Source organism: Mytilus californianus, unplaced genomic scaffold (assembly GCF_021869535.1).
Source record: "Mytilus californianus isolate M0D057914Y unplaced genomic scaffold, xbMytCali1.0.p SCAF_25, whole genome shotgun sequence".
Taxonomy (NCBI): Eukaryota; Metazoa; Mollusca; class Bivalvia; order Mytilida; family Mytilidae; genus Mytilus; species Mytilus californianus.
The window spans coordinates 1,384,448-1,453,063 of record NW_026262674.1 but is presented as its reverse complement, the minus strand read 5'-3'; the positions used below and the strand labels follow the sequence as shown (position 1 = coordinate 1,453,063).

Below are 68,616 nucleotides of genomic sequence, written 5' to 3'. Positions count from 1 at the left end.
TTGTTAGAGGGGTCGAAATACAGCACAAACAACATTTTCCAAAAGACCAAAAAAGTGAAAAAGTATATTTTAACAAAACACATTTGACTAACAGGTCGAACAACAAATGTTCTTAAACCCTGCTGACTGTCATTGGCGATTGCCAAATAAACGGATCACCGAATGTAATAAATGGATCTTAATTATAAATTGAATACTAAACAGAAAACAATAAACATGCGGAAAAGATGGTATACCGCAAACAAAAGGTGCACAGGTTTTTGTACACCATATCCGGATTTCGACAATTAATGTCTCTTCAGTGATGTTAGGAATCGAAACGGTATTTGGAAAGCCATACAATTTACCTCAATTTAGGATAGACTCTTGAGTTTTGAGGAGTCAAAATAGGATGAACGGATCATATATACCCGAAGGCAAATATAATACAAGCCCAAACGAAAAAATATAAACAAGTCTAAATTGAAAACAACGTTCAAACCTATGATTACGTTGGATAAAAACCGCAATTTTTATACGTGTGCATGCAAAACAAATTTCTTGTTAGAGGGGTCGAAATACAGCACAAACAACATTTTCCAAAAAGACAAAAAAAAGTGAAAAAGTATATTTTAACAAAACGCATTTCACTAACAGGTCGAACAACAAATGTTCTTAAACCCTGCTGACTGCCATTGGCGATTGCCAAATAAACGGATCACCGATGTAATAAATGGATCTTAATTATAAATTGAATACTAAACAGAAAACAATAAACATGCGGAAAAGATGGTATACCGCAAACAAAAGGTGCAAAGGTTTTTGTACACCATATCCGGATTTCCACAATTAATGTCTCTTCAGTGATGTTAGGAATCGAAACGGTATTTGGAAAGCCATACAATTTACCTCATATATATATATATACAACTCGTCTAAACATCAGCCCAATAATGTTAGATCTGTAAATTTGCTTTCGCAAGTTTTTAGTTCTTCCCTCGCCGGGATTCGAACTCATGCAACTGAGATATCGTGACACCAATTCACCTGCACTGTATCCGACGCGCTAGACCACTCGACCACCTAGGCTTCAAAAATAAAGCTTTCGGTGGCCGGGTGTTACCTTTCCTCGTCAGTTTTAATCTAGCGTCGTAATACAGTACATGATATATAAGGCATGAAGATGGAATTGTTACAGATCAGCTGAAATATCTATTGTAAAGGATCCTACAAATAATGCAAGATACAGTCACAGAAATAATTATATTTATAAGTACGTCTGAACCAGTGACAACTCTACAACAGATTTATCCATCGGATCACCAGCAGTGATAGTGATACATGGCTGTGTACATTCTGTATATACAACTCGTCTAAACATCAGCCCAATATATATATATATATATATATATATATATAGGCGTAAAATATAGGTATATTGATCCCATATCCACCCGTTTATAGTATGGATCACATTTGCGACCTTACATTGATTACGTGATACGTGTACAATGTTTCGAGTTCTTTCGGAATTATATTCCAGGTAACTCTCTTCAGAGGTCGTCCGTTTTGTTTTTTATTATTTAAATGTTTATTTGTTTATTATTGTACATTTTATTTATTATTGTACGTTTTAGCAAAGTATGGATTACTGGTTTGTGTAATTAGATTTAGTTTAAGATACGTTTCAATATACATTTTTCATTGTCAGCGCACCTTCCTTTGGTTTTAGTGTAACTGTTTAATTAATTTCTATTGGGCGACATTGATTTTTTTCAAGTGTTTCTTAACGATTTCTCCAATGTTCCTGTTTGTTTTGAATGCTATCTTAGGTTTTTTTTATCAAAGAGATGTTTGAACTGTGGGTTGTCTTGAATTATATGCCAATGTTTTCTTAAAATGGTTTGTAAATTTTCCGCATTAGCGTGGTAATTATTATATTGTATTCTAGGTTTTCATATATCCCCGTAACACTGTTTAAAGCGTCCATAATTTCACTAAATCTTAGATTTGTGTAAAAGGAAGTGATATCATAATTCACCAGTAGAGTATCGGTTTCTATCTTTGATTTTTCGAGTAGACGAATAAAGCTACCTGTATCAGATATGTACGTCGTTCGTGTTTCAACTATTGGTAATAGGAAGAAATCCAAATACCGTCCGATTCTTTCTGAAGGACCGTTGCATTTTGAAATGATAGGCCTTGCTGGTACTTGGATTTTAATTTCAGTTTGTTTTTCATAAATGTCTTTCAGTATTTCGATATCCAGTTTATGGATTTTAGGCAGAACGTATGCAAAGGGTGTTTTTATTTATTGGTTTTCGTATTTGATGTATTTAAATGTTATTTCGTCTACGTAATTGTCTTTTTTCATGTTGTATACAATTTCATTAATTTTATTCATGGTATTTTTTATGTTGATTTCTGGTTTTTCAACATAGTGTATTCCGTCGTTTAATTGACGTTCACCCTCATCGGCGTAGTCGTTTTTATTTTGAACTACTGTTATGTTGTTTTTATCTGCTTTATGGATAGTAATTGTTTCAATGTGTCGTAAGGTACGTAGACATTGCATTTCTTCTTTCGTCATGTTTTTGGTTTTATTTGGTTTATAATTTGAAAGTTCCATTTTTGTGTGGAATATGTACTGTTCTATAGGATTGTCGCCTATAATAGGAACACTAAATTTAGACTTTTTTTTAAATGGATGATTTGGTTGCAGAATAGTTTTGTATTCATAACAGAAATGCTTTAATCTTAGTTTTCTTTCGAATTTTTTGGAATCTTTGAGGATATTTGTCCAAGAGATTTTTTTCCGTAGGTATGAAGTTCAAGCCTTTGCCCAATGTCATATTTTCTGTGTTTGTTAATTTTATATTTGAGAGGTTTAAAAAAATTGTTTTTAAGGTTCTTATTTTGTTTAGCAATATTTAATTGCTGTTTTTGGTTAATGAATTTTTTGTTTTTTCGGCTGAACCGTCTGTGTTTAGAGATGTTTCACAGTTAGACTTTGTGGTATCATAGATGCATGGTGGTATTAATTTACATCTGTAGAGATACAAATTCTAATTATATAATTGTATAGTGATTATCTGATTGGTCAGTCTATTCCTCGCAAATGAGAAGGCGTGATAACGTTTTGAAAGACATACAGTGTATCATGTAACGATTTCTCTAGGTGTCCTGATTAGTCAGGAATCATTAGTTTTAGATTATCTAGTTTTCCTCTATCAATTATGAATTTATTTCTATCAATAATTTTATTGGCTAAGTCTTTCGTACATCTGTTAGAATGATTGTGTAAAGATAATTGTGTAGTTTGATTCGTTGATGTCCAATAGAAAATAAATAAAATTACTAATCCAAGATTTGCAATTTTATTGATTTGCCGTGTAAAATCATCAATAATCCAAAAATCATAATTTCTGTATTTAACTCTGTATATTGAGCAGTTGAGTTTTATATTCTGACTTAAATTGTATGCTCAATTTAAGTAACAGTTTTTAAATATAGACAGAAGTTTTTTTAAACATAACTAAAATATAAATTACATAATTATATATTTTTATTTTTATTTTTATTCAAGTCTACCAAGACAATATATGAAAGAATAAAAAAGTATGAAACTTACAAGGTGAATTAGGTATTAATATCCAAGAATTGAATTGTTTAAAAATCCAAAATTCACTGGCGTTTTTCACAGAAAGTAAGTTCCATTTGTTTAGTTGTCTACATTGGCGTTAATATTTAATTGTTCAGTATAGCCACAAGATCGTGTAGTTCTCTTAGAACATGTTTGTCAGCTCTTGGTTTCGTCGTCCACGTTTTCTTTTGATAACTTTGATTGTCTGTTCTCTTTTGGTAGTTTTGGTTGTCTGTTCTTGGTTTCAGAGAGGCTGTGAACACTTTCAGTTTATGCGTAAAATGTTCATTTATCTCTTTGCGTTTTGAGCTCAGTCTTGTTCTAGCTTAACCATTCTGTTCTGTTTAGGTACCAATTATGTCCATATTTTCAGAATATGTCTGGTTTAGCTGGCTATCAATATCACTTATTTTGTTGGTAAGTGTTTCTAATATGGGAGTGTAAAGTGTATCCTTGGATGTTTGAATGACTTTGTCTATGCTGTTAGTAATGTCACTGTTTTCTGTCGGACAAACACTTCCTTTGAATGACACATTTAGGACTCCATTTCAAATGTTACATTTCTTCTGATATTTCATCAGAGACACACGTGTTAGCAAAGGATATCGCTGTTTGTTTATAGATATAAGAAGATGTGGTATGAGTGCCAATGAGACAACTCTCCATCCAAGTCAAGATTTATAAAAGTAAACCATTATAGGTCAAAGTACGGTCTTCAACACGGAGCCTTGGCTCACACCGAACAGCAAGCTATAAAGGGCCCCAAAAATACTAGTGTAAAACCATTCAAACGGAAAAACCAACGGTCTAATCTATATAAAAAAACGAGAAACGAGAAACACTTATGAACCACATCAACAAACGGCAACTTTTGAACATAAGATTCCTGACTTAGGACAGGTGCAAACAATTGCAGTGGGTTTAAACGTTTTAATTGTACCAAAGATTGTTAATGTCCTTTATTGCATCTTAAGCTATTTGTATTTACAAATTAACAAACCATTTTACGAAAAAATTGGCATATAATTCAAGACAACCCACAGTTAAAAAATCTCTCTGATAAAAAACCTACAATAGCATTCAAAAGAAACAGGAACATTGGAGAAATCGTTAAGAAACACTTGAAATAAATCAATGTCGCCCAATAGAAATTAATTAGACAGTTACACTAAAACCAAAGGAAGGTGCGCTGACAATGAAAAATGTATATTGAAACGTATCTTAAACTAAATCTAATTACACAAACCAGTAATCCATACGTTGCTAAAACGTACAATAATCAATAAAATGTACAATAATAAACAAATAAACATTTAAAGAATAAAAACAATACGGACGACCTCTGAAGAGAGTTACCTGGAATATAATTCCGAAAGAACTCGAAACATTGTACACGTAGCACGTAATCAATGTAAGGTCGGAAATGTGATCCATACTATAAACGGGTGGATATTGGATCAATATACCTATATTTTATAAACGGGTGGATATTGGATCAATATACTTATATTTTATCTCGAATTTATAACTATTTCAACTTCATCTATATTGTAATTGCTTATTTGTCAAGTATTTCCTACTGGGAAAAGCTTAATTGGCGAAGAGAAATTATGAGTTTTATTTCAGTGACAAGCAATTAAAAAAAGCTTACAATAAATTGGTTTCATTTTTTATCAGATATATGCATATACTGGAAGCTATTAATAATTCTGAACTTTTACAAATAGTAACAATAAAACCATTTGTAGATTTCTATACACATTCAACGTATAAACGCTTTGCTCGGGGGACAATCGTTTATTAATGAAGTATCGTTTGTGCCCTGAAAATGTTTTGTTTTATACCATATTTCAATCTATGTTTGTGCCAAGCAACACTAGTAGTCTACATAGTTGAACAGATCACAATGATGACGGATAGGCTTTTGATATAGAGAATATTATATGGCATTTTTTATATCACACCCGTATCAACCCGAGACACCAATATAATCACTTTAAACAACTCATAGACAGAAGAGATTCTTCGGTATAAATTTCAAAATTTGCTAAATCACCACCGTCAACATCGTCCATCTTTGAAAAAGTAGCGTGACGTAATAAAATGACGTCATACAAATAAAATTCCAGTTGACAATAAACATGTTCAAATATATACTCCAACGCCGAATTACACATATAAACAAATGTTTATGGAAAAGGAAAAGAAAACCAAAGTTTTATAGATAGTTTGCGTTGTCAACAATGTGTGAACAAAACAAACAGGACTACATTGTTATAGGTTAACATTTCAAAAATATGAGAAAGGCAGTCAACATTGTATTATAATCTTAATCACTATAAAACCAAGCAAAAGATACCAAACAATGTATCACCATGTTTTTCCCTCGGGTTCGTCCAAATGATGCACGATGAATAAGTGTTCATTCAATTAAAAAATTCGATTAGAGTTCTTATCATTATCAGTTTTTTTAATATCAAATATGGAAATTGTATTGTAACAAAATCAAGTGTGACTAGCAGTAAATTATATAAACGATGACATGATAATAATCAAAAATTAAGACTAAATGCTTTCAAATTAAACGCCGATGTAGAAGGTCTTACTAAATGCAATAATGGTAAATTATTTTCCCATAATCAGAAATGTTTGTTTTGGTACATTGGTAATGTTATATGAAACTTACTGGTTCTCATTTCAACAAAGACTACTAGCAATGGAACGCATGCGTAAGTCGGATTTTGTGGAGTACACACTTCATTGATCTTGCAGTCATGACCTTTACACGGACCAGCAAGCTCCTGAAAACGGATACTACAAAATTAATTTAATGTTTATATATTCAAACTTGTATTTCTAGATTACTATTGATTTCGTGCTTGTGAATTTACTTTGATCTGTAGTATTATAAATGCAATCATATCTTTCAGACGAATGCTCCATATCCAGAAATCAACGCCACTTTGCTTATTTGAATATTATACTAAAGAAATCGGATACGGGTCACGGAAATTAAATTGAAATGATAGGGAATTTTGAAAAAAATGTCTGTTTTAACTTTGATTTAAGTGATAGACAGGTTGCCGGGGCAGAAAATAAATATACACAGCAATATACACCATTTAAACGAAATATAATGACTGTCGTTGCAAAAATCAAGGTTCCTGAGCTATTTTAAAAATCGAAGCGAGAGGCTTTTAACATTGCAGTATAAAATACAGGCTAAAATGGCTAAAACGTCAAATTTGCAAACTTCGTGTTGAAAATTGGCTAACATGGTCATTAGAAATTCAGGTTGCCGGGGTGAAACTTGAAACTTGAATGTCCAAAGAATAAGCAAGTCCAAACCTTGTATGTGTAGTCGTTGAACTCTAGGTTCCCACGTAAAGTTAAAATACCTCTATTTCAAGAAGAATAAACTCACGAAAACACGAAAAATTCACTAAATTCACGTTCATTGTTTTGATTTTGACCGCCTGACAACTTTACGGAAATATCAGAGTGATTATAAACAAGGACTCTGTGACGGGCAACTTATAATATCCGTGTTTTAAAGATTTTAATGATATCAAGCCAGTCCACTTCAAACTTTTATCACGTGGTACAATTCTCATTTACATATTATGAATATTAATTAGCAAAAGTACTACTAATTTCTGGCTATGCATGATTTGTTTTCGCAGGAACAATTTTTATGAAGAGTAGTATCTATATCTTTGACAATAAACAGTACATTTTATTTGGTCGAAAAAAACGGGTATTTCTTTTACGGGTATATATCAATATTACATGGATGTTAATGAAAGAACGCTGATAATCCAATTGTCCATTTAAACTTTTAGTTCGACCTTTAACATGTTTAACAGATATTATCACTAATGACATTGTATTTATTCTATTTGAATTTGTTGCGAAGAACTGAGCATAATATTATTTCACATTTTCTTCTTTTCAATATAACCATTAAAATTTATAAATTATGTGCGTCCTTACATTTTTTTTTTTTTTTTTTGGTTTATCTTCACTAGGGACACTGAAATCCAATATTTGAAAGCCAAGAAATATTATCAATTGAACGCTTGAGAATCTATACGCTGTTGGTGATCTGTTTATAAAGATGTTACAGACATTTACAACCTAGTATAATTCAGTACAACGTATTTGAGGAAACTTTAACTGAATTGAATATCTCTTGATGTTTAGACAGTTGTTATATTAGGCTATGCTATTTTTTATGCTTGCCCGTTAACATATTAGAATTGCTAGTATGACGAGCAAACATCAAACATTTTTTCGGTATACGTAAAAAAAGCAATGTTTCACCATTTCTACCAAAGAAACGACTAACTGTGCATTGATTACGCGTACATCCACATAACTGGCATAAAACAGCTAAAAATAGCAAACATGTATATGATATAAGGGCAAAAATAATTTAGGGATTTAAGGATATACATGTGACTTCTTATATATAATGATTTTCGTGTAGGCAAAACACTCGTCTGGAGTACCAAATCATAACGTGAACCCTGGTATCAATATAGAGAAAGTGGCTTGTAAACAGAAACGAACAGAATACCTTTATACTTAGTACAGTACAAGGTGTTTCAGGACACGAATAATCATGGCTAGTAAAAAATTAAGTCACACCAAACACTCAACTAATAAAAACAGCAATCAATTTTAAGTACAGCCGCTTTTTGAAATGTGACATTTAATTACTTTACATAAGGTAAATATAATGAGGTATAAGTTTTAACCTTAATTTTCTTGAGTAAAATATGTTTTTCTGTTTTATTCAACATCCGCGTGTAGAAAAATGAAAAGTTGGTTTCCAGAAGCACCTATATATGATCAGAAACATAACAATACTTGAACAACTTAGGTGAAATTGCTTCCGAGTAATAGAAAGATGTATCTATCATTACAAATAATAGGCTCATTCACAATATATCTCGAGTTATAATGTTTATAGTATACCTACACATACTAATATTGAGTGAATATTTTAACATGATGATAGTGTTGAACACATATTGTATTGTAGCTACCTTTGGAAGAGACGAGGCTGATACAAAGCTGTTACCAACACTTTTAATGAGTCCAAACTTATTTCCGACAGGTTCACAATCATTTATCTTACAAGTTTTATTCCATGCTATAAAGTTTATAGATTTGCATACTTGCACTCTCGAGCAAAACTGGGCACACAATGACCACATCGGTATTTCTACCTCAAACAGCATGTGGCCACTATATATTGTATCTTTTTGTTTTTCGATAACGACTATTTCACTTAATGTCCACACACAAAGAAAAACTATCGAAACGGTAAAACGGAACATTTTGTTTCAATTCAAAGATATTAACATTATTAAAGTTTTCCCTCTCTCGGAAAGCTGTGCGTGTGTTCAAGCGGAATGTTGAGTCACATAGCACTTATACAGTCTGCTTGTTTACATTGAGCTTAATAAATGTCTGTAATTGCCAGCGATTCTTTAACAATGATGAACGTTTTTTAATGTGTTTACCTTCAATTATCAAAAATAATATTGACGATTTGAGAAGAGATGATATTTCGAATTCATATTTATAACAAAAACTTCCCACAGTTCAAAGGAACTACTACTCTAAAATTCATGAACAAATTCAAAGGAATCGACGTGTTTAATTTCGCATTGCGGTAACTAATTACATACACGTGTATTATTAATGTGATGGGGCAATCAAAATTAAATGATTTTCATTTTCTAAAATTTTGTTGCGGAAATTATTGTCATCTTGATTAGATAACAGTTTCTCGTAAACATTGGAAGTCGTATTTTGTTTCCAACGAAACAACGAAAGTTACAGAATGAAAAATTAGGACAGTCCAAACTTTCGTTTTTCAATAACAATATCGACATATGATAGCCTAAATTTCAACCATTTTAATAATGTTGTCTTTTTCTATTTTTTATCATTCGCAAAAAACTAGCGTTACAGTGTGTATGTATATTTCAATCTTTTTGGTATACAAGCTTAAGCTAGTTACTAACTTCTATAAATGCATTATAACATGTTATTAAATTTCAAATATCATTGCAAACTATGAACGTGTGTCTTTTCACCAAAACAATACAAGTGACAATTCCTTATGTTATAAAACAATATAATTGCTAACGAATGAGTTTTTTATCTTTACAAACTAAAGGTGGGCTTGATAAAGACAACAAATTGATTATATTCTTCAAAGTAAGAACATATTTGTCCAAAGATAAAAATATCCAATTCACAAAGTAATAGCTAATAGTAATATTTAAAACTGCAATCTGTTTCCTTATATATGTACGGACTAAATAAAACAAAAAAATCTAGATGCGTTAACTACCAAGTCTAAGACAAAATGACAACGCATTGGCAAAAGAAAATAATGGATTAAAACAAATCAATCTGTAACTCTTTTTGATGATTAAATTGTTATATTCATTTCTGTTCTTGTTTAATTTGTCATTTGTTGTGCGTCAAAGTTATGTGTTTCCGTATATTAACGTGTTTTCTTTGTCTGTTTTCTTGTTTGGTACCAAGTCAGGAATGTGGCAGTTGTTAATAAATATTTCGTTGCTATGTATGTTGGCGTTTGTTTTTGTTGCACTTCAGTGTTCCTGTTGTTCCTTTGTTTTCCTCTTATAGTTGATGTGTTTCCCTTCGGTTTAAGTGTGTAACCCGGATTTGTTTTCTCTCAATCGATTTATGACTTTTGAACACCGGTATACTACTGTTGCCTTTATTTTGTATTCGTTATCTAATAATCAATAGAGGGACAGATGTAAAAGGAACAAAAATTATTCATTGTTTATATCATTTAAATCTATGAATCTTTGAGGTAAAAATAAATACTTTTACATATACTGACAATTAAAAATTAAAAAAATAAGGAGATGTGGTATGATTGCAACCTTACGGCCTATTGTTGTTATTAGTATTTATTAAAAAAAAAAAGGATTTTTTATTGAATAAAAACATTTATTGTTAAAATGTTGAAATTGTTGGATTTATTCCGTAAATAATTTAGTCTTGTTGAAAGTTGTAAATAAATTAACAAATTAATTTATTTTGAAATCTCCGTAAAAGTTGTAATATTTGTCACTGGTGCAAAAAGTGCGTTCACATCGGAAAAGGTTGACAATTTAAATATAAAAATTACAAAAATGTTATTCGTGGTTGTACAATTGTGTATTGGGAATATCGTGCAAATAAGGTACCTCGCTTATTCACCAAATAACTCCATTCCCCTGGACCTAATATAACAGTATATTTGGGACCAATACATTTTAGCTTCAACAATAGAAAATGTGCCAAGCTCTAAATTGCTACCTCGAGAACAGTTAAAAATGCATTAAACAATCTGGCTTTAAAGAGCAGACAACTATTACCTATCCCATAAATAGCAAATTTCCCGATTTAGGACTGGGGCTTAGAAATGGTGATACATTAATTTTTTTAATTTTTTTTTTGTGAGGGGGGGGGGGAACTTTTATACCCGCTTGTAAGTGTGATTTATGGAATATTTAAAATTGCATAAAAGAATGAGTAATAGCAATAAGTAAACCTGTAGCAAAGAGTCATCATAAGAATATCACGCACAAACAATCTAGAGGAGAACATTGCAGTACGTCTAAATATCGCCAAGGACTTAAAAATGCACTCCGGACACTGTACAACCTTGGGTTGTGCACATCGGTCAAATATGTTAAATCACTAGATGCTGTTTGCCTCAGTGATAAATTTGGTGCAACTAAGTTGTATTAGAGATATTTGTCATCTTTTTTGTTTTATCTCAAACTAATACATGAGTAAAAGGAGGTATTGCATATTTATATATTTTGTATCGTCATTCTTTCCTTTTTCAGCAAAAAGTGTTTTTTTTTTATAATTCAAATGGTTTGTTTGATACAATTTCGATATCTGTGCAACCGAAAACTGTACATAGAAAATGAAAGTGTATTTAAAATTGACATAATAACAATATAACTTATAAATGTTATATGTGTATGTAGTGTCGAGGTTTGCTGTCGTAAATTCATGAAATGTGTCCGTTGTTATTATGCAATTTACTTGTTGTACTGTACTATATTATCAACAAAAGAAACGACACAAGGCAATGCATTTTCCATATATAATAGAATTTGATACAATGTACCAAGATAAATAATTGACCAATTGGTCTAATATGTACAGAGTGTTATTTTCTTATCAAAACCATTGATTCAAGGCTAAAACGCAAAATTATTTTTGGCAATTTTTTGTTATTTCAAAAATCGTATTTTCACCAAAAAATTCAAAAATCGATATTAGAACTTAAAACTTTAAACTTCAGCATGGTCCTGTTTGATCCCTGTGTTTAATAACACGGTATTTTCTCACTTTCCAACTTGGTCAGATTATTTTAAGCATATGCATGTTCATTGCAAATAAATGTTTTTCATTTGATAATTTAACAGTTTTTCCTATTTATTATATTTTATGATAAATTGGAGTTCAAACTTGTGTATCCTTACTTTTGTTGACTAGACTAGTATATTATATTATTTTTTTTTGATTTCTCTGTGCTAAGTGAACTTGCGTTTGTTTGTACTGTAGTCCTATTGTACAGTCGTTTTTTCTGTATATTTAATATTGTCATATAACATTGCCATATAGGCGAGAGGATTAGCTAGCATTAATACCAGGTTCAACCAACCATTATTTTCTTAAAGTGTCCTGTACCAAGTCAGGAATATGGCAGTTGATTACAAACAGTTATATGTGTTTCAGGTTGATAAGGTGTGTGGTATGGACAATTGAAAAAGCCATATCATACATTATGTTATAATTATAAATTAACTGTTTTCAAAACTTTGAATTTTTGAAAAACTAAGGCTTTTCTACTTTAGGAATAGATTACTTAAGCTGTATTTGCAAAACTTTTAGGAATTATTGGTCCTCAATGCTCTCTAACTTCGTACTTTATTTGGCCTTTTTAAATAATTTTTTTCGAGCGTCACTAATGAGTCTTTTGGAGACGAAACGCGCGTCTGGCTCAAATACAAAATTTCAATTCTGGTATCTATGATGAGTTTATTTACATACACTTTATCATATAATTTTTTTCTGTTGGGGTTTTACACGTATCAACGTGACTGATTTCGATATTACAGGACTATTGCCATAGATTTTATTAAACATAGAGAATATCATATGGCTGTTTTCAAAATTGCACCCGTATCAACTTGAGACAGCAATTTAATCCCAAGAGCTCTGCTCGTTCGATTATATTGGTAGAGGGTTGATATGGTGTGAGATGATGAAAAACCAAACCATATACACTTTATGATATACTACTGGTTGATGTTTTTTCACTTGACATAACGTAATACAGATTATGAGTTTGATCAAGCCATTGCAACTGTGACTTATACCGATGACGTGACGTCATACAGAGTGGGGGTGTCATAAAGCCTTTGCAACCCTGAAAGATATCGATATCATCACGGATGGCTGATACAACACGAAAGCCATTGATCGTATTGCACATACAATTTATCTGTATTTACGACTAAGTATATAATGAAAAAAATTACATAATTTGTATTAATAACCAAGTATATAATAAATCCTTTTAATCCAGTAGCAATACGAAAATGTAGACGTTTCAATAATCGAATAGGACATGTTAAAACATTTTCCAATATTCTTTACACATCTTTGCCGCTACATAGTGTACATTAATAAACATCAATTATACAAAAGCATTCAAGAGATTGTAAATTGACAATTGATTTCCAGTTGTTTTATCCATGTACATTTTTTTACACGCTGAACTAATAATTTGCCTACAGCCTACTTCGAACGTCGTTGATTACTGACATTTCTGCTAGATCGACAAAACACGTGTCAGATATCACTTTGTCATATCCGATCTGGATTGTCAGTTGTTTCTCGATAATCACACGAAAAAAATGTGATCTGTAAAACAATAATTTTATATTATTGTCACATTCCTGACTTGGTACAGTCATTTCCTTATGTAGAAAATGGTGGATTAAACCTGGTTTTATAGCTAGCTAAACATCTCACCTGTATGACAGTCGCATAGAATTCCATTATATTTACAAGAATAAGTGAGCAAAACACACAGACATAATTTTAGGTAAAAATGTCAAAAATTGGGGTACAATAGTCAACATTGTGTTATAATCTTAATTACCAATAAAACAACTGTTTCAATAAAGAAAAACAAAATGGAATATCGACACTCTATAGACAAAGTACATTAGCAAAAATAAAAGACAGGAATACAAAAATGACCATATATTATAGTATTTAGAAGATTGCAAACGAAATCGCAATGTTCGTGCACCAACATAAAAATATGTAGAGGTAATTGACCGAATATTCAATTTGAAAGACATGTTGTTATGAACTCTTATCAAAATATATCGAGGAGAATGTTAAAAAAAGGTTTTGTAGTTATATAGTACTTGTTCGTGTAAATGAACAATTCGGTTTTAAAATTTGAGAACTCATTCTGTACAAAAAGGTGACATTTTACTAATTAATTAATACATAACCAGATGAGACATTTGCAGTATTCAGGGTATAGCTACTCATTTGTTCATTAGAAAAATGAAAAAGATACACAAATCCTGAAGAATACTCAAGGTTCGAGAACGTTTTATGCACTGCAAATTGATTGTAATCAGTAAAGGTAATCTGCTTGGATACTCCGTGCACATTACTTAATTGGTTTGTGCTATATGAACAGCAAACATGTATTATCTGCCATGATGTATATTCAAACAAATCGTATATCATCACCTTTCTGTAATATTTAGCGTATCCATGACATTACAAAATATGAAAGATTATATTTCTATTATAAATAAAGAGATGTGGTATGATAGGTAATGAGACAACTATCAACGGTAGAACAAACTAGAAAAAAATATTCGAAAAAGACTTGATACTTCAAATCAAAACAACGCACAAAAACGACTAACAACAACACTGAACATTATTAGTTTTGAAAGTTTTTCAACTTCGTTATCAATTTTTTTAGTTCTAAATTATAAGTTAGTTATCATAGACAATTTTTTGTACAAGTTTTACTTTGTTGGTGGTGGGGTTGGATTAGAAATGCAGGGGGTATGTTATATTGTATGCAGAAGCTTCCCCTTTTGGAACCTGTCCAAAACTAATGTACGTTGATAAATTTCACATCTTCATCTCTACAATTTGCAACGCTAGCGATATACTTTACATCTCCAGCGCTAGATGTCACAACTACAGCACTGAAATTCAAATTTTCAGCGGTAGACCTTAATATCTTTAGCGGTAGATTTAAAATCTCAGTGCTGGAACTCAAGCGTTTGACTTTTAAATCACACATTTGAAATTACTTTTCATCTCCATGAAACACACAGGGGCTCATATACTTGTATATATTTAGTAGTGCCGACTTAAACTTAATTGTTCTTACTGACTCATTTTTACGATATCTTTATGATGAATGGCGATCTTGACACTTGTTCGAATATACTTTTTACATGACAGACATCATACAGCCAACCATGTTATATTGCAGGTTGGCATGGTGTCATATCAGAAGGTAAAATACTTGAACTACATTTATCTAACATTCTTTCCATTATTTTAAGTGTTGTACCTGTTTGCTATGAATTATGTATCGATACTAAAAAAGAATATAGTTAAATGCATTTTCTAACCTGTTTTTGCTTCCTATTGATAGAGACAGTAAGATAAGGATTTCGATCTAGAAGAAATAGTTCAACCTCGCCACATATTTGTGTGGCTGTTTTAAGTCAGGAACATCCGTGATTGTCCAAATTAGTAGTTTTTTAACGTTTTGTTCTTAACAGTGCCATGCGAGCTATTTTCAACACTGTTTTTCCGTTGTCGTTAACTATGAAAACAATTTCTTTTACTGAAACAACTAGACCAATTCCAACCAAACTGTAACTGAATATCATTAATGTAACGTTAATACATTTTGTGTATTTTGTTTATTTCAATCAATCAATATTGACACCATAGCTTATATAAAACATAAGTGTTAAGTGCATAAATTGTTTAATATCTTGAAAACCAGACTAGATAGAGAAATTCCTACACAGTAAAAATGCATAAAACTCAAAGATTTACTAACTTCCTGTTTCCATCAAAATTATCAGATGACTCCTCATATGAATTATTGCCCTTATACTACGATTCCTGACAAATCATCAAGTGTTTGCCTTTTACCTCAAAAACTATAATAGATAGGTGAAAACTGTCAAGAACAGAAATGACCAGCAGTACAAAATCTACAACAATGTCGATATGACAGAAACCATTTGATGACTGCTTGTATACGAGTAACTTTAGATGACGTTTAACTTATTTTCGTTTCTTTTGCATACTATTCCGAAAACTATAATAGGTCGATACAAAGTGTTAACAGCAAAAACGATTGGTAGTACACGATACATTTTTGACAGGTGAGCGCTTTAAGGAGCTTCTTGTTCACCAAACTCCTTTCAAACGTAAGAAAGCTTTCAACTGTGGTCATTTCCTAGGTAGAACAAGCATTGTGTATTTTGCAAGACAGGACAATAATTGAGACTGCCTATTTGCATCAGTTATTATTGTGAAAGGAGATCCCAAAAATGATGGTTTGCATAGGCTAAAAATACACTTTTTCCTATATTAAGAGTTGTCTCTCTGTGCAAAGATGTCTTTTATGTCTCTTATTATGTGTATTGAAGATACATACTATCTATTTATAGCTGACTACCCGGTATGGGTTTTACTCATTGTTAAAGGCCGTACGGTGACCTATAGTTGTTAACCTATGTGTCATTTGGTCTTTTGTGGAGAGTTGTCTCATTTGCAATCATACCACATCTTCTTTTTTTATATCTAAATTGATTTACTATATATAATAGGTAGGCGTCATTGAAACAGCAACACAAAAGTAAGTTTACTTTAATGGTCTCTACATGTACCAATATGGTCTATAATAAACACGCGGATTGTCTGTAAGTAAAAAATACGAAATGAATAGATAGAACAATGTTAGATAACACAAAATTGAACAAAAAGACAAACAATAGTTCATTAAATATTACACTTTACATTAGCATGTTGCAACACGAACCCAGCTTAAAACTGGCTGACAACTATGCTGCTCCGTAATGACAAGACATTACTCTCCCACTGAGGACACCTATGTTGTAACTCGTATTGAAGCGATGACATAATTTCTCCCCAACTGGAGACAAAGAGGGTGTAAATCATGTCGAAACCGAACAGTTATACTTGCATATATAAAATAAAAATAACACTTAATTTATGTAGTGCATATGACATGCTTTTCTGGATTTACCTTCGTAGGGGACGCTCAAAACCAAACATTTAAAATCCAAAGATGTTTAAATACGTAAATACGTTAGGAAATAAATTGATAAATTAACATACATTATAGATTGCTATTATAGGGCGTGTATTGAGTGACAGCAAGACAACATACTATTATAGATTTTTTTTATTTTTTTTTATTAATAATAATCTGCAAAGATTTAACTTACTAGAAATACCTTTACGTATTGTAATGAGAACTGATTTTTTCATGTGTAATGATAGTTTTTACATTAATCTTTTATGTGTTGATAAACACTGTATGCACGAGGATGTCACTATTTTTTTCTAATCATATCAGCTTTATAAAAATTGCGCCAGTATCAAACATGCATTTAGACTTCGATGTATTTCTATTCTGTCCAGAGGCTAGTATTGGATCTGTGTCAACTTTGAGTCCGTCAAAGATCTTCTCCTCCAAATAACTAATACTCTTGACCTGATTTATCATCATGGTTTCTAAATTTCATGTTGGGCCATCGTCCAATTTGGCAACATGAATAAAAAGATACATAAATACAAGGCAAGTACATTTTGCCTTATAAAGTTTGTAAGTGGTAAACATCAATCTGCTTTCCATTTATACCAAATTAGAAAATTTTTGAACGAGTAATTGCCCTTAAATGACAGTTTTGGATATATGTTTAGCGTATTGAAAAACCATAATACATAGAAAAAAAACTATAAAAAGCATATACAACAATATACGAGTTATGATTGCAATCATCTCCTTTTGGAGATATTGCACGACACTGATCAATTTTAGCAATGAAAGCACTTTGATCTATCATTTAAAAAACTATAGAAGATTTATGAAAATTGTCAATTAAAAAAAATTCAGCAATACAAGATCTTAAAAAATGCCAAGCTCTATATCGATCATTTCGAGTCTAAAAAAAAGTGGCGGAAGGTACCAAAGATGATAAAATCTCATTTATCAAAGAGAGTCCTACAAGACCATAGTAAACATTATAAACGATAAATAGACAAACAAAAGTACAAAACACTACATAAATAACGAAAAGCTTAGCAACTAAAAACCCAACCACTAAAGTATCCAATCATGGCGATACAACCACGGACGAGATTCTCACTTGGAAAGGTTATATGATTATGTGATGGGGTTTACTACATTTTTTTAAAGATCTTAATCCTTCGTTTTTTTTTTTTTTTATCTATATCAATTAGTTGGCAACAGGTTCAGAAGTAAGTACAATAAAGTAGCATTACTTAAAGCCGAGTACAAACACAAACACAGTTGACCCTATAGGTATTAAGCAAAAGTTTTGACCAATGTTTGATGTCTATATCGTTGTTCACTTTTCTTTAGTAATAAACTATAACGTTGATTTTAATTTGGGACGTCCCTGCAAAGACTCTCATATCGAAAAAATAAATGCGAAAGTACAATGAACAAGGTACCAAGGAAACATCGACATTAAGGAAAGGGGAAACAAATAGCAAAGGAAAAGTAGTCCCGTTTTTTCATACATTTTGTTATAAAGACTACAATAGGAAATGCTTATTCACATAATAGTATAAAAAAACATCAGTCACTGTAAATGTATAATTAAGTAAGAATTGATTGAGAGAGAAAGAACTCATGTCTATTTTAAATGTAATTGCTAAAAGAGAATATCTCATCTAAATATATATATATGCGGTTATTGATAAAAATATTAGATAGGTGTTTTGTAGGGTCTTTCCGAAGACGTATTATCATAAACTGTGATTCATTACTGTGAATGATTAACCCAACAATACAGGGAGAATAGACAGCCACAATCGGAATACCAATTATTTGGTGCCATATTAATCTCAAATATAAACATAAATACGACTCTTCAGTATGTATTTGCATGTCTCGTTGGTGTGTAATTAGTTCCATAGTGTGCTAGTGACCTAATACGATAAATATGGGGCCAGTAAATTCCATGTGGGGTGAGAGCTTCGTATGGAATTTACTGACCCCTTATATATATATCGTATTAGGCCATTAGCACACTGTGTAACGAATTCATCTTACCGACTATAATAGCATGTGGCATTTAGCCTAGTGGCCTTTCAAAGTGATCAAGTCTTCAATATTAAGAATCTATCTACATTGGTCTATACAAAAACAAATGCCAACAATAACAACTTGTTAGCTTTTAATGTGGTTTATGCATTTATTTCAATCGATCATCATCAATTTCTTCGTCTGTTGAAAATTTTCAGATTTTTCTCAACACCGTGTTGTTTTTACAAAAGGATGTAACACCACTACTAACTGTGTAATACAATAAACCACACCTACTAACCCCATATGAAATATACACGATCTCCACGCGGTTGCTTTTAACCGATAATATTCCTGGAAATGTACAGGAGGTAAGATAATTGTACATACAAATATACTGCAGCAGATCAAATTATAGTAACATCCCGTTTCATCAAAAAACTATTGTGGTTAAATAGGAATAGTTCTCTATGATAAAATTGTGTGTATATTCTACAGACTCGAGGAGTCATAACTGTTAACAAACTTCTAAAAAGGTTTTCACACTAAAAAAAAAGTTAATACCGCTTTAATCTTAAACTCCGTCACAATATTTCAACACACAAAAGGAGTCCACAACTATCCACAAAATACAAAATGAAAGGGATGCGAGCAATAACAGGTAAGCACACGGCCTTCAAAAACGAGCAAATCTAAGACACTGAAGTAAACTACTGTAAATTCAAAAATTATTGTCAGGTTTTTTATCAATGCGAATAATGCGACTAAATGAGTATTGCAATAATAAAAACTCGCATTCTAATATCTGATAAATATAAATATATGCAGGTTTTCCTGAAATCACAATAACTAATCTCGCATTTAAGTACATTCTACAAAATTCGCAATAATAATTGCAACCAAGTAGAAAATGGTGGATTGAGCAAACCGCATAGTCAAGTATATAATCATGCCAGCAAAGGGATAACATTCACTAGTAGCACGATTTCAGTCTGAAACGGTCATTTTGGTCTGATCATATCTTAATCGACTGGATTTACCGCTAGAGAAAAACGTCAAGACTTTTAAGAACTTTAAGACGCCGTTCCGATCGATAGTCTCATTAGGTAAATCAGTCCGTTAAGGCATGTTAAGATAAACAAGACTGAATCTTCTAGCAAGCTGTTAAGATCCGTTACGACGGTGTCAGACCAAAACAGACCAAATCTCAAAATTAACGTTCAAAATTGTCAGACCATGTTTAGATCCGTTCAGTATGCCGGTATGATACTACGAGTTACGCCCCTTCTGCTTGATAATGCATTTTAGATTAATATATTATATTTATTAGAATTTAAAGTATATCTCTCGAATAAATAAAAAGTAATTAAAGATTAAATCCTCTGTAGATTCTTTATTTCTGTTGTTGTTTTGTTGAGGAACTTCTATATATGTTGCTTATTTTTTAATAAATGTTAGTTTATTTATTTATATACTTATATTGCTTGAAGTAATAAAGTTTGTATAGAATTAAATTTAACTAAAAGTTCAGCGTAAACAAAAGTGAATATGCAGAAGCATGACAATATATTAATGATAAAATGTGTATATATTTCTGTAAAAGAAGTTGCCAGTATACTTCACTAAGAATTACATTTGAGCGCAAGGAGATCTCTATTTGTGAATTGGTTTATTAACCCCGGTTGAATCCAGGGTCGAAGTTCAGCATGTTTACATATTAACGGAAATTTACCTAATTGCATTCGGAATTCTCATGACTTTTTATACCTTCAACGTATTTTGCATTCAGAATTCTCAGGACTTTTTATACCTTCAATGTATTTTCCAAATCATTTATTTATTTAGTATATTTATATATAATTAAATGCAAGGACGTATGTTAATTGTATACTTACAAAAATGATTGCCATACATTTAACCTAAAAATGTTGTGAACCCTGTGTGAAAATGTTTTTCGTATTTGAAAATTAGTAACGGAAAATCTTAAACGTAACCTAAAAAAATAAGGAGATGTGATATAACTGCCAATGAGACAATCCACAGAAATGAAGCGGAGGCAAATTAACACATGCGTATTTTTGTTTTATGTCAGTTGGTTTAATTCGTTTTCTGTTGATATGTCCTAGTTTACTATTACCGTTTGAGCTTGGTTTTTTTTATTTTCGTGCGAGTTACTCTATTAAACTTGGAAAAGCTTCTATTACCATAGCTTTGCACTGTACAATATAATTTTATATTATTAAACAATAATTTATTTTACATAGTGGTGCGTCTAAACACCACCAAGGTCGCCATAGTACATGAAGCTGATCATGATACTGCATTCAGTCTGTGTCGAGACAGTGTTAAACTATAAATAAAGTACCACCGTATAAACATTTTCATTCAAACAATGTATCCTTATATTTATTTTCTAACCCATATAATATATATATATATATATATAGTACTTAGTGTATGGCGTAAATTTAAAATTTTCCGTTTTAGTTAAAATGATTGAGTTCAATGGCACGTGCTAGTAATCAACCGGGTCAACAGGTAACAAAATCAATGATCGATAACGTAAGAAAGTACATGACTATTTTACAATTACACTCGTGATTCTTAATAAAAAGGTGCCGTAGGGCTAAAAGTTAATATAGAATTAATGAATTTATGTATACGTATTAGTATTTAAGTTGTTGATGTTTGACCGTCAGTTTTAATATATGCTATGTTTTATATTCAATAAAATAATGAATCTGAATCTATTATAGCTTAGTATGTGAAGTTTAAGGTTCTTACAATATTATATATTTCTAAACATTATACCAAAAGATAATGCAAAATATTTGAGCGCTGCATGGCAAACCATTAAACAAGAGTTCACACGCTGAAATGTCTCGCCTTCTTTACTAATCATTGATATTATGTTGATAGTCCTAAATATAAAGCTTTCTTACAACTGTCACATAAACTTAACATTAACCAAGAAAACTAAACATTGAACAATGAACCATGGAAATGAGGTCAAGGTCAGATGAACCATGCCAGGCAGGCATGTACAGCTAACAATTCTTCCATACAACAAATATAGTTGACCTATTGCTTATAGTTTAAGAAAAACAGACCAAAACACAAAAACTTAACACTAAGCAATGAACTGTGAAAATGAGGTCAAGGTCAAATAAAAACTGCGCGACTGACATAAAGATCATAAAATATTTCCATACACCAAATATAGTTGACCTATTGCATATAGTATTAGAAAAAAAGACCAAAACTCAAAATCTTAACTTTGACCACTGAACCATGAAAATGAGGTCAAGGTCAAATGACACCTGCCAGCTAGACATGTACACCTTACAATCATTTCATACACCAAATATAGTTGACCTATTGCTTAAAGTGTAAGAAAAACAGACCAAAACACAAAAACGTAACATAAGCAATGAACCATGAAAATGAGGTCAAGGTCAAATAAAACCTGCCAGACTGACATGTACATCATTAAATATTTTCATACACCAAATATAGTTGACCTACTGCATACAGTATTAGGAAAACAGACCAAAACACAAAAACTTAACATTTAGCAATGAATCTTGAAAATGAGGTCAAGGTCAAATAAAACATGCCAGACTGACATGTACATCGTAAAATATTTCCATACACCAAATATAGTTGACCTACTGCATACAGTATTAGAAAAACAAACCAAAACACAAAAACTTAACACTGAGCAATGAACCGTGAAAATGAGGTCAAGGTCAAATAAAACTTGCCAGACTGACATGAACATCGTACAATATTTCCATACACCAAATACAGTTGACCTATTGCATACAGTATTAGAAAAACAGACCAAAACACAAAAACTAAACTATGACCACTGAACCATGAAAACGAGGTCAAGGTCAGATGACACCTGCCAGTTGGACATGTACCCCTTACTATCATTACATACACCAAATATAGTAGACATATTGCTTATAGTATCTCAGATATGGACTTGACCACGAAAACTTAACCTTGTTCACTGATCCATGAAATGAGGTCGAGGTCAAGTGAAAACTATCTGACGGGCATGAGGACCTTGCAAGGTACGCACATACCAAATATAGTTATCCTATTACTTATAATAAGAGAGAATTTAACATTCCAAAAAATCTGAACTTTTTTTTCAAGTAGTCGCTGAACCATGAAAATGAGGTCAAGGACATTGGACATGTGACTGACGGAAACTTCGTAACATGAGGCATCTATATACAAAGTATGAAGCATCAAGGTCTTCCACCTTCTAAAATATAAAGCTTTTAAGAAGTTAGCTAACGCCGCCGCCGCCGCCGGATCACTATCCCTATGTCGAGCTTTCTGCGACAAAAGTCGCAAGCTCGACAAAAAACATGTACAGTTCGGAAGTTTGTTTAGTATTCATAAGAAACTTTTCGCTTCTCTACTTATATAGTTTAGAGAGTATTCCTTTAAATTGTGTCAGTTATATAAAGTGGTGTGTATTTGTATTCTATTTATTTGACAAAATTGTATCACTATACATACATTTTGTATTTCACAACTATATATACTATAAGTTGTGAATTGTGATTGATTGTTGGTTGCTTAAAGTCCAGTGACAAATATTTCATGCATGTTCAGGACGAACTGTGGGTTTATGACATGGAACCCACCAGTGTAGGTTTCATGTGGTATAATATTTAAAAGTAACTTAAATTTAATTAACATGAATTTTGAATAAATCGAAACATAACGGGAGCTAGCTATATATAGACGCATAGATCACCCGGACCTATCAGTTCTTTTCTCTGTTTTGTCTTAAAAAAAATTAATGTTTTTTTTATATTTCGATTTTGTACTTTTATATAATTTACGATAACTGTGGTTTATATATGCTGCCAGACGAAAGATCTCTATGTGTCCTCTAGATGTCTTTTTTTTTGTGTGGATTGGTTGCTTTGTCATTGACGTTTAACACAAAACTTTATTAATTAAGTGTGATCTATGTAGAAATTCAATCGTACTTAAGAATGAAGGATGAAAATCCAGGCTTTAAATAAAAATGGTCATTAAATAGCCACACAATTAAAATAATAAGAAAAATGTAAGTGTTGGAATAACATATACAATATATATGTGCATTGTCGGAAAACATAATTTTATTTTACTTACTTTGGTAACTGGACAAAAAGAGAGGCGCACCAATCTTTTCTCCTTTTGCATGTGTAGCGAGTACAAATGAACTGATCCTAGTTATTTCGTATAGCATTTTTTTTAAATAATAAAATCTCAACAAAGATGCTCACAGTGCAGTGTACTACTTTTGAGACAAATTATATCAAAATCTCTAACTTAATATATAAACATAATACATGTAACAGCACCCCTTCTAGTCCTTAGTGGCATAGTATACGTCCTTATAGTGCATTAAGGACTCCATAGCAGTGTTTAGACGTACCGAAATTATAGAGCAGTCTAACAGCTCTAACTCAAAATGTGAACTATTCTAAGTTGTGGGTTGGGGTCTACAATTTAGTTTGAAAGCTTCAATCATACAAGTGTTTTATCCTTTTAATTTGGACTAAATCACTACTTTACCTTAAATTTCATCACCTAAATTTTCAAACATGTACTACTTTTTATTTGATGCATAAAATATAAAGAAAGAAGTTTGGAAGATTATAACCTGTATTATATACACCAACAACTACTAAAGGATGATAAGTATGTGTCACACACACACACAAAATATTCACACTGCCGTTTGCTCAATATGGAAGCAAAGTAACAGTATAGATAGATATAAGAAGATATGGTATGAGTGCCAATGAGACAACTCTCCATCAAAGTCACAATTTGTAAAAGTAAACCATTATAGGTAAAAATAAGTCAAAGACTTTATTTAGTTGTACAATAATTGGCTGATTGCAGGGCTAATTCCTATATTTGTTCCAAGTTTTTAAAATCACAGGTTTTGGATGTCATCGATTTCACCGTTCCCGTTGTAAAACAGTCCCTGACTACCAACTTGGACTTATGTTACGAACTAAAACGACTATCACACAGTTTTTACAAGCGGAGCCCGTGTTATTACTAATAATGTCATACAGGCAGTTTTGTATTATCTGTCTTTTGTTTAGCCAGACTCGTTTACTGACAGAAAGAGCCTAAATATTAATATTACCAAAAAATACTTTATGTGCAATTATTTGTCATGTATTCGTCAAACTTTATTTATTAATTAATTATTCAAATTAAATTAACCTCACAATGCACGTGTCAATAAATACGAAAGGAAATTATACATTTATAAACAGATGTAATGGTTATACAATTTACATTCATGTACACGTAATAAACGAATTTGGTAATTGTCATTATTTGTCGGGAATACACGTACTTGTCATACTTATCCCGATATTTAACTGCTTTCCCCAAGGGCTTATTTCATACGGCAAGGAGAGATTACTAGAATAGTTTGATTGGTTTTAAGCTTTTATTTCGTACCAAACTGTATTTGTTACATAATCAGATATATTGTACTCATTCTTCATTTATCTGTTAGTACAAAAAAAAAACACAAACGAGAACTAGAGAACGAAGTCGACCAATACTCAAATAACACTCATTTTTAAATAAGCTTTTTTATTACATCGCTTGTTCAGGTGTTTTTGTTATCTTGAATTTAATCAAAATACACAAAAAAAAGAAGTTTGTATGGCCTAGGGTCACGTATTTGACTAATATATTTGGACATTTTACTTGAAAATCGTCGTTTTTAGCGTCGTAAGTATGCAGCAACGGATGCAGACATAATAATGCCTTTTGTGTGTATGAACAATATTCTTTAATTGTTATAAATTCCAATGATTTCTACTGGCGATCTAACGAAATATTAACAAAAACTTTTGCCTGGTATTTTTATAGACATCGAATAGAATTCCGGTCATTACGGAATATGATCTTCACAAGATACAATTTACCAAAAAGAAGTAACAAATACATTATTATATATATATATCAAAGTGATTTTCGATCATCAATGAAGGTTTTCTATGTGAAACTTGCTATATTTTCCAGGAATGCAGTAGAGTTTATTTGATTTTAAAACACGTACAAATCGATCTATACTATTTAAAATTGCAAAACGCTAGCTGAAATCGTACCAAGTGATTATTATTTTTGCACACGGCATCTAGGCTGTCGTCCCTTCTCTAATAGTAGACGGTTCTCTTGGATAGGGACATTGTGCATTCAACCGTGGATATTATAAAATATCTGTAATAAACAAAATTTTAATGTTTTGATCGTGTAATGTCTTAATTTTTAAGGTTACGCGGGTTCGGTATTAAGCGAACAAAATTGGTATGAACACACTTCCGTATACGTGTAGAATATATTAAAGAAACTTTCAATTACAAAGTTTTTTTCGAGGATTTTTAAAGTTACAAATAAAAATCCTTATTATGTTTTTTGAAATAGGCTTTTAATTTCCATTCTCAATTTTATTTTAATGTAGAAAATATGTCATTTATATATAAAGTGCATGTAATTCTTTATGCCAGTAATCCATAAATGAAATTGCATAAATCACAAAGGTCTCTAAACGAAGATTGCCAAATCAAATCTATACTATATATACTTAGAAAATGTTAACAAGTCTAGAAAATGTTTATACTGTACATTAAATAAAGTTGAAGATGAGATACACTTTGTGACTGAATGTCCACTATATGTTGATAACAGAAATGAGTTTTTTACTGAAATTTCTCTAACTTGTAATAATTTTCAATCTTTAGACAATTTTTCAAAGTCTTCATGGCTATTTACACAAGAAAATTTAAATATGTATAAATGTTTGGGAAAGTATTTATCTAAAAATCTTGAGAGAAGGAGAAGTTCAAAGATAATAAATGCAAATTAGCCACAAATACACATATTTTGAGTGGTATATGATTTTTGAATGGTATATATCAAAGATGTGAATTGTATTATCTGGTTCTGTCCTGGCCTTTTATAGCATTTTTAATAGTATTAAACGGTGTTGTTTTCTTATATGTCTCTAATTTATGTCTAATCTTATGTACTTGTATGTAATGTGATGAAAGCTCTTTACAGGGCCCTTTAATTGGAAATAAAATATTCTTATTCTTATTCTTATACGCAATTCAATTTTTCATCAGTTAATTTACAAGTGCACTTGGATTGTTTAGGTTTTATGTGGTGTGCAATGTAAGGGTGGAATGCCATAGTGTCAAAAGAGAGAATATTTTTCGATTAAAACACACCCGGGAACAGCAAGAAAGTTTACCAAAGAAGTTGTGGGAACTTTACTGATTTTATCATATATATTTCTGATAGTTTTCCCGATCTATTCACATATTTTCAAACTTGAAAGGTGACCTATTTCAGCGGCACGAGCCTTGAACATGTACACGTGACAGTTGTAAGTAACAGGTCATCTCAAAGATACCATAATTAGAATAAAAGGTTAAAGTACTTACAAAATATGCCATCTTGTAGAATGTGAATTGACAAATATATTATTTTCCAATTCGCAGTCCAAGTCAACGGAAAATCTCTGTCACAAACAATTTTCATGCTGTAAATCCATTCCAACAATATCATTTTAAACACACACTAGCTGTCCTTTTCATTAATTTAGATAATACAAATTTAGCTAAATTTTGTGTATTCACATCAACAGACAAATCCCACACTTATCCTAGACGTTATTGATATATATATATATATAAACAAGTCTAAATTGAAAACAACGTTCAAACCTATGATTGCGTTGAATAAAAACCGCAATTTTTATACGTGTGCATGCAAAACAAATTTCTTGTTAGAGGGGTCTAAATACAGCACAAACAACATTTTCCAAAAGACCAAAAAAAGTGAAAAAGTATATTTTAACAAAACGCATTTGACTAACAGGTCGAACAACAAATGTTCTTAAACCCTGCTGACTGCCATTGGCGATTGCCAAATAAACGGATCACAGATGTAATCAATGGATCTTTATTAAATTTTTAATACTAAACAGAAAACAATAAACTTGCGGAAAAGATGATATACCGCAAACAAAAGGTGCAAAGGTTTATGTACACCATATCCGGATTTCGACAATTAATGTCTCTTCAGTGATGTTAGGAATCGAAACGGTATTTGGAAAGCCATACAATTTACCTCAATTTAGGATAGACTCTTGAATTTTGAGGAGTCAAAAAAGGATGAACGGATCATATAAACCCGAAGGCAAATATAATACAAGCCCAAACGAAAAAATATAAACAAGTCTAAATTGAAAACAACGTTCAAACCTATGATTGCGTTGGATAAAAACCGCAATTTTTATACGTGTGCATGCAAAACAAATTTCTTGTTAGAGGGGTCTAAATACAGCACAAACAACATTTTCCAAAAGACCAAAAAAAGTGAAAAAGTATATTTTAACAAAACGCATTTGACTAACAGGTCGAACAACAAATGTTCTTAAACCCTGCTGACTGCCATTGGCGATTGCCAAATAAACGGATCACAGATGTAATCAATGGATCTTTATTAAATTTTTAATACTAAACAGAAAACAATAAACTTGCGGAAAAGATGATATACCGCAAACAAAAGGTGCAAAGGTTTATGTACACCATATCCGGTATATATATACTCACTTCAAATTTTGATTAACAATTTATTGATACGGATGATAACGCTTATGTAATAAAATAAATATTTAAATTTTAATTGGATGCCCATGCAGTAGTGTTGCAATGCCATAAAACTGGTAATAGAAAGCTATCTGTTAGTGGCGGATCCAGAGGGGGGCGTAGAGGGCGTTTTGGATACAAATTGCTTTTTTGTCTTTCTTCGTGTCGTTCGTATTGTAAATTTCATTGAATGTCCGTATATCTTGTTTACAACAAGAAATCTGTGAGGTTATTCTAAGTAACCATACAACAAACGATAATTTTTCCGTGTCCATTTTTTACTGACAAATCCCACATCAAATATATTGGTACATAGCTTTGGATCCATCCAATCATTTTATGATAGACATTTAATGGGGAGAATATGTCATAAAAAATGTCTAACCCTTACACTTTAACTGTAAGAATATACATGCCCCACATCAGGAGCCGTTGAATGAGTGCATTTTACACTTATTTTATGTTTTTTAGCCAAAAAAAGGTCAAAATTTTTTGCGCCTCGCTACGCTCGGCAAAAGATTTCATACTTCGCCCCCACTTTCATAAATCCTGGATCCTTCGCTGATACCGGTACGATTTAACTCCTTTTCATATAAAGGGCGAGTTGGCAGACCTTTATTTGACGAACTCCTTGTTATACGTGTGGTGAGTTGGTAGTCCTTAAGATGCTTCAAGATTTTATTCTTTTACACCTTTCTATAAGTTGGACGAGTTGACAGACCTAAATGCACTAAGATTTTATATTCTCCTTTTCATAAGTGGGGCGAATTGGTTCTCGTAAGAAAGAGAGTTGGTAGACCTTAATTTGTCGGGATTAAACTCCTTTTTATAAGTCGGGTGAGTTATATAGGCCTTAATTTATACGGTTTAATATTTTTCAATAGTGGGGCGAGTTGGCAGAACTTTATTTAATGTGATTAAACTCCTCTTCATAAGTGGGGCGAGTTGGTAGTCTGTAATGCAGTAAGTTTTATTCGATTTTTCATAATTGGGGCGAGTTGGCAGACCTTTATTCAACAGTTCAATCAGAGACTTATGTCTCTGGTTCAATTAAACTCTTTTTTCATAAATGGGGCGACTTGGCAGACCTTTATTTGACGGGATTAACCTCATTTTCATAAGTAGGGAAAGTTAGTAGTCCTTCAGTAATATGGTTTATTCTTGGTGGAGCGAGTTGGCAGACCTTTATTCATCGAGAATAAACTCCTTTTCTTAAGTTGGGCGAGTTGGTAGTCCTTGTTTAATGCTTCAAAATTTTATTCTTTTGTTCATAAATGGGGCGAGTTGGTAGTCTGTCATACAGTACAGTTCAGTTCTGTACATACTATAACATTATGTCTAGTAATTTGTAAAAAAAATAATTATATATATCTTTTCCGACCTTAGTTGTAATATACATGTTATATAAGTATCAAAATCCCCATTCAAGCCGACCAACCAGAATCTTTTATATAAGATATCCGTAAACCAACAAATTAAAATAAAACTGGTCTTAGGCATATCATATATAGTTATATATTAAGGATCTGGATGGGGTCTACGTAAAAGAAAATAATTAGTAAATTGCCAATATGACTAAAACGTTTACCAAATACATGTATCACATTAAAAGGTTAAAGTCGCAGGAGTACTATGTTCCTGAAAGGTACGATTCTAAAAAAAAATTACATTTATAAGGAACATATCCAGTATGTGTTCTTATGACTATCTGTCTGTATAAGTCAATATTTTAAATATTGTTAAGCCCATGCTACATATGTATGAGGTTTTATCAGTGTAATATGTTTAGCCCATACTTCACATGTATGAGGTTTTAGCCCATACTTCACATGTATAAGGTTTTAGCCCATACTTCACATGTATGAGGTTTTTGCACATACTTCACATGTATGAGGTTTTTGCACATACTTCACATGTATGAGGTTTTAGCTTATATACTATCACATGTATGAGATTTTATCACCGCAACATGTTCTCCAATGTCTGTTAAGTTTCATTAATTTTGGACCCTGGTCACTAAATTAGATTTATAAGGTTTTATGATGAAATCCTGTATGAGTTTTAAAGAGTATATTCAAGGCATTTCGAAAAAGCAAATAAATAATACATTGCGTCATATTTTTATGTTTATCACAAGTATGTCATTGTGTTCTCTGTAAGTCGCTTCTTCCAATAAAATTATTTAGCACATAAAAAGATTAATGATAATTTATGACCAGTATGTGTTCGCATCGATCTATGTTGATTATTACTCTTACTGAATCTTCAATAAAATAAATAAAATTTATAATGTGTATCACCGGTATGTGTTCTCATGTGTCTCTGTAAATTTTCCCATGTTCACTAAACCCTTTACAACATACATCACAGTTATGCAGCTTATCACCTATATGTATCCTCATTTGTCTCTGTAAATTACCAAGCTGACTAAATCCTTTACAACATACATCACAGTCATACAGCTTCTCATGTGTATGTATTCTCATTTGTCCATGTGAATTACCAAGCTCACTAAACACCACACATCACGGTCAAGAGGTTTATCACCAGTATGTGTTCACATGAGTCTATGTAAATTACCATGCTGGCAAAACCTTTTACACCATACATCACGGTCATGAGGTTAATTACATGTATGTGTTCTCGTGTGTCTCTGTAAACCATCATGCCGACTTAATCATTTCCCACACACCTCACAGTTATGCAGTTTATCTCAAGTGTGTGTTCTCATGTGTATGATTGTTTAGTTTATTCATTCGAGAACTGAACGTTCAGAGTTTAACAAAGACACATTCTAGATGTCGGTGTTTGCGTTGTTTTATATTTTGAGGGTCGGGGTCTCTGTAAGTTCTAGCTGTCAGTAAAACATTAACACTTACACCACATTAATTAGGTTGTTACAAGCATGTGTCCACATGTCTCTCTGTAAGATTTAGCTGTCAGTAAAACATGGAGCACTTACATCACATTAATTAGGTTTATAACCAGTAAGTGTTAACAGTTCTCTCTGTGAGTTCGAGCTGTTAGTAAAACAAGGAGCACTTAATTAGGTTTATCACCAGAATGTGTTCACAGATCTCTGTAAGTTCTTAGACTAGTCGCCAGTAAAACATTGAACACTTACACCACATTAATTAGGTTTATCATAAGTATGTGTTCACGCTTTGAGTTCTAGCTGTCAGTAAAACATAGAACACTTATACCGTATCAATTAGGGCCCCGCCGAGTGGCGATCGCCCTATAGTGATCAGTCTGTCCGTCCGTTACAAACTGTGTCCGCTCTATATCTAGAGAACCGTTATAATTTCATACTTTATACTTGACATGTATATTAACCAACACCAGAGGGTGTGTCATGATGTTAGTACAAATTCCTAGGTCGTAGGTCAAGGTCAAAACCTTTGGTTTCAGTTAACAATCCCATGTTCTATGGTAAAGATCGTGTCCGGGTCTTTTATGTCGCATTATATGATATGGTTAATGGGTTTTGGTCATTGTTGGGCCATACGGTGACCTAAAGTTGCTTAAACTGGCTTCATTCGGACCTCCCATCAATATGTGCTTTCAAGTCTTTAAGTTCTGACTGTTCTCGTGTCTCTTAGTTCTGATTGTTCTCGTGTCTCTATTAGTTCTGATTGTTCTCATGTCTGTGTAAGTTCTGATTGTTCTCGTGTCTCTGTTAGTTCTGATTGTTCTTATGTCTGTGTAAGTTCTGACTGTTCTCGTGTCTATGTTAGTTCTGATTGTTCTCGTGTCTCTGTTAGTTCTGATTGTTCTCGTGTCTGTGTAAGTTCTGACTGTTCTCGTGTCTCTGTTAGTTCTGATTGTTCTCGTGTCTCTGTTAGTTCTGATTGTTCTCTTGTCTGTGTTTTTTCTGATTGTTTTCATGTCTGTGTAAGTTTTGTTTGTTCTCGTGTCTCTGTTAGTTCTGATTGTTCTCATGTCTGTGTTAGTTCTGATTGTTCTCGTGTCTCTGTTAGTTTTGATTGTTCTCGTGTCTCTGTTAGTTCTGTATGTTCTCGTGTCTCTGTTAGTTCTGGTTGTTCTCATGCCTGTGTTAGTTCTGATTGTTCTCGTGTCTCTGTTAGTTCTGGTTGTTCTCATGCCTGTGTTAGTTCTGATTGTTCTCGTGTCTCTGTTAGTTCTGGTTGTTCTCATGCCTGTGTTAGTTCTGATTGTTCTCGTGTCTCTGTTAGTTCTAATTGTTCTCATGCCTGTGTTAGTTCTGATTGTTCTCGTTTCTCTGTTAGTTCTGGTTGTTCTCATGCCTGTGTTAGTTCTGATTGTTCTCGTGTCTCTGTTAGTTCTGGTTGTTCTCATGTCTGTGTTAGTTCTGATTGTCAGAATGTCCCCTCGGCTACGATGGGGCATAAAAAGGGGGACAAAATTCTCAATTATACTTTATATGTTGACTACTCTATTCATATTCAATAAATACTATCTGATAAAAAGAAATGTTAAACACATAGGTAAAAAACATTGCTATTATTGTCAATATGCAGTTTTCATTGTGTAGCGTATATTAGTAGGGTGTCCATTAATTGTCCAAAAAGTCCTCCAGTTTACGGATAACACACGTACGGCTATTTTTTTTTAATTTTTTTTTTTGCAAATTATAGGAAAATCATTATATATTAAAATCATGAAGTCGTCGTAAGTACCCATTGGCACGATTTTCTAAATGTCGTGTTTTACAGGGTATCCCTAGACACCGTATTGTACGGGATAAGGTTGATATCTTAAACATGAAACATAAAATTATTACGCTCTTTGTTGGTGGTGAGAATACAAATGTAGTACTTATAATATAGTTTATACATTAAATATATCATAAACAACAGCGGAAAGTATCTATAAATAAGTGATTTTGCTATAACTATTTCAGTAAGACTAAATTTTACCCTTATTTTACCCCATTTTCATCTAAAACAAAATGAGCACGTGTATCGTGTGTATCATCACGATCCTTTTAACTCTGATTAAAGCAATAAGACACGGTGCATGTGTGTGCCAAATTTCATGTGTGAACTAAACGTAGTTTTGAAGAACATAAGAAATTAATAACACAAATTAAGTCAACATTTTGGCATTGATTAAACACGGATTATCCCGTATCATAATCTGATTCATATTTCGTTTGCCTTCATTATTTATAATAGGACGTCATTAACAAGGACAGTGGTCACCTATTACATTTCTCATTTTTTATTGGTGTGTGGTTGATTTATTTGTTTGGCTGACTTTGTTTAACTTCTATTTTCTTCGGGAGAATATGTTTTTTGTCTGTTTTTCAAAACCTTTTTATTGAATAGATATTTTTGTTATAACTGTAGTATAAGAATCGAATCGGTCGATTTCGTATCACACCCGGAATATGGCACACCAAGTCTATGTAATATGATTTATGCATGTTGCTTTCAACCTAAACACCCTCGGTGTGATGGACAACAAAAATGTATCACCGTTCCTGCTATTAATTAAACACCAGCAGAAACAATTGCAATAATTTTAATTGCAACAATTTTAAAGCGGCATTGGCAAAGGTTTGGTCGAGCAAACCAATCGTCATGAAGCCAGTATATTCCAAGCTGGAAGCAGGACAATTTTTCCAAATTTTCCCAGACTGTCCATTTATTTTTTTCCGTTTGTTGCTGTGCATTCTTATTTTTTTCGGCGGCTTAGCTGCGCAAAAAATATTTTAAATATGCTGCATTTCATGTTGCAGAGTATCATTTTCATCCGGTCTTGCGCAATGTGTGATTTGCAGTTCATATCAGGCCAAGTTATTGATTTTCAAAATCCCCCTCCCTCCTTTCGAATCAAAATATCGTTCCCTTAATGCAAGCTTATAAAAGGGAGTCATCAGTTGAAGGTCTGAGAAAATCATGATCAAACATCATCACAGAAAAAATAGGATTATACTGGTACAGCATGTTGTACTAACTGACTAATTTATGTCGGAATTCTTAGAGAACAGGATTATATACATTTAGCAGCGAAATGGCATTTTTTGTGCCGAAACTGCGTAAAGCTATCAGCTATATCAACAATCAATCAATCAATACATTCTGTAAATGCTTAGCTGCTCCAAGTCAGAATCGAACCGGTATTTGAGTGATTTTCTGTCCAGCTTTTTTTTGGCAAAATTTTTTGTTATATATTAAGCCGTTAGTTTTCTCAAATAAATTGTTTCAATTTTTTTATATCCGGGTTTTTTATATCCGACCATGCGGTATGGATTTTTCTCATAGATTTGACCCACTTCTTATGATATTTGAGATAAGAACTTGACCAATGAAACTTAACCTTGTATACTGATCCATGAAATGAGGTCGAGGTCAGGTTAACCATGTATGACCGATATGTAGACCAAATATAATTATCCTAGAACTGATGATAAAAGAAATGCGAAGGATATAAAGAGACATTCAAAGTCACAACCGAGACATTCACATGACGAAAAAAAGCTATGCAGTGTGTTTTAGCTGTCACTAAAACCATGAAAATGAGATCAAGAAAAATTAAAAACCAATTGTTCTGAGAACAATTGAAGGTCTTTCCACCAGTAAGGATCTATTTTGATATGAAAAATATTAAAATTAGGTTTTTAATGTCAATTCAAGCGTCAAATGACAGCTTAATGTACGCTTATTCCAAAAATATATGGTTTCTATAAAAAAAGATAAATAAGGGAGATAATTTTTGACTTCCGGTTTAAAAAATGTCACTTCCGGTATTGTTTGATAGTTTACTTGACACTGATTCCAAAAATAGTTCTATATACTTTTACACTAATTTAGTACAATAAATAGCTACTTCCGGTTTACAAAAGGTCACTTCCGGTTGGCTTTTTCAAGGTCAAATGGCTTGCAACCTAATGCAAAAAGTCCCATGGCATTATCATGTACATATATGAGGTAAAAGCAAAGGTCAAAATATAGAACGTCGAATCAACCTTTGACCTTGACCCCAATTTCAAGGTCATGAAACAAGGGCTTCAAATCAAAATACCCTAGGTGTCAACTATATATGATGAATGAGTTATATCACCATACGTGTAATTTTGAATATCATGTCGCAACTAACAATTCTGTAAAAAAATTTGTCGATATCTTATAAGATTTCTGAAAATTAGTGATAACAAGCCAAAATCAAAATTTTTAACATGACCTTGACCTTTGACCTTGACCTCATTTTCATTTTTATGGACCAAGGACCTCAAATCAAAAGACCCTAGGCCTCTATGACTTATGGTTTTCCAGTTACAAATAAATTTCACTTATATCAATACAGAAGGGGAAATAACTCTCATATGGAGTCTTCGTAAAGCTTCGGTCTAAATAAAACCTAACATCCTGAGGATATAACGAGCAATTTGGAAAAATAAATTTGTCGCTTTCTTTTACGGTTGCGGAGGAGATCTCATAACAAGAAAAACGGTGTTTGGGGAGATAACTCTAACAAAGAAAAGTGTTCGGTTAAACAGGGTCAGTTTCAAAAGCGTATAGATTGTATGATATCATATACCAAAAAACTAAGCGACATCTTTTGAAACAAAAATACACCGCAAGAAAAAAATTAGGCGGAAGAAAAAAAAAATAATCAGAAGAAAACCAATAGGTCTTTCCACGGAAAGGTGGAAAGACCTAATAATTATATGACAGACGAGAACTTCGTAACACAGTGCATCTATATACAAAGTTTGATAATCGTATTCCTTTACCTTCAGATATATAACGATATACAAATAGTTTACAGTGTTGCCGCATCTACCATCATAATGTATGCTATATGCCTCGCATTCTGCGACTTGCTTCAAGTGCGATTTAAAAAGGAACAACTGAAATTAGCTCTTGAACCTAAACCAGGTCGGTGGGCTTTCAACTTACTTAACAGCTAGAAGACAATGAAACGTTACAATAACTGAATTGCTAGCTTAGGCAATTTTTCGGTTATATTTTAATGATAAATCTTACCATAGAAGTATTATATAATACTTCCATGATCTGACAAAATTCTAATCTATTATTACTATCGTGCTCGTATATATATTTATACTGCACTCGTTCTATTTGAGCAGTCAAAATGCGTTGACTGTATATTGCTATGTCATATACAGTCACTGACCCGATATCACTTTTCCTCATGAATATTTAAATAGAAGTTGCCGAAACTATATTTAATTTTTCATACGACCTCTTCAACCTGTTCTTGTTTCCAATGTATACAATCATGAATGAAGCGTGGAACGACCCAAACTTATTTCTTTTACAATTTTTGGAAAAACATATTTCACTTGTTAATATTTTTTGTTTGAAACCTATAAATCATTATGTTTTCTGCTTATTGTTGATATTTTAGTCCATTCTCAAACGAATTCGTTCACCATCGATTGCGGGTTTCAACAGGTAATGTACATTTCATTGCGTTGTCTATTTCTCCGCCTGATACCGTTATAAGGCCTTTTTAAAGGGGGATTTTTCCAATATGTAAATCAAATAAATAGCATTTACACATTAAACAACAATTGAAAATGTTTTTTTCTAGATTGCAGTATAAAGACAATAATAGTGCATTGACTTGACATATCAACGATATAAGGATTCGGCCCGAAACGGGGAAAAAGCTCGACAGAGCCTCGCATTTCCCCGTTTCTAAGCCTCATCCTTATATCGTTGATATGTCAAATCAATGCACTATTATTGTCTATATAAGCTCATATACGGATAACGAAATCAGACTGATATATATATTTTAGATTGATGTTGTTGACATTTACCTTTTTGTAGAATGTTTTTTATAAATTAGGTGTAGGCCAATTTATGCTCAATAAGGTATATATATAAGTGCGTAAGATTAGATGGATCGAGTAACCTGTTTCTTATAGTCATTTAGTTTTCTTAACTTTGACGGACAACCTTCCCCCATTTTCACCGTTTGCAGTCTTCCTTATTTTTATAGAGCAAAGATATTCTCAGACCTGCTAATTCAATTCATTATACGTTAATATTACACCAGATTTGGAACTGAATACAATTGTATGTGCTTCCACACGCACCAAAAGAAAACTAGATTTTTCCTCAGACAATCAATGCGAACAGCTTCTATCAACATGATCAATAGACAGAAAAAAATATATTTTGGAAGAGCAACTCATAAATGTTAATATCTAAAAAAAAAAAAAAAGCATCTATGGAAATCACCTATATCGGATATTAAGAAAAAAATCCAAATTTTGGGCATTTCAATAGGTCAAGATCACTGCGATGATTTTTCAGATGAATGATAATTGTCAATGTGCACCCTAAAAGTACAAATGTCAATCTTCAACCATATTTACTAACATAATAATGTGTCCTAAATATAGAGACTATAAGTATAATCCTTTTCAATATTTGAATTCATTTTGATATAAACGCACACACATGTAGGTAGGGGCAACCAGTTGTCTAAACGTGACTATATATATATATATGCGTTTTCCTTGAAATTTTAGCTCTGACCTTTGACCCAAATTTGACCACTGTACACAACGACGACATCATTATTTCGATGAGGCTTGTTCTTCTAGATCTCTTTCTAATAATATCAAATGCCATGAATACAGCCGTGTGTTATTCTTTTATGCCAAATCGATAAAATTCGTTGACTGGTCACCCTACTGCATCAGTTTGTAATGGGAACACTTTTGAATTAGAGTTATCTTTCTTTGTGCATACTGAACTTATATGAAGAATAACTCCATGCACAACATACATGTATGTAATTTCTAATGCCTACTTTTTATACACTGTGACTTGGATGAAGAGTTGTCTCATTGTCGCTCATACCATATCTTCGTATTTACTGGTATTATATAAAGCAGGGGTTAAAATATCCACTAGCCCGACGCCCGGGACTAGACTTTTACACTTCGGGCAATAAAAACTTGTAACCGAATATGCCCGACGGACTAGTAACAACAAATTCTTGGCATTTCCAAAATAGTAAGTGGAAAATCCCCTCATCACTATTCTATCTTAGCCAATCAGATTCAATTACGTCATCCGGGATTCCAAGAATTTGAACCGATTTTATACATGTTTTAAAAATAGAACAACTAACTCTGGTTGTACCGGTATCGTGTATTGATCGCAATTCACGTACTTTCAATATCAATTTCTCAGTACAGGGGGTATTGTACATTGCTTATGCCGAGATTTTCAATTAATTGTTCTTGGGTGTATGATGTAAGGGGACGACCATTTGATATTCTGGGGGGGGGGGGGGGGGGGGGGGGGGCAGGAGGATTTTGAAAATAAATAACTCAGCCTTGATAATCACAAAAATAAATGGTTTGTTCTGTGGTAGTTCGAAAATAAATAATCTGACTTACAATGTATTGAAAATAAATAACTCGGCAGGTCTTTAAGCCATTTTATCAATGCTATTTGAAAGTATGAAGTGGCACCAGATTCTTCATAAAATTCATCTTTATTTCAAAAAAAAATTCGGGAAACACTTCCCAAATCTTTTAATAATAAAGGTATAAATATTATTTAGATATACTTGAAATGTCTGAAAATGGGTTTCATTTAACTTGAGTTATATTGGCCCAGGAACACTTACCTCACTTTTATTACAGGGCTGTAACTACATTGAGGCAAATGCCTTTATGTAGGAAATTTTAAAACCAAAAGCTTGTCTTCATATCAAATTGTTTTCACAGCGAGTGTTTGCAAGAAGCAAGTTCTCCCCACCTGTTTTTTCGGGATCAATGTTTCTTTAAATTTGTCTTTTGTTCATTAATTGCCCTTCTGTATTCTCTTAGTGTTGCATTCCTTTTGTGATTCAGTAATTTTGTTTTCAACTTGATCATGAGTTTTATTTTATTTAAGACTTTTTAGCTAATTTTACAACTTATTACTACTTTAAATTGTATCCCAGTTAAGAGCTACATCAAGTTGTAATTGAAATGTGTTATTAAAAATTACTTGACATAGTTACATCACTGATAATCAGCCCCCTCTTAACTTAATTTTAATAAAACCCCATATAATTTACAGGTATAAAAGATTTAAGTTCTGCATGCTGAAACAACAAAAAAAAAAAAAAAAAAAAAAAAACAGCAGCCACATACTTAACTATGTGAATTACATTTTTACTTTATTCTTCATATTGGTCTTTTAATGTTGTAAAAACTTAAGTCTTACGCTGAATCTATACATTTTGCTTTGAGACCAAAATATTGTCAAAAAATTATTAAAACAGAACTTGCATTTTCAGAATAAGAAAGGGTCTGGGAACGCCCAGAAAGCACGATTTTGCATCATTTGTTCTATAGTTTCTTTGGGCCTTCAGCGGCTTCAAAACCCTTCAAAATTTTTTTGCCTCGCTCCGCTCGGCATAAATATATTTGGCAATACTTTTAATAGAGGCTAGTCACAGCCCAACTCTAATACCATGTATGTATGCAATACATGTATATGCAGTTGGGAATATTCAGAAGATTCATTTCCACAGAGGATGATGATTAATTCTGATTAAATGGTACATTAATGACTTGACTGTACATGTATTATTTATAATAAAAAATGAATTTAAAAATTGCATGTTTTCAAATATTATTAATATAGTTATGAAAATAAATAATCAGTCCCTTGTTTTAATGAAAATGAAAAATCTTGCTTCAACAGTGCAGAAAATAAATAATCTGTCCTCTTAGTTTACAAAAATGAATAACCGATTCAAAACAAATCCTCCTGGCCCCCGCCAGAATATCAAATGGTCGTCCCCTAATGATCGATATTGATCTGTCTTGTCGGACAGCTGTTAATTTGAGCTTGAAACCATGCACAAATTATTTCTAAACATTTTAGTACGGCCACCACAGGAACTTTGTCAGTTTCAAAACGAAAATCGGTAGATGAAGGGGGTAATGAGGCTGAAAATTTATCCCAAAAAATGCCAAATACGACCAGGAAAAGCGGAAAAAAAAACATTTATAGTGTCATGGACAGAAAGATTCCCCATGGACAAGGTCGACTGTTACTGATGATAAACAAGAGATGATGTTTTGTGAATATTGCCGTTATTTCCCTGATCACGCTAATAAAGTCTGCTTTGTATGTGGGAACAACAAATATACGAATTGAACCACTGGTTTCACATGACAAGACCAATGAACATGTTTTCTGTGCCCGAAAATATTTAACAACCCATAGTACAAGGGAAATCCAAAAAGATGTCTAGAGATCCTTGTTATAATTAATAAAACAAAAATTTATTTGATTTATTTTATCAAATACCGTGTATAATGCCGCATTCAAAACAAGGGACACCCACTCTGAATTTGTAAGGTATACTCGGGCTAGCAGGTCAGTTTTGATGGGCTAGCAGCTCTTTCAACAGGGCTAGTAAAATCCTGCTACCAATAAGTCCTGAGCTAGTGAGCTGTAACAAAATTTTTTAACCCCTGATAAAGTAAAACCTCTGTACCATGTATACTGTGCATCTCAGTTCTTACATATGCGTGAGTTAAGGTAGATCTGAATTTTAATCAGATTGCCAACTTATAAAGTCTTCTCCCATATGTATTATTAATCAGATTGCCAACTTATAAAGTCTTCTCCCATATGTATTATTAATCAGATTGCCAACTTATATAATCTTCTCCCATATGTATTATTAATCAGATTGCCAACTTATAAAGTCTTCTACCATATGTATTATTAATCTTCTCCCATATGTATTATTAATCTTCTCCCATATGTATTATTAATCAACTACATGACACAACTTGGGCTGGAAATGATCCACAATCAAAGAATTATAATGCATCAGGTAAATAATATATACAAATTTTCACATTTCTATGTAGAGACAGTCAGGGGTTACCATACTACTTAAACAAGTGATTTCAAAATCACTTCTTTGAGTGAATTTTGGCTGTGAAATACTAAAAAATTTCAGAAAAATAGACACAGACTTTTTAAAATCACTGAAACAAGTAATTTGAGAAGTTTAAATGTAATCACTTCAATAAGTGTTTTTAACATTTTCTTGATGATTTTCCCACAAGTTTGATTTTTTTATTGGTAAAAAGATATGTATTCCATTGAAAAAACAACTATGTACATGCAGAAATTGTCTTTTGCTTGATAAGCCTGTCAGTTTTTACAGTTTATTTAAAACATGCAAAAACTGGAATAATTTATAGATCAGGACATAACCTTAAAGTAGATCATTTAAACTCTAAAAAACCAATCAGGTTACCTAATATTGTTGACCTTTGTCTGATAGTTAGAGTAGTTAATGAATATTTGATTACAGAAAAATTCCCAAGGGTACTTTTAAAAGCTTTAGCGCAATTGATTTAAGAAGGAAAATAATAGAAAAGTTTATCAAAATATGAAAAATCAATAAAATTAGCTTTTAAAGATCAAAGGAAACACCAAAATCACTTAAATAGGTGATACCTATTTTTAAAAAATCACTGGAATAGGTGATAATGAAATTACTTGTTAAAATAGTACCCCTGATGATGTAAATTACAAACTTGACTTGATCCCTTTACCATGTTTATTCTTTAACTGACATTACCGCGAACACGACAATCATGCAGCTTATCATCTGTATGTGTTCTCATGTGTTTCTGTAAATTACCAAGCTGACTAAACCATATACCACATACATCACAGTAATGAGGTTTATCGCCTGTATGTGTTCTCATATGACTCTGTAAACTACCAAGATGACGAAACCCTTTACCACACACATCACAGTCATGTGGTTTATCACCTGTATGTGTTCTCATGTGAATTTGTAAACTAACAAGCTTAGTAAACCGTTTACCACATACATCTCAGTCATGAGGTTTATCACCTGTATCTATTCTTATGTGAATCTGTAAACTACTATGCATGTATTTTCATGTGTCTCTGTAAAGAAGCATGCAGACTAAACCCTTTACCACATACATCACAGTCGATAGGTTTATCCCCTGTATGTGTATTCATGTGTCTCTTTAAATTACCATATTGACTAAACCGTTTACCACATACATCACAGTCATGAGGTTTGTCACCGGTATGTGTTCTCATGTGTCTTCTTAAATGACCAAGCAATCTAAAATCTTTACCACATGCATCACAGTTATGAGGTTTATCACCTGTGTGTGTTCTCATGTGAATCTGCAAATTACTATGCTGAATAAACCATTTACAACATAAATCACATATATAAGGTTAATCACCTGTATGTGTTCTCATGTGATCCCATAAATTACTAATACGACGAAACCCCTTACCACATTCACCACAGTCATACAGTTTATCACCTGTGTGTGTTCTCATGTGAGTCTGTAAATTACTATGCTGACTAAACCCTTTACAACATACATCACATATATAAGGTTTATCACCTGTATGTATTCTCATGTGATCCCGTAAATTCCTAATATGACTAAACCCCTTACCACATTCACCACAGTCATACAGTTTATCACCTGTATGTGTTCTCATGTGAGTCTGTAAATTACCCTGCTCACTAAACCTTTTACCACATACATCACAGTCATATGGTTTATCACCTGTATGTGTTCTCATGTGAATCTGTAAACTACCAAGCTGACTAAACCCTTTACCACATAAATCACAGTCATGAGGTTTATCATATTCATCCCCTGTATGTATTCTCATGTGTCTCTGTAAACTACCTTGCTCACTAAACCCTTTACCACATACATCACAGTCATAAGGTTTATCTCCTGTATGTGTTCTCATGTGAGTCTGTAAATTCCAATGCCGACTAAACCCTGTACCACATACACCACAGTCATAAGGTTTATTCCCTGTATGTGTTCTCATGTGAATCCGTAAAGAACCATGCTGACTAAAGCGTTTATCACAAACATCACAGTTATGAGGTTTATCACCTGTATGTGTTCTCATGTGTATCTGTAAATTCCAACGCCGACTAAACCGTTGACTACATACATCACACTCATGGGGTTTAACGCCTGTATGTATTCTCATGTGACTCTGTAAACTACTAAGATAACTAAACCCTTTACCACATAAATCACAGCCATGAAGTTTATCTCCAGTATGTGTACTCATGTGTGCTTTTAGTTGACTACCTTGAGAAAATTCACTAGCACAAACATCACATTTATGAGGCTTTTCACCAGTATGTGTTCTCGTATGTCTCTTTAAGTCATCACTGCGAGAAAATTTTCTAAAACAAACATCACACTCATGAGGTTTTTCACCAGTATGTGTTTTCAAGTGTCTCTTTAAGTGACCTCTTTGACTAAATTCTCTAGCACAGACATCACATTTATGATGTGTTGTACCAGCCTGTATGTTTATGTGTCTCTGTAGAGTACCGTTGAGTGTGACTAAATCCTCTCCTCCCTCTAACATCTTATTGATAATGTTTATCTCCACTGACCAGTATGTGCGTTCTTGAACGACTCTGTAAGGAACACAAAAAAAATAAAGACATATAAACCTTTTGATACCTTTCTGCAATTTAGACATTCTCTGCATTTATGCATCTGTATGTTTGGGTAATTCTAATCCCATACTATATATTTAATAATACAACATGTACAAGAAGTATATATATACAGTCAAACCTGCTTAAGAGACCACCTGTATTAAGCAAAAACCTGTTTCAAAAGACCATCAATTTTAGATCCCTTTGTAGTATATTTCATATAAATTGAATCTGTTTTAAAATGTAAAGACCACCTGTAATAAGAGACCACTTTTTTGCTCTCCATTAAGTGGTCTCTTAAAACAGGTTTGACTGTATGCTGCACTGCCTCATTGATGTAATCCTCACATCTTCTTTATTCACAAGGAAAGGAATGTTGGTAAATGTCAACATTATTCACAGGCTCCGTGTTAAATGAAGGCTGTACTTTGACCTATAACTTTTCATGCATTGTAACTTGGATGGAGAGTTTTCTCATTGGCACGCATGTCACATATTCTTATTATACATTTTGTAGTAAATAAACTGTTGACTCAGAGATATGTCTCGCCTGTCTGCATAAAAAAATTAAGAGACAATCTGATGGACAACAACATTGCTTATTAATGTGAAGTTTCTTACCCATATTTAGGGATAAGACCTCAAGATAGTTGTCAAACTGATTTGCTTGGATTATAGATATGCAACTTTATAAAAAATATGATTGAACAATAAATTCAGTTACTAAACCAAGATTGACCTAGGTTGCAATCAAACTGTAAGAGGAGTCATGTGGAATATCTATACATAAGAACCCATAATTGGGTGTACGAACCAACAACAGTGGTAAAACAGTATTCCTCCTAACTTTCAGTTGCAGGGGCATGAAAAGTGTTCTTGGCAACTATGGTTAAACACATCCACATAAAATGGCAGCTTCCTAAACACATCCAAATCATTTTGTAAAAGTTATTTAAATGTATTATACATATTATAGTTTAAACATCTTCTATTTGCTTCAATATGCAAAAGTGTTTAGAAACAAGTTAACTTTGTAACTTAGATGGATAGTTGTCTCACTGCCACACATACCACATCTTCTTTTTAAATATATATATATATATATATATATAAAGTAAAACCTCTTTATTATGTATATACCTCTCTGGAACACGCCAATTGTCCCTACATGTATTTAGCAGGATTAGAGAAGTTCAAGAGAAAAATTCAAATGGACTCGATTGATATGCAGCAAAGATTAAATAATTAATGCAAAAAAAATAGATAAATTATGGAAAATTGTAACATGCTAACATGGCTAACGACAATGTGAAACACGTCACACTCTACAATGTTTTACCTGACAAATCTTTACATTTTGTTTGTATGTTATGTATGTATACCATGTATACCTGTACGAACTGTGACGCCCGTATATGACACGGAAACCAGGCGTAAAAATCATACTTTATCCGGGCGTCATTGCAGTGTTTAAGGAATGCATGTCCAGGCGTCAACCAGGCGTAAACCAGGCGGAAACCAAGCGTAACTGAGGCGGAAACCAGGCGTAAAATTAGGCGTAATATTTAAATGAGTACGCCTGGTCCAGAGAAAACCACGTGTAATATGCAAATGAGTACGCCTGGTCAATAAATAAACCAGGCGTAATATCCTTACATAATACTACAAAATGTACACTTATTTCAAATCAGTGTATTACCCTAGCTGTGTTCTTTTGTGTATTTAATACAAACTTCTGTACTGTTGCTTTAATTTCTCATTGTTTAACATAAAACTGGAAATATTAACCATTGAAGAAGCTAATATATAAATAAATACATTTTAGACAGACACTGCCACTGGCTCAAATAAGTTTAAAGTTTAAATAAGAATTATGACAATTAATTTTTCTTGAAATAAAACTTAAGCATTTTAATTAACTAAGTTTTTTATAAATTAATGTCCTTTAAAATATAATGATAATACTGCAATTTAACTTCATGTAAAAGATTTTAATGTTATTATCCAAGGTTACAGGTTTTGGGATTTCAAAATTACTGTTTATTAGAACTTAAAACTTAATAACTTAGGTTATACTCACATAATTATTATTTACCATGTTTTACTTTCCATTTTTTCACAATTTTTATTAATCAATTTGATTCCACATTTCCAATTTCAAATTCTTTCAAAAAGCACAAAACAAGCTAATTATCCCTGAACATATGAAGCTGCCATAAGTCCAACTCTTGCAAACTAAAACCAAAGAGCCAAATTTTGAAAAAAATTCCCTTGATCCTTTAAACAAAGCATTATGGGTATTATGATTTACGCCATACCAACAGTTTTACGCCCGTAAGAAAATTTACGCCTTGCTTATTTCAATTTACGCCAGGTTTACCATTTTTTTTCTACGCTCGTAAGGACTTCAAATTTACGTTTCCTGCTCCCTTACGCTTGGATCTAGACACGTAAGTACCACTTACGCCTGGTTTACGCCTTATTTCCAGGCGTAATACGCCTTATAATTTCATACGGGTATGTACAATATTAATGATGTATATGAATTTTCCAATTTCTTTATCAATACATGCAATATGCAGCAAAGATCAACTTTTTTTTTTTTAAATTTCAGCTTCACAAGCTTCTAATGCAAATATGTATGTAAATATTAAATGAACTTAAAACATGTTTTTGCATATCTTATAACATGTATAATGCTTATAACACAGTTTTACAAATATTTTTTTTCAAATGTATGATTGCTCTTAGAATTTAAACTTTTAATCTGTAACCTAAATGAATATTTTCTTAAAGAATTAATTAAAACAAGGATTTGTATACATTTGTACTTGATCATTGTTGATTAAAACTATCCTTGATTTTAATATTCCTTTTTTCAGTGTACAAAATAACTATTAGGCCAAAAAAAAATATATGTCTGTTTACGGTTACCCGACCGACCCTACTTTAATGCATCCCTTCGTAAATTTTACGGACACCATCACGAGTTGGTTGACCATTATAGAATAACCTTTTCACAGATGATATCGGATATGTTCCTTATGTCGTAACTACAATACCCTTCCCTTTTCACGAATGTGACCTACCGAATTGGACTATCTACCGGATTTGTAATAACATAAGCAACACGACGGGTGCCACTTGTGGAGCAGGATCTGCTTACCCTTCCAGAGCACCTGAGATCACCCCCCGTTTTTGGTGGGGTTTGTGTTGCTTAGTCTTTAGTTTTCTATGTTGTGTCATATGTACGATTATTTGTCTGTTTGTCTTTTTATTTTTGGCCATGGCGTTGTCAGTTTGTTTTCGATCTATGAGTTTGACTGTCCCTCTGGTATCTTTCGTCCCTCTTTTGAGCACCGACCCTAAGTCATTTTAATTAACTGAACTCGTGTCAAAAGCGAAGTTAGTGTTGCAAATAATTTAAATCAATTGCCTGATACATCCCAATGTTCACAATCGTGAATGTGACAGCTGTTTTAAGGAAATTCGCAACTCGTGTGATGAAATAAACACTTTGCCACCATTTTTTTCCAACCAATTACCAAGGGAAATATTCTAATCATTAAAAATATGGGTAACTCGGCCCATGATCAACTCGGACCACGACAAGACAAAACGGCATGACTCAAAATCATGTCACAAAAAATAAAATGAAAAAATAAAATAAAATGGAAATACCGACTACCTACCCTATATTTTTAAAGTATGTAACCTTAAACAGACATATATTTTTTTTTGGCCTTATATAATTTATCAGTGTGGTACATTTTGCAATTTTCATTATTTTGACATTACACATGGTCATGTTCATGTTTTCTTTACACTAAATCCATTGGATGTTGCATACATGTGTGCTGATATTTTTTTAGTCTATAATAGATAAATGACATTCTTTAAAAGTAGTTACTGTAAATTCAGAAATTATTGCAAGGTTTTTATCAATGTGAATAATGCTACTACTTGAATAAAAATCATTATAATCATGATAATTAAGAAGCATTCTGATATCAAAAAATTATTAAATACATGAAATACATCTGAATGTGGCTTTTCCTAAAATATTAACTTATTTAACTTTCAATTTTAGTTAATTCTTAAAAATCTCAATAATAAACATGATAAATGCATCCAATAATTTCTGAGTTTACAATATTGGTTTTTAACTAACTTTACTAACTCTTTATGTGCCTTAATTTGTGTCTTAAGCATTTTTGTTATTTTTGTGTGTGTAATATAAACCTGATGAGTAATTATTCCTTTTAAACTGATATTTATTTTGCCTGATCTGATAAAAATATCTTATGCCTCGTTCACACGTACTTTTAATTCGAGTTGAACTTGAATCAAATGGGAATCGAATTCGCTAATCACGTTCACACACTCTTCTTTTTTAATTCGAATTGATTCGAATTGGCTAATTCACATTAAAAATGCGTTTTTGTTAATACGAACTAAAAGTTAACGTCGTTCGGACAGTAAAGTGAATTTGATTGCAATTCGAATTAGAATTAACGTTCGGACGTAAAACATTTTGAATGCGAATTAAACTAATTCAATTAGTTAATGCAAATCGAATTCGAATTTCGTGTGAACATGTAAACATGTTCAAGCCAATAGCCTATTTCTATAGAAATGACTAGTTTGCCATCACCAGCATTTTATATACTAAATACATGAAGTAGTGAATTTGTTATTTGGCCGGTTCTTTGTAAAGAGTGAAATTTGATGTTTGCCTTTGAAAAATACTATGATAATGTGCACTGTCAACATAAAAGAATAAAAGAATTACTAATATATACCAGACTTATAGTTAAATATAGGAAAACGGCTAACAGTATTTGAAACACATACGATCGATCGTTTTAAAACTTTTATTAGTCAAAGTGTAAATAACTTAAGTAAGAATTTATTACAAGAAATAAACAAAATAAAAATATTGAGAATCCATTTGTTGAATGAAATTCTAAACATTTACTAGCTGAAATTATTTCTAAAATCAGTCAGTCTAATGCATAATCATGATAATTAAAGAATATAATCTCATAATTTTAAACTGTACATGTACATGATGTACAGTCAGAGATATAACTCTATAGGGTTATTACAGAAAATAACTTGCGTGTGTTATTACAGATACTTTCATGAGTTGTCTACTCTTTATTCCTTAAAGTTTCTAAATCTGTAATAACATATGTTTGTTATTTGTAAAATAAATCAAAATTATTTTAATTTATAGTGGGCTCTAGGGAACTCTAGAGACATTGCGCAGAAACTAAATGCATAGCCTTGATAACTAATTTTTTAATTAAATAAATACATTTTTGATTAACCATGGTAAATCAATGAGACGAGGCTTTTAAGGGATAAACTAAGCTGTAATAACAAGGCTTAGTTTTTAAAGGAATGTAACTTATTATATGAGACACTTGGGAATTACTGGGAAGCTTGCGCAGAACCTCATTACATGCTCTGGTCATTATTTCTTACAATAAATTAAAATACATTGTAATTAAGCATGATTTATGTCTGAGCAAATGCTTTGGAGTGAAGTAGAGAAGCTGTGATAACACCCTTTAGTTATTACAGGCATATTTTTTCTGTAATAACATACATGTAGGTGTACTATGCAAGATTGGCAAACTATGAACTGTTATATCTTTCTACAGTTAAGTATACATAAAGACAATAGTAATATCAATAGAACTTGTATACATTTTAACTACATGTAAACTAATGATGTATATTGTCCCTTTGAAACATGTAACATACATATGTTATCACAGTTCTTTGATTTTTTAGTCCACAATAACAAATGTATGTTATTTTTCTGTAATAAATTATAACCCTGTAGAGTTATATCCCTGACTGATGTATGTCAGGTACATGTATATTGTAAAAAAAATAAAAGTTAAAAAAAAACTCTTTGCGATGCATCATGAATTTGATAAAACATTATACTATACAACAAAGTCATTCACATATAGCTTCAAACATGTCAAAAATTAAAAAATAAATAAATTAAACTTGCTTTTGAAATATAAACTATATCATGTACTATATTCATGAATTAAGATATTTTAATCGGAGCCGGCAAAATATATATATCTCTGTTGAAATTCATACGTCATTTGATCTCATAATTTTGCAATCACAACACAACAGTTCATGCAACATGTAAATTACGGTCTCAAAATAGCAAATATAAGTCTGTACGAGTGAATACTATCTTGTTTGGTTTTCACGTTATAAACATCACCAAGTCTACCCATATATCATTCACTCCAGTTTATAAAATATAATATAAATCATTGTCTTCTCATTTACTAATTACTTTTTCTTTACAGGGATAATATAGGTGGAGGGAAAGAAACCAACGTTATCTTTCCAGGTCCCCTACCTACATTATCTGCAAGTTCCGCCTATGTCAGGCGCACCACAATAACGGTGTATATAGGGATTTGATACAAAACTAATGCCAGCGTTATTCATTTTACAGGGTCGTAACTACATTGAGGCAAATGAGGCAAATGCCTCATGTTGGAAAATTAAAAAAAAAATAATAAGTTGAAACAAAAGCGTGTCTTCATATCAAATTGTTTTCACGGCGAGTGTCTTGCAAGAAGCAAGTTCTGTTCACCCTCTGACGTCGCCCCTGTTTTTTCGGGATCCATGTTCCTCATTTATTTTTAGTTTTCAGTGTTGATTGTCTATAATTTGTTGTTATGTGTCTTATCTTTTCACGGGTTTGCCTTTTGTTCATTGATTGCCCTTCTTCAGGACTATTGTCTTAGCGTTGAATTTCATTTGTAAATTAGTAATTTTGTTTTAAGCTTGAGTTTTATTATATTTAAGGACCTTTCGTCTAATTTTAAAAACTATACTTTAAGTTGTAAAAATATGTATCGGTTAGTCTATGAAACATTGATAATAAAAAAAAAAAAAATATCGAAATAGCATAGTCGAAGTGGTCGGTAATGACGGGTGAACGGTTGTGTGGTTTGGCAATGTTACATGTCCACCGATGTCCAGATATTGTTCGAGAAAATGTTTTAAGAAGATACGAAGCTACCGGGACATAGAAAAATTGGTAGTTTTTTCATGGAAAATTATACTTTATATTAAAGAATACAAAAATGGCTCTCTTTTCTGTTAAACTAAAAAGATGACATGGGTTAAATTAAAGTGAGACAACCAATCTCCCGGAATCAAATCATTTAAAAAGAAAAATAATGTATTGCCATATGACCTTTTACATTGAAGGGCGTAAACTTACATTAAGCCGTGTTCAGGCCATTTAATAGAAAATAAAGGGATATGGAGTAAATGTGCATGGAAAAAATACAAATTATCAATGAACAGGGCTTTTATTCCTGTTCTTCGTCTTGACAGTCGCTGTAGGGTCTTCAACAATGAACGAATCATTCATACCTTAAAACAATGTCAAGACGGCCCCTAGCGTCGACTTAAGCGGTACTTAAAGTAGCTGTGAATAAATTTCAAAGTCACAAAAAAATCACACCAAAGTCTAAACACAATACAAGACCAGAACAGGCAGATCCTACATTAATCACCCGGTATACATATTAAAACAGCACAAAAATGTAGCAATGAGGTCTTAAGAACAGCTTTCCAGAGTGTACCCTGAGTGTACATTTCTATCCCAGTTAGGAATTACATCAATTTTTAATTAATATGTGTTATAAAAACTGAATTCATATAGTTGTATCAATGATAATCAGCCCCTCTTAACTTAATTTGAAAAAAAACATAATTGACAGGTATAATACGTTTTTCCTACAAGCAGAAACTCAATAACAAAAAAAAAAAACAGCAGCCGCACACTTAACTATGTGAATTACGATTTTTGCTATATCCTACATATCGGTCTTTTGATATTGTCCCTAAAAACTAAAAGTCTTACTATGCTGAGCCTGACTCAGCTAGTATAACCATGTGATTGTATCGCAATCTCGGCAAATTATAAAGAATAACAATTTGTGTGTGAAGATTGTAGATTATAATTCCACCAGAAGGGATACAGGAGTTTTTACAGAGTGTGTATTGTTTGGTAAACTGAAAGAAATAAAAATACAATATTTTACAATATGCACGAAAGAAATATTTGAACGTTCAAGACAATATTAATATCAAGTCAAAAACGAAAGTAGAATTCTCAGTTCAATTCATAGAAATAAACAATTACAGTTCATATTTGTTGAATCAACGTGTTTGTCAATTTAACGGAATTTATATTTAACAGTTTATAATCGATTTGAAACGTACTTGACGGTGATTTGTCACAATATCCACAGGAGCAGTTTTGTCGTGGCATCCATTTGTAATAGACAGGCGAGGAAGAGAAAGTAAACGGTAGTGAACATACGGATAAGTCCAGATCATTTCCGGAAAATATGAATGTCTGAAAATTCAATCCAATAGATGCCGTAGCAAATACAATTGATAACGTGATACAGAATACTCCCCGTCTGAAATCTATCTGATATCACTATTCCATAAAACATAACACATGTGAATGTCCTATCTAAATCAAATATATATATATATATACACATAATTACATAGGGTTGTTCTCTACGAGAAGAATCATGTCCACGATAGGACGTGTGTAGGTTGTGGCTTTTCCATTAACGATTACTCGCACTTCTGCTTTTCGGACATGTTCGTCTGAACTTTTAAATGAATTCACTATAATTCCAACGGACCATTGGGTACGGCAAAGGTTTTTATCCTTTAGAAGAATGACGTCTCCTTCGATGAGATCACGGCGATCTTCGGTCCATTTTCGTCGTTGTTGTAGTAACGGCAGGTACTCTTTCCTCCAACGGGACCAGAAAACACTGGCCAGAGCCTGTACTCGCCTCCATTCGGCAAGACAGAGATCTCGTTTGTCGAATTCTCCAAGATGATCTGAAGTGAAAATGTAGTCGGTTTTCTGTGTCAATAACATAGCCGGAGTTAATATTAACGGATTCTCTGGATCTGTTGATACCGGTACCAGAGGTCTAGAGTTCACTATTGCTGAAACTTCTGCCATTAGTGTGTTAAGCACATCATGTGTTAGGCTTCTTCCGGCTGCGTTTAGAAGCATAGAATCAAGAATTCTCCTGGTAATACCAATCATCCTCTCCCAGGCTCCACCCATGTGGGACGAATGCGGCGGATTGAAGATCCAAGTTGTACCAGAATTATACAGAAAGTTCTTGAAGGGTCCATCTTCAACGTTGATTGAGTCAATCTTTAAATCGTCGATTGCGCCAATAAAGTTCGTTCCACGGTCAGATCGGAAAATCTTAACTTGGCCTCTTATAGCGGCGAATCTCCTGACGGCGTTTATGAAGGCTGAAGAACTCATTTCCTCGATTAATTCGATGTGAATAGCTCTTGTCACTAAGCATGTGAATAAAATTGCCCAACGTTTAGAGTTGGCGTACCCACCACGTGTTTTACGTGAAACAATTGTCCAGGGGCCAAAGGTGTCTATTCCAACGTTAGTAAACGGAGGTGACGGTTCAAGACGGTCCTCTGGCAAATCAGACATGATTTGATACTCTGTTTTTCCTCTGAGTTTGCGGCATGTTACACATTTGTGAATAATAGAAGAGATCAAGCGTTTTGCTCCAACGATCCAAAATCCTGCGGATCGAATCGCTCCATCTGTGAAATGGCGACCTTGATGTTTTATCTTGTCGTGGTAGTGTTGAACTAATAATATCGCTATATGATGGCGTCCAGGGACGATCAATGGTTTCTTTTCACGGAAGTTTAAGTCAGATTTGACAATACGGCCTCCTACTCGTAATAGTCCTCTTTCGTCCAAAAACGGATTGAGGTTAGCTATCGGGCTCCGCTTATTAATTTGTTCCTGACGTTTTATACAATCTATTTCATCTCCATAAACTTCATGTTGTGCAGATATTAAGATGAAATTTTCGGCATTCGAAAAACTATCCAAAGAAGTCACTGATGATGCCTGTTTTGACCCGTGTAAACGGGAGAAACGTTCCAAAAAGGCTATCGCTCGCACAAGTGATGTCCAGTTGGAGAATCGGTTGAATCTATCAGTTCCGATACCTTTATGCTCAAGTGTGGCAAATGTTTTTGCAACATTAACAGTTGCACGGATTTCTCCATCTTCCTCTGGATCTATCAGCTGATATATGTCCTCAGAATTCTTCTGTTCTGAGGAAAGAAGTTGTCTTGGTCCCAATAACCATTCACTGCTATGAATTTCGTGGGCTGGTACGGACCTTGTTCCCGAGTCTGCGGGATTACGGTTAGTTGGTACATAATTCCATTGACTTGGAGAGCTACATTTCCTTATTTTCTCTACTCTATTGGCGACGTAGATGAAGAACCTTCTTGTCTCGTTACTGATGTAACCTAAAACCACTTTACTGTCTGTGTAGAATTTTACGGTGTCTATATGTAAATCTAAATTATCCATGACGGTTTGGGTGATCTCAACTGCTAATACAGCAGCTGATAGTTCAAGTCGTGGAATAGTATGACCACTTGTTGGTGCAACTTTAGCTTTCACAAGAATGAAACCTATGTTTGGTTCACCACTACTGTCGGTCGTGCGTAGATATGCAACAGCTGCTATGGCTTTTTCTGATGCATCAGAGAAGACATGTAACTCCTTTGTGGCGGTTTTGCTGAGATACGGCACGTAGGTACGTGGAATGCGCAATGTTTCGATAGCAATTAGAGTATCTCTCCAAGATTTCCACTCAGCTGCTGTCTCATCAGAGAGAGGTTGGTCCCAATCGACGGTTTCTGATACTATTTTCCTTAATAGGAGTTTCCCTTGTATAATCACCGGAGCCAAAAATCCCAGAGGATCGTAGAGACTGTTTATCGTTGATAAAATTCCTCTCCGAGTGATCGGTTTGTTTTCTGATGTTAATTGAAATAAGAAGTTGTCAGTGTTTACGTCCCAGCTGAGCCCAAGACTACGTTGTAGGGGTTTGCTGTCGGATTCTAAGTCTAGATCCTTCAGATTTGAAGCCAAATCACTGGCATGAAACGCAGACATAACTTCCGCACAATTAGAGGCGAACTTGTGAAGCCGTAAGTTTCCATACTTTGCCAATGCTTGCTGTGTGTCCTTCATGAGCTTAACAGCTTCCTCTTTTGTAGGACATGATGTAAGACCGTCGTCGACATAGAAGTCTCTTGTAACAAAGCTAGTCACGTGACTGCCGAACTCTTGTTCTGATGCCTGAGCTGCTTTTCTGAGTCCAAGCGTAGCAACGGCAGGTGACGGACTATTTCCAAAAACATGAACTCTCATGCGGAATTCGACAAGGTTCTCTTGTAGGTCGTTGTTTTTATGCCATAAAAATCTCAGATAATTTCGGTGGTCTTTTCTTACTACAAAGCAGTGAAACATGTGTTGAACGTCTGCAGTTACTGCGACCATTTCTTTCCTGAAACGCAGCAGTACTCCCAAGAGATCATTGGTCAAGTCTGGACCTGTTAGCAGGACGCTGTTGAGTGAAACTCCGTTGCATTTGGCGGATGAATCAAACACACCCCTAATCTGATCAGGTTTCTTCGGGTGGTAAATACCAGCACTCTTCATGTTCGTCCAACGGTGGAGCGAGCTCTGCATGATTATTGTCTAGGATCTTACTCATAAATGTGAGGAAGTGTTCCCGCTTTACTAGGTTTCTATTCAGGCTTGCGTCTAACATATTAGCACGATGAAGAGCTTGTGGTCTGTTGCTAGGCAAAGACTGTCTTGGCACTCGGAACGGTAACGGTGCTACCCAACTTCCTTCCAAGTCTCTGACAAATTCGTTGTCCATCTGTTTCATAAACATTTTGTCTTCAAATGACATTCCGGGTTTATCATCGTCCCTAGTTTTTTCAAAGAGAGGCGATTGTAAATCTTTCTTAACGGGGTCTGTGTAGTTTTCCCGAATGTCGAATTTGCTTGTACATGGTTGAAACGTTGACGGTTGTCCTGTAGGTAAAATGTTGGTTATTTTGACATTTAATTCAAGAGGCACATGCTGCTTGTTAATGCAAGTTTCTCCTATCACTACCCAACCTAGTTTCAACTGTTGTGCATATGGAGTTCTGGGTGGTGTGCCTCTATAAGGTCTCTGCCAATTAAGAGAAGAATTTGGCAATTTTCCTCTATTGGTGGAATGCTACCTCTGAGTTCTTTTAAATGAGGGTGAAGCATTGTGACTTTAGGAGTCGGTATTTCGTCCCTATTATTAGGAATATGATCACATTCTATCAGTACAGGCAGGTCAAATTTGTCATTGCCATTTATTGATTCCATGACGAAACCTCTTCCTCTTTTCCCGGAAGTGACTACTCTGCCGGAGCATGTTGATAAGGTATAGTTCTCCGGTTTGTCTTTTACGTCGAAAAGGTTGAAGAATTCAGGCGATGCTAGTGACCGGTTGCTTTGGTCGTCCATGATGGCGTACATCCGGATAACTTTGTCCTGGTTATCTTTGTGATAAACATTCACAGGTAGTATTTTAGCACAAGATTTCCCGCTATATGTATCCTTGCAGATCTCAGTACAGGTAGAGTTCACTGAGGTTGACTTAGTTTCAGCGGATTCTGTTGGCTCCCCGCCGTAGGCTTCCTTGGGCGAGCTAGACTGAGAACTTGCAGGTTGCTGTGGTCTAGTTATGTGAAGTGCGGTAGTGTGTTGTTTACTTCCACATTCTTTACAACTTATGCGTGCATTGCATTCCCGGCTCCTGTGTTTGGTAGAATCACAACACGTGTAACAGACATTGTTTTCTTTCAAAAGACCTTTGCGTTCCTCTATTGATTTGGCTCGGAACGCTCGACATTCATTTAAGGAATGCTTTGTATTGTGCAGAATACAAAGACCTTGTTTGCTGGCGTCTCCAGATTGCTGCTCAACCGCTGTTTTATGAGTACCAACTTTAGTCTTGGGGTAAGACGTGAACCTTGGCGCAGCACCTTTTGTATTTGGTGTGACTTTTGACCCAAAGATGAATCCAGGATCGTTTTTAATTCTGCTGATTTCACTGATGAATGCAGATAACTCTGTAAAAGGAGGAAAGGCAACGCCGTGGTTAGATTTGTATCTAGACGCCCTTGTAATCCACTTTTCTTGGAGTCCATATGGCAGTTTTTCCACAATAGGATTTATCCCGGACGAAGAGTCGAAATAAGCTAGCAAACATCCCAGCTTGGGATTTTCCTTGTGATATTCTATTTCTAATAGAATGTCAGACAGTTCATAGAGACGTGCGTTGTCCTTATTCGTCAAGGTTGGGAATTTGGCAAGTTTACTCGTGAGTGAGGCCTCCAACATTTCTGGAGCACCATACCGCTCGTCAAGCCTCTTCCATAGTCTTTGTATACCTTTTGTAGGATTATTGGCGTTCGACGCTCTTATGCTAATGGCATGTTTAGCAGACTCTGGACCGAGCCACTTGATCAGTAAATCAATCTGTTCCGAGTCAGAGACTTGCAACTCGTCAGTCACGTTGTTAAAACTTGCTTTCCATGTATGAAAGGATTCTGCCCGATCGTTAAAGCTTGTTAGTCGGGTTAAAAGCAGGTCCTTACGTAAAAGAAATCTAGTTATCTCCGATGTAGGGTTGATTTGTTGCTGGTGTGCAACAGGGATCTTTTCTTTAACACCCTGTTTTTGGTGTTCAGCAGGGATCTCATCTGAAAGGCCTAGTTTTTGCATGCCGGTTACTATTCCCAGATCTGGGATTAAGGTAACTTCCGGTGACTTAGTATCGGAAGGCAAGACAGCAGATGTCTGTGACGGCAAGTTCAGTGCCACAGATGGCACAAACGCTGGTGCTTCATGACTCAGCTCAATCTTAACAGGAATTTGCTTTTGAGGTCCTGTTACTTCCCGTACAGCAGTTGGTACAGGATGCTTATTGACGAAATCTTTCACACGCTGGAGAGGGTCTTCCGTTTCATCAGGGAGATCGCTAAATGCTTGGCTGTCGTCGTATTCCAGGATACGAGCCTCTACTTCTGCGGCTGCAGCTTCTCTCTGTGCTTCAAGAAGGTTAAATTTGGCTTTCAGCTCGGTCTTTTCCCGGCTTACTCGTGCGGCTTCTTGTTGCATTTGAGCCTTCCTGCGCATGGCCTCTTGTTCTAAGTGAACTGTTCTCTGTGCGGCCTCCTGTTCTAGTTGAACTTTACGTTGAGCGACTTCTTGCTCCATTTCTGCCTTTTTACGTGTGGCTTCCTGTTCCATTTCAGCCTTTTTGCGTGCTGCTTCCTGTTCCATTTCAATTTGTCTGAACAGGGCTTGTTCCTCTAACATTGCCTCCTGTTGTAGGATAAGGGCATGTTTTTCGACAAAGGCTATTTTTGACTTGGCAGCCTCTGCCTTCGCACGCTTTCTCCGTGCTAGGCTTGACATGTCTGACACGTTAGAGCTACCGCTGTGTGAGGTTTTCTTACCCTTTGAGGTCTTTGTTTTAGTGGATTTGGCCTTTGTTAGGGCGAGGCGATGCTCGTGTAGTTTTTCCATAACCAGTTCCACTTTGGACAGACGAAAATCCAATGAGAGATTACATGCTTCTATTTCTTTTTGACTCTCCGATGTTCTGGTCCTTTTCAGAAAGTCCAGGAATTCATCTGTGAGCCTACGATAATTATTACAGGCTTTAACGAGTTTGTCCTGGGCTGTTAGGAGTTGCTGGAGCTCGTTAGGAGGCGTGGTAACTTCCAATAACTGGGATTCAATGTCTGTCCAGAGAGCCTCTTGTTCCTGACAGAACTTGTCACGTTTTTCTGTGAAAGCTCCTTTTCCTTTTTCCGTGAGGTCACGTACTCGCCTAGTCTCGGGATTTTCATCTGAATGTGTTGTTTTAGACGGATTTTCTAATAGTTCAGGGACATCTCCCTCTTGGGGCTGAACCTCTTCTTGCTGTTCCACGTGACTGGGATCCATGGTGACTCAACGTTGTTGGGTTGCTGCCTAGTACACACAAGTTATGTAGTCCACTGTCAGTGTAAAGGTATTTACGTTGCTACGTAGTCGTTCCTTGTCTGGATATGTAAAGACAGGTAGTCGTCAATTTACTATGCTGAGCCTGACTCAGCTAGTATAACCATGTGATTGTATCGCAATCTCGGCAAATTATAAAGAATAACAACTTGTGTGTGAAGATTGTAGATTATAATTCCACCAGAAGGGATACAGGAGTTTTTACAGAGTGTGTATTGTTTGGTAAACTGAAAGAAATAAAAATACAATATTTTACAATATGCACGAAAGAAATATACGATTTGAACGTTCAAGACAATATTAATATCAAGTCAAAAACGAAAGTAGAATTCTCAGTTCAATTCATAGAAATAAACAATTACAGTTCATATTTGTTGAATCAACGTGTTTGTCAATTTAACGGAATTTATATTTAACAGTTTATAATCGATTTGAAACGTACTTGACGGTGATTTGTCACAATATCCACAGGAGCAGTTTTGTCGTGGCATCCATTTGTAATAGACAGGCGAGGAAGAGAAAGTAAACGGTAGTGAACATACGGATAAGTCCAGATCATTTTCGGAAAATATGAATGTCTGAAAATTCAATCCAATAGATGCCGTAGCAAATACAATTGATAACGTGATCCAGAATACTTACACTGAATCTATATATGTTGCTTTGAGACCAGAATATTGTCAAAAAAATAATTCAAACAAAACTTGCGTTTCAGATTAAGAAAGGGTCCGGGAAACGCTCAAAATGCACGATTTTGCGTAATTTTTCCAGAGCTTCTGGGGGCCTTGAGCGGCCACAGACCCCTCGCCGGAAATTTTTTAGCCTCGCTCCGCTCGGCGAATAATTTTGCCTCACTTTTAACAGAGGCTAGTTACGGCCCTGTTTTATCAAGGATTTATGTAATATAGGGTAAGATTTTTTATAAGTAGACAGAAAATGGCATTATGCATAAAATTCTACTGCCTATAGCCCAGCAAGCATTAAATTATGTGGATTAAAAAATAACTTGATAGCTCGGGTAATGGCTTCTTTTGTTAATCTAAGACATTTAAACCAGCATGTGTCCACATGTCTCTCTGTGAGTTCCTTGTCTGGATATGTAAAGACAGGTAGTCGTCAATTTACTATGCTGAGCCTGACTCAGCTAGTATAACCATGTGATTGTATCGCAATCTCGGCAAATTATAAAGAATAACAACTTGTGTGTGAAGATTGTAGATTATAATTCCACCAGAAGGGATACAGGAGTTTTTACAGAGTGTGTATTGTTTGGTAAACTGAAAGAAATAAAAATACAATATTTTACAATATGCACGAAAGAAATATTTGAACGTTCAAGACAATATTAATATCAAGTCAAAAACGAAAGTAGAATTCTCAGTTCAATTCATAGAAATAAACAATTACAGTTCATATTTGTTGAATCAACGTGTTTGTCAATTTAACGGAATTTATATTTAACAGTTTATAATCGATTTGAAACGTACTTGACGGTGATTTGTCACAATATCCACAGGAGCAGTTTTGTCGTGGCATCCATTTGTAATAGACAGGCGAGGAAGAGAAAGTAAACGGTAGTGAACATACGGATAAGTCCAGATCATTTCCGGAAAATATGAATGTCTGAAAATTCAATCCAATAGATGCCGTAGCAAATACAATTGATAACGTGATCCAGAATACTTACACTGAATCTATATATGTTGCTTTGAGACCAGAATATTGTCAAAAAAATAATTCAAACAAAACTTGCGTTTCAGATTAAGAAAGGGTCCGGGAAACGCTCAAAATGCACGATTTTGCGTAATTTTTTCCAGAGCTTCTGGGGGCCTTGAGCGGCCACAGACCCCTCGCCGGAAATTTTTTAGCCTCGCTCCGCTCGGCGAATAATTTTGCCTCACTTTAAACAGAGGCTAGTTACGGCCCTGTTTTATCAAGGATTTATGTAATATAGGGTAAGATTTTTTATAAGTAGACAGAAAATGGCATTATGCATAAAATTCTACTGCCTATAGCCCAGCAAGCATTAAATTATGTGGATTAAAAAATAACTTGATAGCTCGGGTAATGGCTTCTTTTGTTAATCTAAGACATTTAAACCAGCATGTGTCCACATGTCTCTCTGTGAGTTCCTTGTCTGGATATGTAAAGACAGGTAGTCGTCAATTTACTATGCTGAGCCTGACTCAGCTAGTATAACCATGTGATTGTATCGCAATCTCGGCAAATTATAAAGAATAACAACTTGTGTGTGAAGATTGTAGATTATAATTCCACCAGAAGGGATACAGGAGTTTTTACAGAGTGTGTATTGTTTGGTAAACTGAAAGAAATAAAAATACAATATTTTACAATATGCACGAAAGAAATATTTGAACGTTCAAGACAATATTAATATCAAGTCAAAAACGAAAGTAGAATTCTCAGTTCAATTCATAGAAATAAACAATTACAGTTCATATTTGTTGAATCAACGTGTTTGTCAATTTAACGGAATTTATATTTAACAGTTTATAATCGATTTGAAACGTACTTGACGGTGATTTGTCACAATATCCACAGGAGCAGTTTTGTCGTGGCATCCATTTGTAATAGACAGGCGAGGAAGAGAAAGTAAACGGTAGTGAACATACGGATAAGTCCAGATCATTTCCGGAAAATATGAATGTCTGAAAATTCAATCCAATAGATGCCGTAGCAAATACAATTGATAACGTGATCCAGAATACTTACACTGAATCTATATATGTTGCTTTGAGACCAGAATATTGTCAAAAAAATAATTCAAACAAAACTTGCGTTTCAGATTAAGAAAGGGTCCGGGAAACGCTCAAAATGCACGATTTTGCGTAATTTTTTCCAGAGCTTCTGGGGGCCTTGAGCGGCCACAGACCCCTCGCCGGAAATTTTTTAGCCTCGCTCCGCTCGGCGAATAATTTTGCCTCACTTTAAACAGAGGCTAGTTACGGCCCTGTTTTATCAAGGATTTATGTAATATAGGGTAAGATTTTTTATAAGTAGACAGAAAATGGCATTATGCATAAAATTCTACTGCCTATAGCCCAGCAAGCATTAAATTATGTGGATTAAAAAATAACTTGATAGCTCGGGTAATGGCTTCTTTTGTTAATCTAAGACATTTAAACCAGCATGTGTCCACATGTCTCTCTGTGAGTTCTACCTGTCAAATTCAGTTATATTTACTCACAATAAGTGAATAATTCACATGACAAAAATACTATTCATTTTTTCAAGACATAGCCGAACCATGAAAATGAGGTCATGGACAAATGAAAGATGAAAACTTCGATAGATAAGACATCTTTAAAGTCAGGAACCTGATGTTCAGTGCCATTGTGGCTGTTGTTTGTTAATGTGGTTCATAATTGTTTCTCTTTTTTTTTATACATATATAAGACCATTGGTTTTTTTGTTTGAATGGTTTAACACTAATCTTTATGCATGGGGCCCTTTCTAGCTTAAATGTTGTTATGTGTGAGCCAAGGATCCAAATTGAAGGCCGTACTTTGACCTATAATGGGTTACTTTTACAAATTGTGACTTGGATGGAGAGTTGTCTCATTGGCACTCATATCACATCTTCTTATATCTATGAACCCTTCAGACCTTCTGCTATCTGAAATATAAAGCTTTATACAAATAGATTACACCGCCGCTAGATTGTAATGCCTACGGCTCACATTTTGCGACTAAGTGAAACAAAAAACAACAAAAAACTTCATCATTTGCGGACAATAAAACGAATTGTTTTTTAATTCGAACTTCTAGTCAGCCAGTGACTGAGGTATTGATTGTGGCTCCTTTATTGAACCTCGATGGAATCGATACAGGGTCATGTAATGTGCTGTCTTGTGTGTTTAATATTTGATTTGATGAAAATGTCAAAAATAATTTGTAATTATTCCATTGAATTAGTCTTAAAAAGGGATTAAAATCGGGATGATATATTAAAATGTCCGGCTGGCTAAAAATAATTTTGGAAGCCCTGCAGGACACCCTTGTTTTTTCCCCTTTTTGACCCTTATTCCTAAACGGTTTGAGCCATAACCCCCCGCCGACCGCCCCCCCCGCCCCCCCCCCCCCCCCCCCCCCCCCCCCCCCAAGATGAAATCTTGTGGTATAATTTCAGAGAGATCCATACACCGTTCCACAAGATATAGTCTGGAAACTAGAAAAATGCTTATTTAGGCTCCATTTTGGCCCCTAATTCCTAATCTGTTAGGACAACAACCCCCAAAATCGATCCAAACCTTCCTTTTGTGGTTATAAACCTTGTGTTAAAATTTCATAGATTTCTATTCACTTATACTAAAGTTATTGTCCGGACCAAGTGTCTTCGGACTTCGACGACGACGACAACGACGACAACGACGACAACGTGATACCAATACCAGCATACGACCGCAAAATTTTACGGTCGTATAAAAATGTAAAACATTTGTGTAAAACAATTCAAAAGAGAAAACTAACGCACTGATTTTAGATTATACTGATTATTACCAAACAGTCAACTAAAAACAGATATAATATACAACAATAAATGACAACTACATGTATATAATTATTGTGGCTCCTCAATTGGGACAGTCACATATACAGAATGTAAGCCGACAATACCATTAAAAAATATCATCATCATCATGTTCATGTGAAATATGTGTTCTCATGCGTCTCTGTTCTTCACCAAGCCTTAACCACATATATTGTCCATCACCGTCATGAGTTTTATCATGTTTATCACATACTGACTAAATCTTTTTCCACATAAATCACAGTTATAAGGTAAATCACATGTATGTGTTCTCATGTGACGTTGTAAATTACTATGGTGACCAAACTTGTTTCCACAAACATTACAGTCATGCAGTTTTCAACTGTATGTGTTCTCATGTGAATTTGTAAATTACTAAGACGAATTAAATTTTGATCACAGACATCTCATAAGGTTTATCTCCTGTATATGTTTTCATGTGTCTTTGTAGATGTCCAAGCCGACTAAACACTTTATCACATACATCACAGTTATGAGGTTCATCTCCTGTATGTATTCTCATGTGTGTATTTAAATGACAATGCTGACTAAACCTTTTACCACATGTATCACATTCATAAGGTTTATCTCCTATATGTGTTCTCATGTGCATTTGTAATATAAAGAGCCGACTAAACCGCTTACCACATACTTCACAGTCATGAGGTTTTTCACCTGTATGTATTCTCATATGACTTTGTAAACTACCAGACTGACTAAACCCTTTACCACAAACATCACAGTCATGAGGTTTTTCGCCAGTATGTGTTCTCACATGTCTCTTCAAGTCATTACATCTACTAAATTCTCTACCACAAACACCACATTTATGAAGTGTACCAGTCTGTGTTCTTATGTGTCTCTGTTGTGTGCCATTGATTGTGACAAAATCTTCTACCTCATACATTCTTTTTAATGTGAATGTATGATCGTGTACAACTCTGTAAAGACATATTCCTTTTGATACTTTCCCGCAAATTACACATAAAATATCTATTTTGACATTCTCTGCATTTAAGCATCTGCTTGTTTGGGTTATTTAATTCCATACTTTGTACAACATGAAGAAGAATTATATAAGCTGTACTGCATCATTGATGTATACCTCACGTTTTCTTTATTCATAAGGAAAAGAATGTTGGTAAATGTTAACATTATTTTAAAGGCGGCCACTTTTACCTACATAATTGTTAACTTTTCATACATTGTGATTTGGATGGACAATTGTCTCATTAACATTCATACCATATCTTCTTAATTTATTTATAATAAATAAACTGTTGACACAGACATATGTCTCGTCTGTCTGCAGAAAAAAATTCAGAAGAGACAATCTGATGTACAGCAACATTGCTTATTAATATGAAGTTGCTGGACCAGGAACTAGGGACAGGATCTAAAAATAGCAGCCAGTTTGGTTCAATTTTGTTAAAATAAGCTAAGAAACATCGATGATGAATTATTCACTTGCAAGTGAATAATTCAACCTCATTGAATCCGTATTCATGTGATCTTCAATTTAACGCCTTAGCTAGAGATAGATTATGCATGATTGATGCATTTTAGGTTATAAAAAGAAGAGAATGTCAACATTGAAAGTGAAACAAAGGTAAATCATTTGATTGACTGAATCGATCCACAAAAAATCATTCTTATTCAGATAAAAAAAAATTTAACCTTAAATTTGAAATCAAACAGACATAGAAAAATCCATTTGCATGAAGTCCATATATAATAATATATAATAATAATAATAATAAATTTAATTTATAATTGTGTCACATACTGATAGTACATTATACAATGACATAATAAAAATATACATTAAAATAAAACAATCAATACCCAGCCATCAAGTTGGCTTATGAGACACATATTTACAAAACATTTTCACACCATTTGTTTTTGTACATTTTCAAAAAGATTTATTATTTAAATTCAATTAATAAATTAAAATAATATTATAAATTAAATACATAAAAATTATAATTATTTATTTCATTTAAATATATCACATGACTTTAAAAGTAAGTTAAACATGTTAAAAGAACAATAACAATTGGTATCTCAAACTAAAAATAACTGTCGTATCATAAAAAAAAAAATTAAATACTTTTGCTTATAAATTGATTGAATTTCATGACAATTTTTTTTTAACTTATTTCATCATCATGATCATTTGTTCGTCATTTTAACAAATTTCTGATCATCGTCTAAAATAGCAAAATTTTCAATATAATTTGAACATTCAGAAAATAAAAGCCATCTCCAGTCATCATAAAGAGAACAATTTAAAAGAAAGTGTTTTTCAGATTCAACACAATTGTTCATACAAAGCACACAAAGTCTGGTATGAACTGGAATTGGCAGCCTGACATACTTTCCGGTTTCGATGGCCTAGCAGGAGCGATCTGGCACAGTACAGAGCCATTTACTAACACATTTGCACAAGGTCCATATATCTATTTATATTTATCATGTTTATGTTTAGATTGTGTAATGTGACAGTCGGTTGTTTACTTTTCGATAGTTAGTTAGATGGTGTCTAGACTAAAATACACACGAAACGAAGCTGCATATTATCGAGCCCATGTATGCCTGGTAAATTGTTTATTTTAGACTTTTTATAATTTGAATAAATGTTTTACATCTGTTATAAATCTAATATGAGAATTTGAGTCAAATCGGTGAACATGAATTTGACATGTAAGACAGCTAGTGCCCCATTAACAGCTCGACAACTTTCAGTTTTGAAAGTTTTCTATCTATAAGTACTTGGGCGAGATCTTTTTGCGCCAAAAATGAACTCATTTGCGCCACAACTTATTTGTGCCAATACTACTTCTGCGTCACTTCATATTAAAAACAATTGGTATAATTTGCGCCAATTAAAAAATTATCTAATTGCGCCAATTTTATCAACTTATTTATATTTACTTATATATTATATATCAACTATACGATTGACTGCCCTCTTCCTTTTTCCAGGCTTGAGTCCGACAATTTACAGACTACAAAAAATATGCTGTATTAAAATGCTCACTCACATATATATATATGTCATATTAAAATTTTGTCTTAGTAAAATTATGAATTGCCAAAGACAAAATTTTAATATAACATATATACAGGTAAAGCTATAAAATGTTTCTTTTCAACAATAACCAAAAACTTTATAACTTAAAATAGAAACACATTCCTTTCTGCTCAATTCTCTCACTGGTTTTTTTAAGGTTTTTTTCGAGATCTCCATCAGATTTCTTCGTTTTTCTTCACAATTAAATGCCTGACAGAATTTCTGATCTTCTATAACTATGATAGGTTTCTCTTTATCGGACTCGATATACTTTCCATGTGAAAAACTAATTTTTATACTGAACAATTTAATATGTATTAGTGAGTTTTCTTAATTTTGATGAGTTCAGTTTAATCTAAAGTGGATAGGTTAACGGATACATGTATGATATAGGTAAAAAATATACAGGTAAATGTGGCGCAATTTGGTTCTGTTTATTGGCGCAATTAATACCATCAGAAAAAAAGAGAGTGGCGCAATTGATACCTTTTCAAAACTGCAATTGGCGCAAATTGATTCTGCCCAAGTGCTTCATGTACTTGCATGTACAGTGTACATGGTGTAGATGAAAATCATTCTTGGTATAAAATATTCCCTTTGCCATGTTTGCAGGGTAAAATGATTCTTTTTTAGTAATGACAATTTCCGAGACTAAATTACGTGAAAGATGACAGACTGCACTACTGGGGAATATTCTTTGCATTTTCTTTTAAGAGTAGTGCATTTTCCCATAAAAACACCATCATGTATGAGATCACCAGAGTTAATATAAATATGAATTTGATTAGATTGGGTGGTATGGTATCCTCTGTTTTGGTTTCTTTGACATACTTATATAAGAAAGAGTTGTTCAAATACCACACCAACAACGATTCTATGAATTGATTTTCTATAACAGCAGTAATGCACCTTTCATTGTCAGACTATTGGGGTGTTGGACTACTGGGCTGTCGGACAAATATACGTATTTACACTTTTGGTAATTAGCTGAATTTAGCTCCGAATGACCTTAAATCTGCTCAGAATAACCTTCTGACATCAAGCATGTCAAGCAGCATGAGCAGCAATCACTATTTAATTGTGACAGCAATTTTTTTTATTGTGATGTCAAAGTTTACGGGAACCTGTGTGACTTTACGTAACGGTGGATAAATTAGCATACAAATGTAAATACATCAATGGGGTGTCGGACCAAATGATGTTGAAACTAATGGGGTGTTGGACTAGTCAGTCAGAGCTCAGACAAACATGTAAATAAGTCTAAATCTGCTTTTGACTCATAGAGGTCTAAATTTGTAGGTTTCAAGATTTGTCTCCCTTTAATTTAAGACAAATTATGACTTCAATAAGTCAATTAGTGTAAAGCAAGAAATATTTGACCTGAATTAAAAAGTTGCAAATATTGACTCCTACAAGTCGATAAGTTACCAAAATTTGTCAACTTCAAGACCCAAGCATATTTATAAAGAGGTCAAGCATCTACATGAAATTATGACAACATTGAAAGACAATGCTTTGTCTTCTAAAGAAAAATATGCATGAGAGCCTAAAAAACGGAGATAATGTTTATTTACTTTACAATGCAACCATCTATAACCACACAAAATGAGGAAAATAATCTTATGTTCAGTAAAAATGTTCAATTAGATAATTAAATATAGATAGCTCAGGTCTCTGGTTAACACGAAGATTTAGGGTTTTTTTTTCATTTTTTTTCAATTATATGTGTTCTA

The 68,616-nt window shown here is 33.5% G+C and overlaps 3 protein-coding genes and 2 long non-coding RNA genes across 5 annotated transcripts; all 5 read right to left on the bottom strand.

Annotated features, from left to right (window-relative positions):
- Nucleotides 1-42,799: 42,799 nt before the first annotated feature.
- Nucleotides 42,800-50,590, bottom strand: LOC127732507 (zinc finger protein 112-like). The gene is made up of 2 exons (XM_052241544.1): nucleotides 50,580-50,590; nucleotides 42,800-44,221 (listed from the first exon to the last, which is right to left on the bottom strand). The coding sequence occupies exon 2, from the start codon at nucleotides 44,167-44,169 to the stop codon at nucleotides 42,991-42,993; it is 1,179 nt and encodes a 392-aa protein (XP_052097504.1). The 5' UTR covers nucleotides 44,170-44,221; nucleotides 50,580-50,590; the 3' UTR covers nucleotides 42,800-42,990.
- A 1,660-nt stretch (nucleotides 50,591-52,250) lies between these two features.
- On the bottom strand, nucleotides 52,251-54,573 carry LOC127732508 (uncharacterized). The gene is made up of 2 exons (XM_052241545.1): nucleotides 52,532-54,573; nucleotides 52,251-52,321 (listed from the first exon to the last, which is right to left on the bottom strand). Exon 1 carries the CDS (start codon nucleotides 53,805-53,807, stop codon nucleotides 52,824-52,826), a length of 984 nt encoding a protein of 327 aa, XP_052097505.1. The 5' UTR covers nucleotides 53,808-54,573; the 3' UTR covers nucleotides 52,251-52,321; nucleotides 52,532-52,823.
- Nucleotides 54,574-56,330: 1,757 nt separating this feature from the next.
- LOC127732471 (titin homolog) lies at nucleotides 56,331-59,807 on the bottom strand. Its single transcript, XM_052241508.1, has 3 exons — nucleotides 59,698-59,807; nucleotides 58,081-59,482; nucleotides 56,331-56,490 (listed from the first exon to the last, which is right to left on the bottom strand). The coding sequence occupies exons 2-3, from the start codon at nucleotides 59,196-59,198 to the stop codon at nucleotides 56,331-56,333; spliced, it is 1,278 nt and encodes a 425-aa protein (XP_052097468.1). The 5' UTR covers nucleotides 59,199-59,482; nucleotides 59,698-59,807.
- A 654-nt stretch (nucleotides 59,808-60,461) lies between these two features.
- LOC127732514 (uncharacterized) lies at nucleotides 60,462-60,933 on the bottom strand. Its single transcript, XR_007996285.1, has 2 exons — nucleotides 60,743-60,933; nucleotides 60,462-60,532 (listed from the first exon to the last, which is right to left on the bottom strand). It is a non-coding gene; the product is annotated as an uncharacterized LOC127732514 (long non-coding RNA).
- A 574-nt stretch (nucleotides 60,934-61,507) lies between these two features.
- On the bottom strand, nucleotides 61,508-61,979 carry LOC127732515 (uncharacterized). The gene is made up of 2 exons (XR_007996286.1): nucleotides 61,789-61,979; nucleotides 61,508-61,578 (listed from the first exon to the last, which is right to left on the bottom strand). It is a non-coding gene; the product is annotated as an uncharacterized LOC127732515 (long non-coding RNA).
- Between the last annotated feature and the right edge of the window lie 6,637 nt (nucleotides 61,980-68,616).

Bases quoted from the DNA above. Each gene is read 5' to 3' on its own strand.
- LOC127732508 (XM_052241545.1), bottom strand. From the start codon at position 53,807: ATGTCTGATTTGCCAGAGGACCGTCTTGAACCGTCACCTCCGTTTACT.
- LOC127732507 (XM_052241544.1), bottom strand. From the start codon at position 44,169: ATGTTAGAGGGAGGAGAGGATTTAGTCACACTCAACGGTACTCTACAG.
- LOC127732471 (XM_052241508.1), bottom strand. From the start codon at position 59,198: ATGGATCCCAGTCACGTGGAACAGCAAGAAGAGGTTCAGCCCCAAGAG. The intron at 56,491-58,080 runs GTTTGTGCCATC...TCCTAATAATAG, and splicing joins CTGAGTCATGAAGCACCAGC to GGACGAAATACCGACTCCTA.